At 40.8% G+C, this 72,089-nt stretch overlaps 4 protein-coding genes and 2 pseudogenes across 6 annotated transcripts; 3 read left to right on the top strand and 3 right to left on the bottom strand.

Annotated features, from left to right (window-relative positions):
* Positions 1–19,768: 19,768 nt before the first annotated feature.
* LOC126633954 (uncharacterized) lies at positions 19,769–20,407 on the top strand. Its single transcript, XM_050304467.1, has 2 exons — positions 19,769–19,784; positions 19,929–20,407. The coding sequence occupies exons 1-2, from the start codon at positions 19,769–19,771 to the stop codon at positions 20,405–20,407; spliced, it is 495 nt and encodes a 164-aa protein (XP_050160424.1).
* A 4,469-nt stretch (positions 20,408–24,876) lies between these two features.
* LOC126582212 (clathrin light chain 1) lies at positions 24,877–28,146 on the top strand. The gene is given in 3 exon segments (XM_050246264.1): positions 24,877–26,170; positions 27,098–27,251; positions 27,399–28,146. Coding segments are annotated over 3 exon segments (1,095 nt in total). The 5' UTR covers positions 24,877–25,787; the 3' UTR covers positions 27,957–28,146.
* LOC126582211 (UPF0481 protein At3g47200-like) lies at positions 28,116–31,671 on the bottom strand (annotated as a pseudogene).
* Positions 31,672–38,588: 6,917 nt separating this feature from the next.
* Positions 38,589–40,376, top strand: LOC126633953 (uncharacterized; annotated as a pseudogene).
* Positions 40,377–41,577: 1,201 nt separating this feature from the next.
* On the bottom strand, positions 41,578–43,279 carry LOC126633952 (uncharacterized). The gene is made up of 2 exons (XM_050304466.1): positions 43,047–43,279; positions 41,578–42,253 (listed from the first exon to the last, which is right to left on the bottom strand). The coding sequence occupies exons 1-2, from the start codon at positions 43,277–43,279 to the stop codon at positions 41,578–41,580; spliced, it is 909 nt and encodes a 302-aa protein (XP_050160423.1).
* Positions 43,280–53,987: 10,708 nt separating this feature from the next.
* Positions 53,988–69,600, bottom strand: LOC126582534 (fanconi-associated nuclease 1 homolog). 3 transcript variants are annotated; one of them, XM_050246675.1, is made up of 15 exons: positions 69,405–69,598; positions 69,165–69,318; positions 68,047–68,525; positions 67,816–67,920; positions 67,191–67,455; positions 67,038–67,100; positions 65,762–65,836; positions 65,552–65,670; positions 57,610–57,680; positions 57,430–57,517; positions 57,240–57,302; positions 56,873–57,090; positions 55,844–56,117; positions 55,499–55,726; positions 53,988–55,011 (listed from the first exon to the last, which is right to left on the bottom strand). In XM_050246675.1, exons 1-15 carry the CDS (start codon positions 69,495–69,497, stop codon positions 54,574–54,576), a joined length of 2,733 nt encoding a protein of 910 aa, XP_050102632.1. In that variant the 5' UTR covers positions 69,498–69,598; the 3' UTR covers positions 53,988–54,573. The 3 variants fall into 3 exon arrangements, with proteins under 3 accessions (XP_050102632.1, XP_050102631.1, XP_050102633.1); XM_050246674.1 differs by having other exon boundaries at positions 57,162–57,302; positions 69,405–69,597; XM_050246676.1 differs by having other exon boundaries at positions 54,864–55,011; positions 55,499–55,730; positions 57,162–57,302; positions 69,405–69,600.
* Positions 69,601–72,089: the final 2,489 nt, after the last annotated feature.

Here is a 72,089-nt window from a genome sequence, read left to right as displayed (position 1 = left end):
TTTGCTAGTTGGGTTGCTACTCTTAGTATACGGTCATCTTTAACAACATCTCCTGCTACCTTCCCACACAAACTCCACGATTCTTCTTCGCAAAGTTAAGCTGAAAAAATTTTTGTGTATGCATCTCATAGTGTAAAACTTTTCAGTCTCTAGATGTCGAAAGTTAAGCTCTTTGTTACCCGATATTGTGTTTATTGATGCTCAATATCCATCTTATTTCTGGACCCCGAGTCTAATGCAAGATAACTTGTGTTGAGGCCCAAAAATGTCACAAGCAAGTCCAATCAAGTCTCGAAGCCCAATTGTCATACAAGCCTCAAGTCAAGCCTAAATACATGCAAAAGGTGTGGAATCAAGGAGTTACGTTCGTAATCATGCATGCTACGTTAATCAAGCCACACATTTATGTAAATCACGCCACGCTCATGCAAACTCATCCATATTCATCAAGCCAAGCTTTATCAAGCAAATCACTATTTATGCTAAGATAAACCCAAGTTGTAGCCAGGGCTTGTCAAGTGAATTGTGGTGTGGATGGTCACGAAAGTTCATTGGGCCTACGTGGAGTCAAGATTGTGGAAGACTTTGGGTTGCTTGGGAGCCCAAAAGTCCAAGCCCATAACCTTTGCACTTCTCGTGGGTTAGTTTGAGAGAAAACCAGCATAGTTTCCTCATTTCCCTAGCTAGCTAACAACTTAGTTAAAGAGGAACCATGATGCCCTGACCCTTAGAGCCACGTGAAAGCTAGCCAGACATGTAGTTAATGAAGAGAGAAGCAGACTTTCCTTTCCTACCTTACGCAGAAAACCAATGCGTAAAAGCCATGAGGCGCCTACCAAAACTAGGGTCTACAAAAAGCTGACCCGGGAACTTGGGAGGAAGGTGCAGCGCATTCTTCAGCGAAGTTGTCACGCCCTGGACCCGGAGTCAGTAATAAAAACTCGAACCTGAATCCGAAACGCGAGTTAAAAGTAAAAATAAATAAAAGAAAATTGACACGAGTTGGAAAAATAAACTCCTCTTATTAAAATAACTCCATCTGCCCTAATGTCCCCGTGTGCAGTTTACATTTATTCCTTGGATTAATGCAACACTAAAGTTCTCATGCTCCATGAACATCTCAAGTAATTTCATATACAATATATATCCCATCATAAAACTTTTACACAAAATCCAACATGCTTGACTTAAAATAAATAGAGATTTGAAATATAGAAAACCCACAATAGCTCGTGGTTTTCATTTATCAGAAAATAAGAATATTTTAAAACACATTACATAAACCACTCACCTCGATAATCCAAGCTTTGGCAAGACAACCCAACTAACATCTCCGCACAACTCAACTAGCTTTCCCTTTTTCTTTTCTTTCTAAGCTCTCACTCTAAAGTATATATATAAATATATACGTACAAAACACACACATATATATATGTATATATATACAAGTATGTATGTATGTATGCTCCAAAAACAATGGAGCCAAAGCTCCAAGAGTTGAGGTCCAAGGAAAATATACAATAAAATATATGAAGTCCTATCCGTAAACTCCAACGTGTGTATGAAGGTAATGCTTTTCTTGCGACACCTATTGTCGTATCAATATCTTAGTCACTAGTTATGCAAGGTGTCAATTGCATGTGTGCAAAAGATGACATGTCCAGGTAAATAGCCTTGTAAAATCAGCACACTAGAGTGCTTACTAATCATCCATTTATCTCTCCCAAGATAATTAAGACTAGTACTGATAGGAGCTAGGCACGTGGTATATAATAATAATAACAAATATTTACTTTTAAAATACGGGGTCTTACAGTAGTTTTCACATGAATGGTTGCGTTTAGTTGTCTTACACCGAAAATGAGTGTTGTAGTTAGGTCAGGAGAAAGGGGAGGGAGAACCAAGACAAAATTAGAGATTCCCTAAGAACCCTATAAATGAGTCATTCACCCACAAAAAGGGGACTTAGAAGCCATTAAAGGGGATCCAAGAACTCAGCCCAGATCATCAAAACACAAAGAGGTTCAAACGTTAGGGAGAGAAACATAAAACCATCTTTCTACAACCTTAGAGTTTTCCCCCATACTTCCTTCAACCATTTCAGTCAGGGAAAGCCTATTTAAAACCCAAAAAGCTCAGATTATCCAACCTAGAACACCATACAACCATGCCAACTCTCTCTCTCAACATGCTAAATTGATGAACTTCTAGGTTCCACACCATGCCTCACTTGACAAAGCCATTATTTGCTTAATCATGATATCTTCAAGTAATTGATCTAACCAGGATATTTCCTAAGACAAGGCAACCTTTTCGAGATATTCCGGAACTTGGTACGAAACTGAATCAAGGGAGATAAGAGGACATTCTCAAAGCAAGTCCATCTTGACCTAAAAGTCCCCCAACATAAATTGGCAACTTCATTGGGACCAGGCCACATCTGGATTCCATGGCTCCAAGATCCAGAAGAAAGACTACAAAGAGTGGCAACGCCTGAGAGGAAGGCGTGATCTCAGGTAATTACTCTTTTGTATGTATTGAGTTGCTGGGTTATCGGTAAAATCAGAAATGACTTGCAGGTTTGATTTGGATTTTGCGTGTTTGTGGTTTTGAAATTATAGTTTGTTTTTGGGACTAGAATTTGGGAGTTTAGAGATTTTATGTGAAGTTAGTCATGAAATCCCTAGATTACCAAAACTGAAAAACCTTGAGATCGTTCAAGTTCTGTTGCATAAAGCTTCAATTTCCATTTAAATTTTTCTCTGTTGAGGTAAGCTCTCTACTAAAAGCTTCTAATTCATCCTTTATTCCTTTTTACATCTGGGCAAATTTTTTTATGGATTTATGTTTTTTTTTCCTTCTAATTCGAACTCGAATCAGAATTACTGATTCAAAAGAAACAAATTGATGAATTTTTTATTTGTGAGGTAACGTTAAGGAAACCAAAATTTTAATTAAGTTTTTAAAACCAAATGATGTGGATATTGATAATTGAATTATTGTTTAATTGATAATTAACTGCTTATTTCTTATTGGTGACACATAATTGAATTTGTAAATTTGATTTAAAAATTTGGTTACTTTAACATTAGCGTATGTTGTCCTATCACCGCACCATTTGATAATCTGACCGCGAAACTAATCGTTTATGCATGCTTTTGGGGTTGTAAACCTGGACCATCGAAATGAGAGGATAAAAAGCAACCGCAGGACAGCAATGGAGAGCCGGCAGAAGCATATTCAAGTCGATCTGGGTAATCTCAAGGCCTTCGACCCTCATCACAACTTCCTCTCCCTTCCCTTCTCCTAGTGATTTTTCTTTACGTATTCAATATATCTCTATTGTTTGGTAATATTTTTTTGTACTTCTGGGTTTTTTTATATTATTTCTTTTGAGAAATTAATTGAAAATTTAATTTTGGAAATTGGGATTTTATTTTGATTAATCCCAGCAGTAAAGTTGCAGTCTTTAAGTGAAATAGTGAATTTTTCATACTATGCTGATAGGTTTTTGTTCAGTGGGCGAAATTCTGATTTGATTTTTCATGGTATTTAGGGAGGAATTTGTTGATGCACAAAATCAATGAGGACTTTGGTACAACAGAAAGTGTTAAGTTTGTGACCTTCGCTAGATTGCTCCGGTCACTAGGGTGGATAAGTATGTAAATGGATAGGGACATGGAAGCAAACACAAGATGTACGTGATTCACCCAGATTGGCTACATTTACGAAGTAGAGGAGTTCTCATTAATTGTGAAGGGTTTACACAAGTACATAGGTTCAAGCACTCCTTTAGTGAGTACTAGTGAATGATTTAGTACAAATGACATTAGGAAATATTGTGAGAGAATGATCTCTATTTATAGAAGAAAGTTTCTAGTTTCATTCTGACATTGACACGTGTCGTGTTGTGATTGGCTTCTGATGTTGACACGTGTCGTGCTATGATTGGCTTCTGATGTCGACACGTGTCGCGCTGTGATTGGCCTCTTAGTTTTAGGGAAACTCTTCTAGGTCCTTGACGGTATAACGTTGACTGGTGCTTAGTAGTTTCAGGAATGGTCAAGTATGGTACAAACAGTGCTCCCCTAAGTTTCCGAGTAAGGGAAGCTCCTCGGTTGGGGACTTGCAAGATCCAAGCCATTGAGTAATCACGAAACTTCTAAGTACCGAAGTGTGATATCATTTTCACTTGTCTTATCTGTCTCATATGTAGATGTGGCATCTTCTCTGGAAGTGTTTTTCCTCCATCCAGGGGTGGTATCTTTAACCGATGAAGATGCATAAGGTAATGTATCAATTTCACTTAAAGCTTACTTGTAGTTTCGGGCTTGGTCAAGTGCGATACAAACCCTATAGTAGGAGTCCCCTAAGTCACCGAGTAGGAGATTTGCCGAAGAAGGCAACAGACAAGGTAAGCAATCAGACTTCCAAGCAAGCAACCTGGATCGAAGGTTCGACTTTGGCTTTCGGTTGATTGTTCTCCTTCTCTTTGTGTCGTAAACAGCAACAAGGATAAGGAGAAGCAAATGGAGAATAGATGATATGAGATACTTTTTCTTTTGAAGAAGTAACTTTCCATAGGCTTATTCTTGAACTGGGCTGGAGGGTTTTCTGGTTTCCTCCAAAGTATAAGGCCGACTCAAGAATTTGAGGGTCAAAACAAGTCCATCAAATCTAGAGTACGTTCGCCCTAATGATATGGGATACTTTTGCTATCGACAAAGTAGTGGGTGTGGTATGGCGAAGTTTTGCTCTTTGGGGATAGTGTCAGCGAAAGGTTGTTGAAGCTTCTTAAGTTCTTCGGATAGGGCAGCGATGCTGGGTTTGGATTTGATTTAGACTCCTTTGTCTGGGTTGTGTAGTTCTGCGGAAGGGCATCATGCTGTAGTGATATGTTCGAGCTCATCATTGATCATTCTGCTTTGATCTCTTACAACATTTGTCCCCAATGCAGGAGTGGAATGCTACATTTGCATTTAAATGGTCCTTCAAAACACTACTTCTCAGCGACTCATCCATGCATGGCCGCTTCAGTGTAAAGCGTTAATATCGTATCAACTGTTTTGAGGTATTTGCCGAAAGACTTCGTGACTTTGACAACAGTTGAGGATAAATACTCAAGAGCAATGTTAGGCAAACAACCATGCAAAGATTCCGGGCAATCAGTTCCAGATCAGAAGTTTGATTTCAGGTTCTGACTGATTGCGTTTTTTCTCTTTGTCCTGCAGGTAGGAGCAAGGGCAAAGGAAAAGAAAGGGAGAAAGCATGATATGGGATACTCTTGCTTTTAACCCTGATGATATGAGATACTCTTGCTCTGGTGTGGCTTGTTTGCATAAGTATTATCGGGGGGCAAAGAAGCTGAGTATTTCGAGAGACTCTGTTGGGAGTGCCCTCTCAGATGTGAATAAAAGTTAAGCATTTTTTTTTTATTTGTAGGCATGCCTAGCTGTGGAGGATAGAGGTTGACATATATAAGAATTGTCTCAACAACGAGTAGTAACGCTGTTCCTTTACCCTTCTCGATCATAGTAATGTAGTAGGAGCTGCAAGATTCACGTGTTTTAACTTTGTCAGAGCACTTTGAAAAAGTGGTCAGTAGTATCTGGAAAGCTGATGTTAGGTGTGAAGATTGCAGACAAGCTTTATCCAAGGAAGTCTGGCTCTCGAAGTTCGGAGAGCGATGCCTCTTCGATTTTCGAACAAGCAATCCTATCGGGGATCTGGCCCTCGAGATTCAGAGAGCGATGCCTCTTCAATTTTTGAGAAAGCAATCCTGTTGGGAGTCTAGCTCTTGAGATTCGGAGAGCAGTGCCTCTTCGATTTTTGAGAAATTAATCCTGTTGGAAGTGTGGCTCTTGAGATTCGGAGAGCGGTGCCTCTTCAATTTTTGAGAAAGTAATCTTGTTGGGAGTTTGACTCTTGACATTCGGAGAGTAGTGTCTCTTCGATTTTTAAGAAAGTATTCATGTTGGGAGTCTGGCTCTCGAGATTCAGAGGGCGGTGCCTCTTCTATTTTTGAGCACGGAATCCTGTTGGGAGTCTGGCTCTCGAGATTCGGAGAGTGGTGCCTCTTTGATTTTTAAGCAAGCAATCTTGTTAAGAGTGTTTTCTCGAATATGAGTAAAGGTTGGGCATTTTTGCCAGTCTGCCTTGGCACGGAGCACGAAGGTTGACACACATTAGGACTTTCTAGTTATCAAGCAGTGGTGTTGTTCCTTTACCCTTGTGGGTAATAGTAGGGTAGCTGGACCTTCAAAATTTATGTGTAAACTTTGTCAGAGATCTTTGGCAAAGTTATCTGTGGTACCCGATGAGCTGATGTTACGTGTGGAAAGTGGTGCCTCTTCGAAATCCGGAGAGTGGTGCTTCTTCGATTTTTGAACCAACGGTCATGTTGCCCTTTCTTTTATAAGGGCGCCAATTGTGTGCAAGAAGTACATTTAGAGTTATTGCTTGTAGGAATTTTCCCCTTACTTCAGAGATTTATTGCACCTCATTTCTCCTTCATCATTTCTGAGAATGTCTGACCCATCCGACAGTCGTTTTGACTTGAACTTTGGTGAAGAGGCAGCCATGCCTTCTTAAGACAACATATGGCACCCATCCTTCTTATCTTCTATTGGTCCTCTTACCATTGGGGACTTTGTGATGAAGAATGATATGACCGGTGTAGTGGTGGCCAGGAACCTTCTCACTCCCAAAGATAACATACTACTTTCCAAATGGTCTGATGAGTTGGTTGTTAAGGATTCTCTGGCTCTCAGTGTTCAGTGTGCAGGTTCTGTGTCTAATATGGCCCAACGCCTATTTGCTCAAACCCGCCAAGTTGAATCATTGGTGGCTAAAGTGATAAGTCTCAAACAGGAGATCAGAGGGCTCAAGCATGAGAATAAACAATTGCACAAGCTCACACATGACTATGCTACAAACATGAAGAGGAAGCTCGACTAGCTGTAAGAATCTGATGGTCAGATTTTACTTGATCATCAGAGGTTTATGGGTTTGTTCCAAAGGCATTTATTGCCTTCGTCTTTTGGGGCTGTACCGCGTAATGAAGCTCCAAATGATTAACCTTATGTGCCTCCTCCTTCTAGGGTTCTGCCTAGTACTGAGGCTCCGAATAATCACCCTATGGTGCCTCCTCTTTCAGGGGCTCTGCCGACTACTGAGACTTCTCCTGAGCAACCTTTGTGAAGGCTCCATCTTGTTTGTTTATTTTGATTCATGTATATATACATATTTGTAACTAATCAGAGATATCAATAAACAAGCTTTGCTTCATTTCAACGTATTGTGTTAAATACACCAAGGTCTTCTTCACTAAGTTCTTTGAATTTTTCCTTTTGTTGAAGATTGTATGTTGAAGCTTTATGAGTGAAGCATGTAGGTTGAAGTAGTGCTCCCTTAATTTCCCGAGTGAGGAAAACTTCTCGGTTGGAGACTTGAAAAAATCCAAGTCACTAAGTGGTTGTGAGACTTCCGAGTATCAAGATACAGTAGCATATGGTAGGAGTCCCCCAAGTCTCCGGTCGAGGGAGTTGACGAAGGAGGTGTCTTGTTAGTAGCCAAGTTTCCAAAGTAACAAAACTTCACCATTTTCCTTTCTAAGTGGTAGCCCAAAACTCCTCCTTCATATATATTTGTTATGAAAGTTGTTATGCCCAAAGAAGAGGAGGCCTAGGCAATTTTTTTTTTTTTTAATTTTCGAATTTCTGAATTTTTGAATTTCCAAATATATATATATATATATATATATATATATATTAAGCTTTATAGGTGAAGCTTTGAGGTTGAAGCTTTGTTGGGTACCATGAATTGATTTTGCTTCACACTATCTTGATCAAGATAGTGTGAAGCTTTTGTATGTGAAGCTTTTGTGTTAAAGCTTTGTAATTGAAGCTTTTGTAGGTGAAGCTTTTGTGGGTGAAGCTTTTATGGTGGGTGAAGCTTTTGTTGGTGAAGCTTTTATGGGGGAAGCTTTTGTGGGTGAAGCTTTTGTAGGTGAAGCTTTTGTGGTGGGTGAAGCTTTTGTAGGTGAAGCTTTTGTGGTGGGTGAAGCTTTTATGGGTGAAGCTTTTATTGGTGAAGCTTTTATGGGTGAAGCTTTTGTAGGTGAAGCTATTGTGGGTGAAGCTTTTGTAGGTGAAGCTTTTGTGGTAGGTGAAGCTTTTGTGGGTGAAGCTTTTGTGGTGGGTGAAGCTTTTGTGGGTGAAGCTTTTATAAGTGAAGCTTTTGTAGGTGAAGCTATTGTCGATGAAGCTTTTGTAGGTGAAGCTTTGGAGTTAAAGCTTTGTAGGTGAAGCTTTGGAGTTGAAGCTTTTGTTGGGTACCATGAATTGATTTTGCTTCACACTATCTTGATCAAGATAGTGTGAATTTTTTGAGAATTTGTAGTTGTCCTCCATTGATGAAGCTTTTGTGGTGAAGCTTTGTTGTGTACCACAAATTGATTTTGCTTCACACTATCTTGATCAAGATAGCGTGAAGCTTTTGAGAATTTGTAGTTGTCCTCCATTGATGAAGCTTTGTTGAATTTCCCTTTTTTTTTTTTTGGGAAACTAGAAATTTGAAAATGTGGGAGAGACAACATATACAAATTTTGCTTCCACACTTTTGAGCAAGAGATTGTGATACAAGCCACACCTTGTAGTAGTCGAAGGTTTGGATGAACCATATAAATTGAATTTGCTTCGAACAGTCTTGAATTTGCTTTGAAGGTTTGAGAATTGTAGTTGCCCTCCATTGATGAAGCTTTTGTTGGCACCATAAATTGGTTTTGCTTCACACTGTCTTGATCAAGAGTGTGTGAAGCTTTTGAGGATTGTGGATGAACTCCTTTGATGAAGCTTTTGTTGGCACCATAAATTGGTTTTGCTTCACACTATCTTGATCAAGAGTGTGTGAAACTTTTAAGAATTGTGGTTTCCCTCTATTGATAAAGCTCTTGTTGGCACCATAAATTGGTTTTGCTTCACACTGTCTTGATCAAGAATGTGTGAAGCTTTTGAGAATTGTGTTTGAACTCCTTTGATGAAGCTCTTGTTGGCACCATAAATTGGTTTTGCTTCACACTGTCTTGATCAAGAGTGTGTGAAGCTTTTGAGAATTATGGTTGAACTCCTTTAATGAAGCTCGTGTTGGCACCATAAATTGGTTTTGCTTCACACTGTTTTGATCAAGAGTGTGTGAAGCTTTCTACGAGTTGTAGTGTTTGCATTGTTACAGAGGAGAAATGTCTAAAGCAGATGTAAGAAGGCTGAAAAGCTTGATCTTCGTATACCATGCACTGAAGTTGTTGTTGGCTTGCAATAAGACTTTGTTAATGACTATAACTCTTGTTGGGCATAAGTGCTCCCCTAGTTGAGTTGTCAAGCTTGAGGGTTTTTTATTATTTGTGAATGCTAGGAGTTCACATGTACAAGTTGTACCACTCGTCTTCTGGTAGGTGAAATGAATGGTAAGTTGCTTTCATCACTTGGTTGGTGGTACGAATATGAGTTCCTTCATCACATTTCATCACCTAGTTGGTGGCACGAAGATGAGTTCCTTCTTCACATGGTTGGTGGCATGAATGGTAAGTTGCCAAATGATATTAGAGTACGGGTTGTACCTTTCATCACCTGGTTGGTGGCATGAAGATGAGTTTTTTCTTCACCTGGTTGATGGCATGAGTGGCAAGTTGCCAAATGGTATTAGAGTATGGGTTGTACATTTTATCACCTGGTTGGTGGCATGAAGGAGAGTACGGGTTGTACATTTCATCACCTGGTTGGTGGCATGAAGACGAGTTCCTTTTTCACCTGGTTGGTGGCATGAGTGGCAAGTTACCAAATAGTATTAGAGTATGGGTTGTACATTTCATCACCTGGTTGGTGGCATGAAGGAAAGTACAGGTTGTACATTTCATCACTTGGTTGGTGGCATGAAGATAAGTTCCTTCTTCACCTAGTTGGTGGCATGAGTGGCAAGTTGCCAAATGATATTAGAGTACGGGTTGTACATTTTATCACCTGGTTGGTGGCATGAAGGAGAGTACGGGTTGTACATTTCATCACTTGGTTAGTAGCATGAAGGAGAATACGGGTTGTATTTCATCACCTGGTTGGTGGCATGAAGATGAGTTCTTTCTTCACATTTCATCACCTGGTTGGTGAGAATAAGGGCAAGGTGTCGAGGCACATTGTAGCAAGTGTCGAATGACAAAAAGTATGTTTAACCCTTTCGAAGCACAGTTGGCTTATGTATGAATGTGTTGGAATGTATGATTGAACGAATATACTGTGAAGCTATTCGTTTATTTGTATAGTTTTGTTGACATATACTTAGACTTTGTTTCATGTTGGAAACATTCATGTTGAAGCTTTGAACCCGAGTGTTTCATTGCTAGGAATGTAAGAGGATTAGGACCGAGTTGTTTAAATCACCTCTTTATTGAATTCATGCCAAATAGTCTTCGTTACATAGGATGCCGAACAGCTGAAGCTTAACACTTGTACAATGTGAGTTTACTTGTAATAGTACTTCAAGTGATCAGCGTTCCATAGATGGCCAAGGGTCTTGCCATCGGAGCTTCTAAGCTTGTAGGAGTCAGGGCGACTGATGCCAACAACTTCAAACGGTCCATCCCAATTTAGACTAAGTGTTCCTTCACTCAAGATTCTGTCACAGAGTAATCTTTTCTTCAATACCCAGTCCCTCACTTTGAAAGAACGAGGTTCAACCCTTGAGTCATAGTAGTTGGAGATGCGCTGCTTGTATGCGACATTCCTCAAGTGAGCCTGGTTTCTATGTTCCTCGACTAGATCTAAGTTGAGGGTAAGTTGTTTGTCATTTTCACTTTGCACGTAGTTCTGGACTCGGAACGTTGCTTGTTCAAGCTCAACTGAGACAACTGCCTCTGTACTAAAGACAAGTGAGAATGAGGTTTCTCCTGTTGACGTCCGATACGAAGTACGGTATAACCAAAGAACTTGGGGTACAAATTCTAGCCAACAACCTTTAGCCTTGTCCAAGCTGGTTTTCAAAGTTCGCTTAATTATTTTGTTGATGGCTTCAACTTGTCCATTAGATTGGGGATAAGCTGGGGAGGCAAAATATAAGTTGATGTTGAACTTAGAGCAGAACATCCTGAACTTATTGTTATTGAACTGTCGCCCGTTGTCAGTGACTATAGCATTGGGAATGCCGAATCTGCAAAGGATGTTCTTCCATACGAAGTCTTCTATTTTTGCCTCAGTAATGGTTGCCAAGGGTTCTACTTCGTCCACTTTGTGAAGTAGTCAACTCCAACGATTGCATAGCGGACCTTGCCCTTCCCTGCAGGCATTGGGCTGATCAAATCAAGTCCCCATTGGGCGAAGGGCCAAAGGCTAATCATAGGAGTAAGCGGCTCGGTAGGGGAGTAGGGAATAGTTGCGTAGCGTTGACACTTATCACATGAACGGGATATTCTGATGGCATCTTGGTGGAGTGTTGGCCAGTAATATCCTTGGTGAAAAGCCTTGTGTGCTAAGGATCGAGATCCAGCATGATCTCCATAAACTTCTTTATGTATTTCCCGAAGGACAGTTTCCGCCTCCGCGGGCATAAGGCATCTTAGGTATGGTAGGTTAAAACCCCGCTTGTAGAGTTGGTCATTGATGATCAAGTAACAGGTAACCTTGTATCGAATCTGCTTAGCTTGGACTTTATCATTTGGAAGGGTGCCATGAGCAAGGAATCTATAAATCGGGGTAATCCAACTATCCCTCTGTTGTAAGTTACACACTTCTGTAGCCATGGTGCTTGGTGCTGCCAACAATTCGACCTAAATTTTTCTCCTAATCTTGTCTTCCACCGCTGAGGCGAGGCGAGCCAAAGCATCTGCATGACTGTTTGCCGCTCGAGGAATTTGAGTGATCTGGTAGTGGAAGTGCTTGAGCAACAATTATGTTTGTGCCAGATATACTGCCATGGAGCTATCTTTAGCGTCAAAGTTGTTGGTGACCTGGTTAACCACCAATTGGGAGTCACTTAATATATCAATTCGTTTAACCCCAAGGTGTTTGGCCAAACGTAAGCCTGCCATGAGGGCTTCATATTCGGCCTCATTGTTCGACGCCTTGAATTTGAAACGAAAAGCATACTCCATTGCCACTTTGTCAGGGGTCGTAAGGACTAGTCTTGCTCCATAACCCTGTTGGTTGGACGAGCCATCAACATATAAACTCCATGTTGGGGCTGTTGGTTCTATTTTCCGAGCTTCCGAGGGTAATGAAACCACTTCTTTAGGCGTAAAAACAATGTCAACATGATATGTGAAGTCGGCGATGAAGTCTGTCACTGCTTGGCCCTTCTCAGCTGGCTTTGGTTGGTAGGAGATGTCAAACTCACCTAATGCTATCGCCCATTTGATCATTCACCCCGAAGTGTCAGGACTTTGGAGTATCTGTCGAAGATGGTGATTGGTAAGAACAATGATGGAGTGTGCTTGGAAGTAAGGGCGAAGTTTTCAAGCAGACATGACCAATGCTAGAGCCAATTTCTCAATGTTGGAGTATCGTGTCACCAACCTCAGGTTTGGAGAGCAAATGGGCTTTACTCATGTAGTCTTTGAGGTTATTGAATGCCTCGGTACATTCATTAGTCCATGTAATGTACTTCTTACTTCCCTTAAGTGCTTTAAAGAAATGAGCACATCTGTCTGTGGCCTTAGAGATGAACCTATTTAAGGCTGCCACATTGCCGGTAAGGCTCTGGATGTCTTTTGAAATTACCGGTTCTTTCATGTCGAGGATTGTTTTGATCTTCTTGAGATTAGCCTCAATGCCTCATTGGCTTATCATGAAGCCTAAGAATTTGCCAGAGCCTACGCCAAAGGCACATTTGTTGGGGTTCAACTTCATTTGATACCTCTTTAGAATGGTGAAAGTTTCAAATAGGTTGCTGATGTGTTGGTCAGAATGTTTGCTCTTGACTAGCATATCATCAACGTAAACTTCCATGCTCTTCCCAATATGTTCGGCGAACATCGAATTGACTATTCTCTGATAAGTCACCCCTGCATTCTTTAGGCTGAAGGGCATGACTTTATAGCAATATAGTCCCCTGTCAGTAGTGAAAGTTGTATGTTCTTAGTCCGGAGGGTTCATGAGGATTTGGTTGTATCTTGAGTAAGCATCCATGAAGCTCAGGAGTTCATACCCTGTCATAGATTCTATAAGTCTGTCTATGAGAGGAAGAGGAAAGCTATCCTTCGGGCATCCTTTGTTTAGGTCGGTGTAATCGACGCACATTCTCCACAAGACCTTTTGGAGTAGGAGACTTTCTTTAGTCGGATTTTTCTTAACAAGGACCATATTTGCTACCCATGTTGGGTAATTGACTTCGCGGACGAAGCCTATGCCTTTGAGTTTTTCAACTTCTGCCTTCATTGCTTCATTTCGTTCAGCGTCATAAGATCTTCACTTCTATCTCACTGGCTTGGTCTTGGGGTCAATACTCAAACGATGACATATGATATCAGGAGATATGTCTGGCATCTCCTCGTATGACCAGGCGAAGACCTCAGTGTTCTCTTGCAAAAAAGAGATGAATGCCAACCGAATGGTTGGTGAGAAGGTGGTGCCAATCTTCACCATGCGATCTGGATAATCTTTTGAGATAGAAACCTTCTCCAACTCTTCAGCGGGTTGTGCTTGCTGGGTGAAAAAGTCATCTCGAGAATCGTCGGGTTGACGGTTGCCACCGTGAAGATCCAAGTTGGCTTCGTTCGGGCTAGTCTTTATGAATTGGTCATGTATAGAAAGGGTTCTCTTGGGCACAGGCAGGTGCTGTTGCTTGACCTAAGTGTTATAACATGACCGTGCACTAAGTTGATCTCCTCTGAAGTAACCATTGCCATAGGGGGTTGGAAATTTCATCAACAACATATGTGTGGATACCATGGCCTAGAGATCATTGATGCATATGCGTCCAAAAATGACATTATATGCAGTTAGGCAATCAACCATCAAGAAGTTAGTGGTAATGGTAGCTGTGTAAGGTCATGTGCCAATGGTGAAAGGTAGGTGTATGCTCTCTAAAGGTTGCACGATATCACCGGAGAAGCTTATCAAAGGAGAAATCGAGCGATCGAGCAAGTGTTCAGCTACATTAAGTGCCCTAAAAGCTTCAGCAAGCATGATATTGACCGAAGCCCCCGTGTTTACCAGGATTCGTCGTACTTCAAAGTTGGCTATGTGAGCTTCCACGATCAGTAGGTCATTATGAGGATAGATGATACCTTTTTCTTCCTCAGGGTAGAAACATATTGGATCCTAGTTAGGCTTTTGATACTTGCCTCCCTTGATGTCTTCCACGTGAAACACTTGGTGACCAGGCCTTAAAGCTTGTTCGCTGTTTTTCATGGCTCTGTAGGAAGATTCAAATATGGGTGTGCCGCTGCTTATGGAATAAATCACATTCACTTGGCGTTGGTTACGGTTATCCCTTGAAGGATGAATGAGGAATTGACCAATTTTTCCTTCACGCGCCAAAGCTTCAATATGATCACAAAGGGTGATATACTTCTCGCCATCATGGCCGTTATGCTCGTGGTAGCAGCAAAACGTGCCTATGTTCTTCGTGGGCTTGTAACCCGACTGCCTCGGCATTGGCTTCGGTATCAGGTGTGCTATGCTAGGGTAAATGGCCACGCATGTGGCGTTTAAAGGTATGTATGTCTCATACCTTGGGGTAAGGCCTGTCCTGACACGTGCTTGGCCCACTGTGTTGACTGCTTGGGGGCGGGCATTATCATGGCGATACCCTTGGTTATCACGATAGTGTCCCTTACTCCTTTTACTAAAATGAAACTGGTGAGGATGGAAATTTTTCCTTTTACCTTGAGGTTGATATGTCTGTTGACTTAGCGAAGTATTAAGTAAGGCAGTGGAAGGCACCGTTGCCGTTTGGAAGGTCGAGGCCTTCCCATTTGGTTGGATATGGCTTCCACTCCCTACTCGCTGATAAAGGGTGGCTGTGGGGGGTTTCCCTTGATATGTCATTGCCTCGGCAGAGGCATGGTTGTAAGCATGTGCCATCACCTCAGAGTAAGTCTTCCAAATGTTGGCATTGATCATGTACTTAAAGAAATAGTCACATAGTCCTGCTGTGAAGGCTTTGAAGGCAGTTTTATCGTCTACCTCGGCACAACAGGAATACTTATGGTTTAAGCGGCCAGCATACATACGTAATGACTCATCTGGCTTCTGGCGAATAGTGTACAAGCCATCCTCAGAGTGCAAGCGATCGGTCTGGAAAATGTGTTGAGAAACAAACAGTTTCCTCAATTCCTCAAATGAGTCTACCATCTCAGGTGGAAGATGATAATACCAGTTTAGAGCTCCGCCAGAGAAGGTGGAGGGGAAAAAAAGACATTGCTCTTCGTCGGTGTGCATCCGGTATGCCATGGTGGACTCAAAGAGGTTAAGGTGTTCAATCGGGTCTTCATTTCCAGTATAGAGTTGCAAGCCAAGCTTCCGCTTTGTCTTTACTTGGAGGAGGTGTCGAGGATCCTCCTTGTAAGAGGGCCAGGCCTAGGTTGGTTTCAATCAGGTATCTCAACTTGTCGTTCGGCCTTCAACTTGTTTACTTCCTTAAGGAGTTGTAGGACAAGAGAGTCCTGAATGGAGTCATGTACCACTAGAGCTTTCTTTCATAAGTCTCCATCTCCTCTTATAAGTAGGAAGATTTGATCAAGAGCATATGATTTTTTCCTGGACTCGCCGTACTGACTTCCAAGGTATGTCTGTTGGAACATCTCTGAGTCCCCTATACCTTCGTGTTTCTCTAGGACTTGTTGCCCCTTCCCCAAATTGGTAGTCGGCCTGGGACATAGGAGGGGACCGATTCTTTCAGAGACCATTGGGTCATTGATCTTCGAGCTTATATGGATGAGATTGTCTCAACGTTGCTTTAAGAAGTCTCGACAGTCGCGAAAGACGGCTTTTGATCCTTCCACTCCTTCTGTAAGGAGGTGTCTTCCCCCACTTCTCCTACTTCGGGTTGAAGCAGCTGGGTTGAGAGAAGTCTCATGTTGATCAATGTTTTGATGATTAGCTCGCTCCTCATCAGGGATACCCATGTCAAAAGAAGGTGATCCTCCGTGTTGGAGGGCACCCAGATGATGGTTAATGTCTACAGGGGTAACGAGCTCGCGTGTTTGAGTACGCCTAGTTACGTGAAGCGTCTCAAAGAGCTTCTCATACTGCTCCTAGAAGACCTCATTCCTCATTGCTATCTTGTTATTCTGAGCTTCTAGCACATCGACTTTAGCTTGAAAAGCAACCCTCTTTTCTTCCTTCTTTCGTTACCTCGCACCAAGTGCAAGAGGGGTGTCATTCTGCATGTTGTGGCTTCCTTCGTTCCCCATGTTGGAGAGGGATGCCTGGTCAAAAGAAAGTGTACGAATGGTGGAAACCACCTTGACAAAGCTAAAGAGAGTGGGAATAAGTGTCGTTCCCACAGACGGCACCAAATGTTGATGCACAAAATTAGTGAGGACTTTGGTACAACATAAAGTGTTAAGTTTGTGACATTTGCTAGATTGCTCCGGTCACTAGGGTGGATAAGTATGTAAATGGATAGGGACAGGGAAGCAAACACAAGATGTACATGGTTCACCCAGATTGGCTACGTCCACGGAGTAGAGGAGTTCTCATTAATTGTGAAGGGTTTACACAAGTACATACGTTCAAGCTCTCCTTTAGTGAGTACTAGTGAATGATTTAGTACAAATGACATTAGGAAATATTGTGAGAGAATTATCTCTATTTATAGAAGAGAGTTTCTAGTTTCATTCTGACATTGACACGTGTCGTGTTGTGATTGGCTTCTGATGTTGACACGTGTCGTGTTGTGATTGGCTTCTGATGTCGACACGTGTCGCGCTGTGATTGGCTCCTGGTTGGAGGGAAACTCTTCTGGGTCCTTAAAGGTATAACGTTGACCGGTGCTCAGTAGTTTTGGGATTGGTCAAGTATGGTACAAACAAAATTAATGAAGGAATGTATAACGAAAGGGACAGAGTTGGTTCAAGCTATTGCGAATAGTCTTTTCAACATACCTTAAATTGAAGGCATAGACAGTGCCATTGTGCAGCTATTGCTTCCCAAAACTAAACTGCCAAGATAGAAGCATGTAAGTCATTCATCTTAGTTTACGATTCTCCAACGATGTTTTTGATAGGTTTGATCATGTATATGAGCATTTGATACTGAATACATGTACAGAGCTTCACAGTTGAAAGAAGTGAAATGGTAGTTTTAGGTAATTGTCGAGATTTTTGTTAATCTCCTTTTGTTGTGCTGCCAATTTATGGTTCCTATCATGGAAATTGGTTAACTAAAATGTTAGTGTATGCAAAAACGATGTTAATCACTACTAAATAAAACAGTTTGCGCGACAAGGGAGATTTTGTCACGCAAATCATTATAGGGTCGCATAAAAACTATGATGACCAGAAAATCGTCGCATGTATTTTGTCGCGCAAAGGTCGTGAAAAAAGACATTGCGCGATGAAAATTTTAAAACTCGTTGCGTAATTTTGTTTTGCGCGACGCTTTACTACTCGTTGAGCTAAAGTTATACGGACGAAGGTTTTCGTCGTACTATATAAAAGGGTACAAGTACGATTTGTGACTACTTCATCTCGAAAAGTTTGCGCGATGAAAAATGTAAGAGGCGCATGGTAATGCACAACGAAGTTATAAGATGCGCTTAATTTTGCACGACGATTGTTCGTCGTCGCGCAAGTGTAGTTTTTATTAAAAAAAATATAGAATAAAAGGAAAAAATTTTAAAAACAAATTTCATACTAATGACAAAAAAAAAAGCAAATTAATGAATAAAAATGTACGTACAAATATAAAGTTTTAAAAGAAAGCAGGAAAAATCTATAGGAATGTCGTTCGAAGGATCTTGCTGCTAGTTAGGGACGGGGTCGGAGGTTGACAGGCCTGATTGCTATGCTTGCTTGGTGTGGAAGGGCTGTGAGGGCGATGGTGCAAAAAAACCTGGGAGATGTATTCCGGAGGAATTGAGGGCTTGTACAAGCATCCACATTTGAGACTTGTACGATGCCAGCTCACTCGTTAGGCCAACAACTTCTAGCATCAAATCCGTAACCTGGCCCTTTGACTGCAATGATGACGAGGCTCTACTCTCCCACCGCCTAGCATTTCCCATCCCCCGACAATAAGTCCCTGGCCTCCGACTGAAATTCTGGTCCAATGTCTCTGTGACGATGTGAAACCCTGCATCCTCAAGGGGATCCAGAGACTCAATCGGTGTGTCCGAAGGAAGCTGGGAGGCGAACTCTTAAAGCACCGACTAACTTTTCTCCACCATAGTCGCCTGTGAAAAAAAAACATGGATTATTAATAGAAAACAATTTGAAATAATTAGTATAAATGTTGAATGCATAAGAAATTACTTACATGAAAGGACTCGGTCAACTCATTCCCAGGCCGAACATAAACGTCAGCAAAGACGTCGAAAAAGATAAGGAAAATGTTAGTAAGAAAAAAAATTATTAGTGAAATTTTAAAATTGGAAGTGAAAGATGTAATATATACCTTCCATCGTGCCTTCATCCTATAGGAGAAAGGCCTCGAACTCGAATGGTGGAGAAGAGTCTTCTTCTCCCGATTAATCTTGTTCGCCTTCGCCTTCTTCTGTTATACAAAAAATAAACGTATTAGTTGTAATACTTAAAGAAAATTTAAAAAATAATAATAAACATTAGTAAAAATTAAAAAAAGTAAAATGAAAGAAATCATAATTAAAAACGCACCACATAGCCCAGCTCCTGAAAATGACCGCAAAGCCAAACCCAACTATCTTGTCGGTTCTCCAACTCCTTCAGACAACCCTCCTCGAAAGCGACCAACTGATCATCATATTGCTGGAAATATTGGTGCAGGTCACTCTTCCACTGCTTGTAGTGTAACATCCTACATCGCCCAGGGAAGTGGATCATGTAAGCCTTATATGTATATTCCTATATCTACCTAGCATGAGGCCTTTTGGAAGCTCACTGGCTTCGAGTTCCATCGAAACTCCGAAGTTAAGCGAGTTCGCGCGAGAGCATTCCCAGGATGGGTGACCCACCAGGAAGTTCTAGTGAGAGTTCCCAGAAACAAAATCTTGATGGCGTGGTCGGGGCCCAAAGCAGATAATATCGTGCTACGGCGGAGTCGAGCCCGGGATGTGGTCAGGGCTCGGGCCAGGATGTGACAATTTGGTATCAAAGCCAATCCTTTGGGGGAAGTATGCCGATGAGGATGTCGAGCCCCTAAAGGGGATGGATTGTAACATCCCACATCGCCCAAGGAAATAGATCTTGTAAGCCTTATTTGTATATTCCCATCTCTACCTAGCACGAGGCTTTTTAGGAGCTCACTGGCTTCGGGTTCCATTGGAACTCCGAAGTTAAGCGAGTTCGCGCGAGAGCATTCCCAAGATGAGTGACCCACTAGGAAGTTCTCATGAGAGTTCCCAGAAACAAAACCGTGAAGGCGTGGTCGGGGTCCAAAGCGGACAATATTGTGCTACGGCGGATTCTAGCACTGTAAGAGTTCAGTTTCCAGTATGTGCCCCAAAGGGCAATAAAAAGGCAGGCAATTGCAGACTTTTTATCCGAGCACCAAGAATCCCAATAAGAACTTGTCAACATCCCAGGAACTCTGGAAGTGGCCAGCCTTTGGATTCCACCAAGTAAAGATCACTTGGGCAAGGAATAATGGATTCAGCAAGAAGTAAGGAGAATAACCAGTCTATGGATGACTCCTTGGAGGTTCTATTTTGATGGGTCATGCACTAACATGCTGCCAGAGCTAGAATAGTCATCATTGATCCAAAGGAAATTCAACATTGTTATTCATTCCTTTTGGATTATCAAGATACTACCAACAATAGGGCAGAGTACGAGGCATTGATAATCGAGTTGGAAATCCTGATGGAGTTGGGGGCAACTGAAGTTGAAGTGTTTGATGATTCAGAGTTGGTGATTAATCAGTTGAATGGAGACAACAAGTGCAGACATATCATAATGGCAGGTTATTATTTGGTAGCCACTCTATTGTTGAGTTATTGGGGTATTGAAGTATCAATTAATCATGTTCCCAGAGAAGCAAATTTAATTGCCAATGAGATGGCACAGTTGGCCTCTAGAGCACAGATTCAGGAAAGAAAGTTCGAAGTGAATGTGGAGATACAAAGAAGAAATCTACTTTCTATCTTTGAGAGAGGGTTCAGCCTAGATAGAATGACCAAGGCTGAGATAGAAAACTGGAGATCACTCATCACTCAGTACTTGAAAGACCCTTCTTCTCCTACAAATAAAAAGATCAGGCATCAAGCAACTAAGTTTGTGATGTAGGACAAAACCTTGCTAAGAAAGACTCCAGATGAGCTTGTGTTGAAATACTTAGGCTTGGAAGAGTCAATTAAGGTAATGGCTGAAGTGCATGAAGGCATCGGTGGAGCACATCAAGCTGGAACCAAAATGAGGTGGTTGTTGTGAAGGTATGGTTACTTTTGGCCCGACATGGAAAAAGATTATAAAGCTTATGCCAAAGGTTGTGAAGAATGTCAAAAACATGGACCTCTCCAACACATACCCTCAGTACCCTTGAATCTAGTAATGAAGCCTTGGCCTTTCAAAGGATAGGCAATGGACTTCATCAGGCAAATTTACCCAGCTTCCAGCAAGGGACACACCTTCATAATTGTGGCAACTAAGTACTTTACCAAGTGGGTATAAGCTTCAGCTGTGAAGACTATCACTTCAGTTGCTATGAAGAAATTCATTGAAACGAAGATCTTACACAGATATGACGTGATCGAGATAATTATAATAGATTGAGGGCCATCTTTTACCTCGAAAAAAGTGGAGGAATTTGCAAACAAGTTCAAGATAAAGATGATCGAGTCTAGTCCTTATTATCCTCGATCAAATGGTCAAGTAGAAGCTAGCAATAAGATCTTGGTGAATATTATTAAGAGAATTGTGGCAGATAGTCCAGAGAGATGGCATGAGAAGTTAGGAGATACTCTTTGGGCTTATAGAACCTTAAAGAGAGTAGGAACTAGGACCACCCCTTATGCCTTGCCTTCGGGCAAAATGATGTGCTCCCTATGGAAATCAGTGTAAGTTTTATAAGACTTCAAAACCAGTTTAGTCTGCATAGTGAGGAATATATCCATTCCATGTGTCAAGGGATTAAAGATTTGGATATGGCCCGAATTAAAGCTCTAAACAAGATCCAAGAGGGGAAGTGAGTTGTTGCTCGAGCTTATAACAAGAAAGTGAAATTGAAAACTTTCAAGGAATGAGAGTTCGTCTGGAAGGCAGTTCTACCCTTGAGAGCTCAAGTTAGAGGTTTTGGGAAGTGGAGTCCCACTTGGGAAGACCCTTTTATCATCAATAAAGTGTTAGATAAATGAGGCTACTACTTGGCGGATTTAGAGGGAAGCTTGCAAAGACATCCAGTTAGTGCTAAGTTTTTAAAAAGATATCACCCAACTTTGTGGGATGTTAGAGACTGTTACATTAGTAAAGTATTAACATTGGAAGAGGTGTTGGACCTTTTTGAGACAATTAGATATAAATAAACAAGTCAAAGTAAAACAAAGAGGATCTTTCATTCATAATGGAAAAGGTTACAAAAGTTCCTAGTTTAACAAAGTTACATCCCTAGCTAATGCAGTTATCCAAGAGTGATAAGTATGCATGATGGCGAAAATTCAGCATGGCTCCTCTAGGGCAATGTTGTTGTTGGCTAGTTGGGCCTCAGAGTTCTCCACCTCTTGGTTAACCCTCTTTACCTCTTTGATTTTCTAGTAAAGCTTGCTCGAAAGGGTCATTTGCTCGGCCTTCAAAGCAAAGAGCTGCTCCTCCAACTTCTGGATCTCGGTAGCAACCACCATAATGCGATCCTCCATGGCCGAGCCCTCATTCACAAGTTGCTGCAGAGAAGTTGAAGTCCTGAGGTGCTTCTCCTTATAGCACTTCACTCAATTTGCTTGCCTCTCTGCCCGAAAGTATTGATCCTTCAGAGCCCTCAAGTTCTCGAAGAATGAGAGAAATAACTCATATTGAACCTTCGACATCTGTTGAGCCTTATACAACTCAATCAGAGCCTTCTCAGCTTTTTGAAGTGCCTTAAGGCTGAAGGAAGTCATGAAGTCCATTTGCATCCACTCCTTGAAGACTCGGCGCAGATTCTGGAGATGTTGAGGCTCAAAAAGGCACCTTGAAGACCTCAGCTTGGTCTTTATTTGACCGAACTCTCTGACTAGTTCAGGCAATGAGGCCGTGGTGGGAATGGAGGCAAAAAGAGGGGGCACTACCCCAACACCCCCGAAGGCAGCAGCGACGGAATCAGCTTCAGTTGAAATGGAAGGAAGAGACCCAAAAGAGGATACGGCAGTGGCATCAGTCTTCTTAGGCCGATGGATGTAGATCCCTGTGACCTAGAGGCTTTGGGAGGTCGAGGGAGGACCACCTTGCGCGCTACAGGCCGAGGAGACTTGCATGAGCCCTCGCCAGAAGCCTATTGTAAACAGAGAAAAGAATGAGTAGTTTATACTTAAACCAAAGAAAGCGCAGAAGTGTAAAGACTTGTATACCTGAGCTGACCTTTGAGCTTTAGGTTGAAAGGCCTCTGTGGTTGTAGCTGCCTTGGGAGAAGCAGGCGGGCTGGCCTGAAAATGAGCTTGAGGAGCCCTCGAGCTAGTCACCTTTGAGACCATAGGTATCTTAGGGACTATTGGCTCCCTAAAAGCTAGCAGTAGTTGGTTGGTGTCCTTATGCACTGGAGAAGACTAGAAAAGGGCAGAACAAATTATAAGTCAAGGAAAGACTTAGAAGAAAATTCAGAAGGTTTCATGGAAAAAAGAAACAAATTTACTGAGGTACTATCATCCTCCACGCAATGCAACAACTCCCTAGTTGTTGGATTAAACTGGGAAGTGAGAGTCAACACCATGGCGAGAAAAGGAATGGAAAAGGTAGAGGGTGAGGTTTGCCCGACTTGAGGCGTAGAAGCACCACCTTTTGCCTAAAAAAGAACAGAAATGAACATTAACTTTTGAAACTTACAAAATCACAAAATTAACCAGGAATGAGAAAAAAGTATACCTCTGAGGGCTTGGCCCGAGAAGGAGGAAAGCACACTGATCGAGCAAGAGGAGAATAAGGCTCGAGCTGAAAGGTCCCCTCTGCTCTGGTGTTCTATTTCAAGAAAGCAATAGAGAATCAGCTAAAGTGTTAAGGGAAGAAAATTTCAAAATTAACCTAGTACTCTAAGATTGAAAGTTATACCTTCAATTCCTCGATGATCTTGGCAAGGACTTCCTTATCCTCTTACTAGACTTCTCTGCCTGATTGCCCATCTTTGGAGATGGGGGCATGCTTCTTAGCAGTTAGAGGCCCTGATTACCAATAAAAGGGGAAAATTAGCTTGGAAATCAGAAAAATCAAAGAAAGGCAAACTAAGAATAAGTTACTTACTAGAGGACTTCTGTTTCTTTCTGCCCATTTACTGGATGGGCAGAGGAAGTTTTGAGGCCTGAGAAGTTTGAGCTCTGGTCCTCTTCTTAGTAGGAATACCTATCGGGCCAGGCAAAGCTAGTTGAGCTTAAGGCCCCTCCTCGGGCTCAGATTCCGAATATTCTACAACAGTCGCCCCTGCTTGCCGAGAAGCCCTTGTCTCCATTTCAGGTCCAGCTTCAACCTTTGAATCGCTGAAGAGCTCGGAAATGTCTCCAGCGTCCCCAACAACTCGACTAGACCCTACTTCCTGCCTTGCTACCTCAGCAGCAACCTCTTGAAGAACCAAAGCATCTGTACCTTCTTCTTCTAGCCTAACATCCACTCCTTCAGTGTTGTCTTGGGCTGCAAGACCAAAATAGGAGTTAGCAAACAATAGCGTGCAAATGACTAGTGATACGTGGTGTACCACTCCATGTTCCGATCACAATGTAAGTAAGATATATGATTTATGTGTTTATTGGATAACCATCTAAACTAAACGATTTCAGATTAGATAATACTTGCATTCCTATGTTTGGGGATGAGCTCATTCTCCTTTGTGAATAACGTATCTTGATCGTATAAATTTCATAATTTGAAGTGTTCAATTTCTTAATCTTCATTTAAAGATCATCCATACAAAAAATCATTTTAATCGGAATCATTTAGTCATTAAAATGTATAGAACAAATCGACAATATAGATACTAAGCAACATGTTCATGATGAACTGTCCATTTATTTGATACATTTAGATGACCAAACGATCTCCAATTTGAATATTTAAACCAAATTTGCAAGCCAAATGATGTGTCACCAACAGAAAATTTGCACGTTCATCAGCATTTAAGTAATAATCCAATCATTAACAACCACATGATTTAGTTCATAAAATTTGCTTTAAAGTTTTAGTCTACCTAGCATTACCCTCTATTTTTTCAGAGTGATCTTCAACTAATGATTATTAAATAAAACGATTTCGATAATTGATTTTATTCGATAAAAATACATTATCACAAATGGTGATATGTGCATACATTGGAGACCTTTCAGGTTTAATTATCTTTTTACAAAAATAATCTTTTATAGACTCACTTTAAAACAGACGATTTAAATTGTTTTTTTCTTTTTTTGGTAAACTGGAAATAGTATTTCAAGGCAAAAGTCAACAAAGTACCCACAAGAGGCCCAATTACAAGATTAACACAAAGCAAAAATGGACCCAAACCAAAGCCCAAAGATAACTAAATACAAGCGCAAACGGACCAACAAAGTGAAAGAAAAAAGAGCCCAAAAGATCAAAAGAAACCCTAGCCTTTTGCTTGCACCGCCTCTGCTACAGTGAACCAACACTAGAAGCCAGCCTGCATGCCTCCAACTGACAAACGCCTATCCAACCGCATCATTCTCACGCAAGCACCTGTTCGAGCTCAGCCACAAAGGAAGAAACAAGCCCCAAAGGGGAAGAAGCCCGTGGCAAGACCTGAGCAACGCTGCCAACAATGGCAGCAAACAGTGGGAAAGTGGTGGTGTGGTGAACACCCGATCTAGTGAGAACACCAGAACACTACACACTCTCCCGGGTAGCCGCAACACATCGCGGTAAACCGTGACTGCCGATCGAAGCGGAGATGGTCAAAGAAGACGAACGTCGTGGGGGTGTGAGGGACAATCCAAATCGGGGTGAGGAGCAGAGGGAGAAAGCAAAATCAGGGAAGAAAAGAGGAGACAAAGGGGAGGAGGAAGGGACTTCCACGCCCCCAGCAATAGCTAGGGACTGCGGCTCTGGATTTTGGCAAGATTAGAGACACACACAGCAGTAAGAATGGACTCTCAGAGAGAGAGAGAGAGAGAGAGAGAGAGAGAAAATTAGCCTTATGTCTGATTTCTCACCTCACCAATATTAGAACACAGACGATTTAAATTATCATGCAATATAAATACAGACCAGTATTGCACCAACAATTATGGTTACTTCCCTCGCACGTAGCAGTCATTCAGAGAGAGATGGTCATCCACGGCCACGCACTGTCTCTCGATCCGAACACGCCGATCTCACTTAATCAAAACAAGATTAAGGCCATAACTCCAATTAATTAACTCTCTTTAATCCTCATTTTAATCTAACTAGTTTCCCCTACCAACCATGTCGTCCCTCGACTCCTTTCCCAACGCCGACGAATCCCACGACCCCCACCGCCCAGCCCTTCGACGACGATGCCTACATGGGCTACGACCCCGGCCTCCCTTCCCAAAATTACGACTCCTCCTTCAACACCGCTACCCACGACGACGACGACTTCTCCTCCTCCGCCGTCGACCCTCCCCCTCCTCTCCACTCTGGTTTCCAGGACGACGTCGTTCTCCCCGGTGGTGACAACAGCGCCAACGTTAATCAGCAGCAGCAGTCCCCCGAGGTATACGGCTTCGGCGTTTCCACTCCTAACCCGGAATTCGTGTCACCTTTTGATTCGGCGGTGCCCGAGGACAATGGCGTAGGCAGTGGCGGCGATGGTGATGACGGGGACATTTTCGCCTCTAGTGAGCCGGTGCTGCCTCCGCCGGAGGAGATGCGAGAGGAAGGCTTTGCTCGCCGTGAGTGGCGTCGGTGAGCTCAGATCCTAATTTGTTGGCTTGAATTCATAAGCAAAACTTCTGCTAATTATGACACGATGAAATTAACTATTTGATTAGGTTGTATTTAAAATGTGTTTAAAGATTAATAATGTTGTGCAATGTGCATGCATGGGATTCAGGGGCTTAATAACATCTAGTTTAATTTGATTTCTGTATCTGTGATTCTGTGCTCATTACCTTTTGTTCTTAGTTTGGGGTCTGAATTAATGACGTTGGGATTTGTCCTTGTGTTTGATAATTGGGTTATGCCTGTAAACCGCATTTACTCTGTCTGAGTATTGTGTGGGTGTAAATTTGAAATGGGGAGAGAGGACGTGCTCGTACGGTTCAAAGAAGGGTATGATCAACTCGTTGATTGTTGGGAACTTTAAACTGAGCTTTGATCTTGACTGAATCCTTGCATAAGTTGTTGAATTTTTTCGTTAAGCTGATTCCGATCGTTGCTATGGGAATGAATGGCAAGTCACAGACCGCCATATAAGATGGATTGCAATGACTCCTCTAGTCTTTAAAAGGAACCTAGGATTCACTTCTGGTTCACTGGATAGAAACTAGATGTGTTGAATTGCCAATGGATTCCGTGTTAACTACTTATATTGTTTCCCTTGGGAATATGGGGTTCGAAGCACTAGCTTTTCCCAGATTCCATTCCATTGTAGTACGGTAAGCAACGTACCTTTTTAGTTAACAGACATTGGAGTTCCTTGTATGGTTGGCCGAGAGCCTGAAACATGGTGAAATCCTAGGTCCCTGCATTATTGGTTTTAGTTGTTAGCAGGTTAACTAAAAGAAATGAGTCTACTAAAATTATGCCTTGCTTTCTTTTCAATTGTTTTCATCTGCACTGATTAACGCATTGAAATATTTTGATTTGACCTTTTTGCGTCAACGCATGCAGTCTAAATGTCATCCATCTAGAGGAAAAGGAAAACAGAGAGAGGAAGATGTGGAACCAGATTATTTAGGAAGCTGACGAATTTAAGCCGGCCTTCTATGAGAAGCGGAAGCTCAATTGTGAAACTAACAAAGCTCACAACAGAGAAAGGGAGAAGGTAGTAATTCTAAAACCCATCATCTTCGACCTCCTCCGTAATCCTAATTCTCTCACCCTCCCTCCCTCTCCCTTGCTCGCTTGTACATGCATCTACGACCACCATCAGTGCTTCATAACTAAGATGTGAATTTGAATTTCTGTGCAGCTGTACCTGGCCAACCAAGAGAAGTTCCACAAAGAAGCTGACAAACATTACTGGAAAGCAATAGCAGAGCTGATTCCTCGCGAGGTTCCTAATATTGAGAAGAAGAGAGGGAAGAAAGATCCTGACAAGAAGCCCTCAATCGTTGTCATCCAGGGCCCAAAACCTGGTAAACCGACTGATCTTTCAAGGATGCGGCAGATTTTCCTGAAGCTGAAACAGAACCCTCCACCATACATGATGCCGTCCCCACCTGCCAAAGATGTCAAGGATGCAAAGGGAGGAAATGATGCAAAGGATGTAAAAGATGCAAAGGGAGGAAATGATGCAAAGGATGCCAAGGAAGGAGGAAAAGACGCAAAGGAAGCAAAGGAAGGAAAGGATGCGAAGAATGGAAAAACTAATTCACCAACCGCAGCTGGAGCTGCAGGTGCAAGCGCACCTGTTTCACCTGCCAAAGACGTTGCTGCGAATGGTACTCCCGACTTATCAAAACCAGAGGCTCCTGCTCAACCAGAGGGTGAGCAACATTCGGAAACAACACCAGATCCTACCGAGTAATGACCCTTCATGTTTTTTTATTCTTTACATTATATTTGAGTCTGCTGCTTAGAAGCTGCCTACGAAGAATAAACACAATCATTTGTCGATGATCCAGAGTCTGCAGCCTAACTTGCTCGAGGGTTTCGTAGTCTTAGTTTGTGAGCAAAACCACCTCTATTGAATTCAATGTTTTCACATTTATACTTTAGCCTTTTGAAATTACACATGCTCTTTCGTTTACACACAATTCATGGAGTAAGAACCAATTTTGTCCTTACAATAATTATCAAACTATCAATTACATCACTGCTTTATTTTACAAGAAAAATAAGCAAATAAATACAAACTCAAAGAGTTTCATTATTTCGTAACTTTGCCTGCAGTCACAGAAGCCTTTGTTTGTTTTTAGGTGCTTGGGTGAACATTGACCAATCGGAAGGTTACTAATTCGGTTTGTAGTAGGCGAGAATACCATATACAGTCTGCAGGACGGTAAGAATGAGAGCAAGGATGACCGCATTTGAGAAAAGTGACAAGATTGACTTCGGATTGTATAGATAATCCCTTTTGATCCTTGCAAGCCAACGCCTTAGCCAGCGACGATGGTAACATTCATTCACTTGCCGGGCGAGGGAAGAGTAAAAGAAATTTATGCGTTCAGTGCTATAGCGAAGCCTATTGAAGAAACAAACAGTGTCCTCCTCGCTCAACTCGGTGTCTATAATTCCTTTCTGAATGAGAGAGTCTAAATCTTTGGCAGACTTGATAAGCTGATTCAATAGCATGGCGTAAGACAAAATGGGACATTTGTCAAAGTTGTCCAGACACTGTTCGTAGGCTATGAGGTTTCTGAACAGGGATTCTGTGTTGGATCGAATCATCACATATGGAATTTCCATCACTCCATTTTCCAAGTTGAAGGTTATGTCCGACAGATCTCTCTCATTGGATGCACTTTGAAATTTGACTCCAATTTCCTCGAGAAGTGTCACTGAGGGAATAGGAGTCCAATCTACATCATAAGACCTTGTGTTCAGCAATGATCCAACAAGCGAATTTCTTACTGCGTCAAGTAAATTTTTCATGACACATTTCTCCAAGGGATTATGCTTCATTCCGGAAAGGCCCTTAGTAAGTTGATATAGAGAAACCTCTTGTGATGTTTTTGTGAGGTTGAATAAACAGTCGAGAACTTGCCACGGAAGCTGGTTTTCAAGCAGCAACAAGTCGTTTTTAAATGTGGAGAACCACCCTGGCACACGGAAACTTGGCCTGCGGAGAAGTTCTAAAATATAGCAACCATCGACCACCATCATTTCTACAAAATTATCGCTGCTCAGATCAAACTTTTCGTCATAGCAGTTGCGAAGAAACTCTTCTCTGCTTCTAATTTCTTTGACAAACTTCCCCAGACTGGTATCTGGAGTTGGTTTGCGGTCGAGGAGGGAACGCAAATACCGTAGCTTAGTTTGTTCCATGCCTTGAAACTTTATTCTTTGGTGGTGATACGGCCGATTGAAACCACTTGTGGGGAAAAAGCATTTTCATTCTCCCTGAAATGTTTAGTAGGGACTCTAAATACGCAAGTATGAACTGGCTCTGTTGATTTCTTGGGAAGCTTTTTTTCAATCGAGGACGCTAATTCGTCTTCAATTTCTTCGTTTCCGCTCCAACTTTGGTTACCCACATGACTTATTTCTCTCTCACTTCTCTGAATTACGGAGTCATCAGCTTTTGTGTTGCTCTCACCGGCTGAGTCTGTCATCGTCAACTCTTTTCAACTTCAAATGCGACTCGCTTACTCTAGTTTGTATTATATATTAACAAGAACAAAAATTACAAATGATGTCAATCCATTAATTGAATTACCAAATTTATTAGTGGAACCTTACAAAAAATTTATTACCATAATAAAAATTGAAAATATGACTTTACTCCTTGAAATTTAATTTTTTTTTTATATAAAGCACACCTCACAATTACATCTTTCCCTTCTCTCCCTCTGTGCCGCCTGCCACCTGCCACCTGCCACCTGCCGCTTGTTCTCTGTGTCCCTTATAATTGTTCAGTAAAATAGGCCTACAACAAGAACATTAATTTGTTAAATTTTACGTATAATTATACAAAAAAATGTATTTAAAACTTATCGTACATTTGAAAATAAAAGTATCGACTTTTGATACGTTTAGATTCTAAATATAACAAGAAACAAAATGTACCAAAAAACCAAATGTAACCATAGTATAAGTAATCAAACCTACCAATATAATCAAATGATCATACAACCAAACGTACATTTACTATGTTTATGTATGTGACAATGAGTTTTGAACATTCTATTTAATTCAATAAAATAAATATTATAATAAATAATAAAAAAAAATCTAAAATTGCCACAATGAGAGATGCATATAACTAAAAAAATGCATAGGTAAACGAATAATAGGACAAGAAAAAGGAAAATGAAAGTATAACAAGAATTTTTTTTAACGTGGTAGCATACAATTTCATGAAAAATTGTATATAAAAATAAAGTGTAAAACTGAACCTCTAATAAAATGAAATTAGTCACTAAATTTGTAAGAAAAATGTTTAATCAAACTCTTAAAAGAAACATATGTTTAATCAACGAAATTGAAAAACGAGGCGTCTATATCAAATCACTCATATTTGTTCTAACAAAAACACAATGACTAGGCTCAAACTAAGCAAATTCATTAATTAAGTTTGACTTCATCCAATATGTATTTTCGGATGCTGGCTAAAATGCCCCTAATGACATTTTGACCTTCAGTTTATAACTTAGAATCTACATTTGTTATACAACTTATTCAGAAAATATATGATTTTTAGACAAGTATAAAACTAAACAGTGAGGCCATTTAGTACACTACGGTATAGTGGTATTCATCTTTACTTGTAAGTAAGAGATTTTAGGTTTAATTCTCGTAAAGGTGAATTTGAACCACATTATTGTTAGCTTATTGTGAGGTTAAGCTCACCTCCTCCCTTAGTATATATAATATGTTCAAAAAAAAAAAGAAAAAAAAACTAAACGGTGACGAAAACCATGGGTCAATAATTTTGTAATAATGAGCCATTTATTTTCATAATTAGGGTGAGTAATTAGATTTGTTTGACATAATTAGGGTTATGTTACGTAAGCTGTAAAAAAATTTGTAATAATAGGTCACTTATTTGTCTACATGGCATCTTAATGATTTGGGTTTTATTTGAATGATTTAATAAGAGTGGGCTTATGCTAAAGAAAAAAGAGTGGTAAGAGCCTATCTCTAAGTAACTTAAATAAAAAATAGAAACAGCAGAAATTTCAATCTAAAATTTGTATGCAGTTGGTAGGAGAAATTCCCGTGCAGGATGATCCAGCTTTGATGCAGCATCCAGAGATTGGCTAAAGAAATAAGAGTGGTAAGAGCCTATCTCTAAATAACTTAAATAAAAAAATAAAAACAGCAGAAATTTCAATCTAAAATTTGTACGCAGTTGGTAGGAGAAACTCACCTGCAGAATGATCCAGCTTTGATGCAGCATCCAAAGATTGTGTTATATGTTGTTGGAACCTTACATACACACGCACAAAATACAGCATCCAGAGATTGTGTTATATGTTATTGGAACCTTACACACACACACACACACACACACACAAAGCAGCATCCAGAGATTGTGTTATATGTTATTGAAACCTTACACACACACACACACACACACACACACAGATATATTCCGAATGGAATTAATTAAGCAACTTTAGGAATTAGACATTTATACTTACCTTGCTCAAGTCTATTTCCTTTGCTTTATTCAATTGCTAATTTGTCCGACTATATGTGTTGAGAATAAATTCTATATGGGAGACTTTGGATGCAGTCCCTAGTTATGAACAGTCTTTGACTGAAACCTTGTTGGTTTTCAATTTTTGATCCAAGTCCCTGAAATTAATTGATAATTTATTTCTATGTACGTTACTATATTTTTTAAATTAAAAATTAAAATTTATGGTTGTTTATAGTAATGAGATTTTAAATAAAAAACCATAATTTGTGGGATTAAAAATATTAAAATATAAATATACTATTGTGTGTGTGTGTGTGTGTGTGTGTAAACATGGGTACATTCATAAAAAATAACCAAAAAATTATTGTATCAAAACATGGGTACATTCTTCAAAATGGGTACATTTAGCAAAAATAAAAATGGGTACAAATAAATAAAAAAATATGGGTACAATACAAATAAAACTTTAAAAAATATGGGCACAAAAAGAAATTAATATATGGGTACAAATTAAAACTGAAAGGAAAATTGGTACAAATTAAAAAAGGGTTGCAAATTAAAAATGGGTACAAACTAAAAATAAAAATATATGATAAAAAATTTAGCCATAAATATAAATATACTAATTGTAACATTTTTAATATTAAATGAATATGTTTAGAAATAAAAAATATTTTATTATTGAAATAATTAATGATATTATTAATACAAAGGACCTTGATCCAAAATTGAAAAGTAATAAGGTTTTAATCAATAGTAGTAAAAATAAGGATGAAAACCTAATTACTCCATTCTATATTGATGGATAGAGAGATCTTGCATGTGCTTATAAGTAATTAATCTACTCTTCATATTGTCGGTTTTATGGTAGAACCTTAATTTTCTTCAATACCTGTTACCAAAGTTTTAAATGGTTCTTTTGATTGCTTGCAAATTAACCATAGAATATATTAGAGTTTTCTTTAATTTTCTTTGTTAAGATGAACTGCGATGACTTTTAAAGCTGGGAGCTTCTAGTCACTCCCAGTACTGCTCAACTCACCCTTAAAACAACACTTGAAAATATTGGTTTTACTCCTTTAAACTATTTAGAGAAATTAGAAAACCAGAAAATAAATTCAAAGTGCCATGGACGAGATAGTCTATCTGGCGTAAAGGTATATAAACCTTGCCATTTTGTGAGTGCTTTTTACACAACGAATATATAGTAAATGAAACGTTCTGTGGAGCATTTTCGATTCAGTTAGTAGGTCGAGATTGAACTTTAATCTTATGCATATATATACCCTTTTTTGAGAGCAATGGAGGATATATATTTCATTCAACAGTCAACACCAATACAGCACAAAAAGAGAGTCTGGGCAGGGCATATGACTAAAATTTGCTTATGCATGCTTTAATACATGAAAATTGACTCAAGGAGAGAATATTGTGAATAAATATCTTAAATTTTTGTGTATACCATAACATGTTGAATTTTCTATCTTATCAATTGTTAAAAAGTTGATCTCGCTTAAAATGTTTTTGTCTCCATCCCTGCTCTTAGCTAAAGCATTTTTGTTTCTTACAAATATGTTCTCGACTTGGCAACGTTCTATAAAAAGTACATATTTAAAACATAGAGAGGAGTCACATTCTTCTAGACTCATAGTCACATTCTTCTAGACTCATAGTCCAAGAAAATTGTGACCACTAGCCGTTTGATGTTAATTCATCGGTAGGATATTGTGGAGACATAATTTAACCACATCCAATAGAAGAATGACATATGAACTATATACTCGCTATGACAGTTTTACATTTGCTGTCGTGAGCAAACCACAAATCACTCCAAAGAACGTGGCACCTGTTTGCCCTCCATGAGGGACTGTGGCACCTGTCTGCCAAGTGAGTATTAGGCCCTTGGCCATCAACGTATCAAAGGTGCTTAGGGCTCATGATATTCCTACCACCGATCCAAACTTGACCCAATGGTGATAGAAAGTGGGCTTTTCAGAGTCTCCCCTTGGGTGTCCATCGCGCATGCATTCTTACTAACAGGAACCTTCAAAACTACTAGCTGGCAAGACTGCATAGACTAGTTTGCTCCATCACGAGCAAAAAGTTAAGGTCTACCTAGTATGGCTTGCAACCTCCCTGCCCGGCTACCTACCATGGTTAGGTCTATAAGTAGCCAAGTCAAACAAGAAAACGATCATTGCCACTTAATACCAAAATTCTCTCTAGTTTATAGTTTCTCTCAATCTATCTTTCTGACTTAAGCATCAAAGGTCCCTTGGCGAACACCCTCCCATTTTTCTTGGTGTTCATCCATCAGGCTAACGGTGTTTGTTATTTTGCAGGTTTGATTTCATCAGTTTTGTCTTGTACAAAATTTGCATCCATAGTGGTTACTTAACTTTTGTTCTTATACATTTTTCTTCATGGCTGAACTAAGATCGAATTATGAGTGACCATCACTGTTCTAAAATCACCGCCTAGTGCCGCTTGGACTGCGTCGATTAATCTCCAGGCGTTTGAAAATTAAGAAAGGTGCTGAGACTTGCCAAGGCGGGTTGTCACGCCCCGGACCTGAGGTTGATGGAAAAACTAGAATCCGGTGCGCAAGCTAAAAAATAAAAATAAAATAAAGAGAAACTATAGAAATTGAAACGAGGTGAGAAATAAAATTACTCTTATAAAAGAATCAAGAATTATTTACAAAGCTAAAAATAAATAAATACAAATTCTAACCTTACATCTAATTCGATCTCATTTCGTCTATCCTTTTGATCACTTAGTTTGTACACCTACATAACAATAGAGAGACGAGCTTCAAAATGTCAGTAGGGACATAACTTTACCATAGTAAATTGACAAATCTTAAATTAAGTGTCATGGCATCGTATAGTTAGGTATCAATTCATCATTACTTACAATGCAGAATCTTCGTCTATACCCGTTAATTTGTATAACTAAACACCTAGACCTTGTACGTCCATTCTATACTTATACCACTTGGTCCCGAGCGACTAATTATACGAACTAACCCCGTAATTCAATCATCCCAATTTCACCTTTTGGTAGCCGTCTTGTCAAAATCCTTCATCGCCAAACCCAAATTAAGAGTAAATGTGCACTGTGGACTTGCCTGAGACTTGGTACGTACTAAGAGTTTGGCTCAATTACACAAAAGATGCTTTCCAACTATCCTTATTTTCAAATTTCTAATCTCAACACTCAAGTTCCAACCAGATCTCACAACATGACTGATGCACAAATAATGTCATTTCATCTTTCACATGTGTCACAGTATATTCTCAACGAATAGCACTTCATCAATAATTCCATAACTAATAACAAGTAAACACTCAAGAGAAGCATTTATCCAAGTAGCACCACATCACATTAATCAACCAGTAAGATCAACAAAATTAATATAAGACTTCACTAAATTTAATAGGGAACTTTAGCGAAAAGCTCCTGGTATTGTTCACTTTAACGAAAAACCATATTTTTACACTAAAAAGTCAATCCTTGTACTATTCACTTTACCCTTTATTTTGTCGTTATTGTTAAAACTCAAAGTTTTCAAACCCTTTTCGTTAGTTTTCCTAATTTAATAAAGCCAATCTTCGTAAAGGTCTGTCGTATTTCCCCTACCTAAATTCCAAAGCTAAAGCAAAGCTCCAAGCTATTATCACAAGAGTCCAACACCTTAATAAAATCCTATTCACAAGTATAAGCAAGTCACTAAATGCACAACTGATGTGAAAATTAACTTGACACACAAATTAAATCCTATTGTTGACAATTGTGGTAAAGATGTAAGTAGGGATCGTTGTAAACCGGGGATTAACTAGGGATGCTAATCAACACAAATAAGACTTAAAAACACTAAATTAGACTCTATAGACTCAAAACTGACTCAAAACACTCAAAACAACAACAAACAATAAAAAAGACTCAATTCTAAACCTAACAAGTGATTTTGACAAAAATAAACTTAACTTGACTCAAAAGATTAAAAAAAAAACAGATTATGACTCAACTAACAAGACTTAATGAAAGGAGGATTGTTTTTTATGAATTTAAAACTTAAAACAGAAACTTTGCATAAAACACTTTATAAAAACGAATTTGGTGAATTGAAAAGGGTGAAAGGCTAGTTAGAGGGTCCTTCTCCACACATGACATATGCATACAAACCAATTTTCAGTTATTATTCCTTTAGACTATGAATGACAACACCCCAAGTTAACCGTGATAGCACAAATTAACCATTAGATTTTCCTTAACTTATTGAATTGGATGGAATACGCATCGCAACCAAATTATCCTTCTCAAGTTCCCTAACTATGAAAAGCATGATAGAAATACATATCAAAGGTCATTAAGTTCTTTGAAAACCATAAGCATTGACGAGGCATTCGTAACTATGAAAAGCATGATACTCCTACCTAGAATTTACTTAACACAATCATGACTAATGACTTCCACTACTTGTGAAACTCCCTTATACTCTAGCATCAAATTCATGCATGCAAATTAAGTATGCATACTCAATCAACATACATAATAACTCAGATAAGCAAATCACATTCAAGACTCAAGAAACAATAACTGGATGTAATCAATTCATATAAAACATATAATCATAGCTTCGAATTCAACTCTAACTAAAAAGGAATTAGTTCCACATGTTTGCAAAAATTGACAACGAAAATCAATATAATTGTAAAACTAAAACAAGGATAGAAGACACCCCAGAGACGCTCCAGCACTCCCAAAAGCTTAGGCACAGGCACGGCACAAAGGTTTCTCCCTCCTTCCCTTCCTTGTTGGAGCACACCTTTGGAACTCTCTGAAAATCGCTCAATTGCTCTCTTCTATGTGGTGTATGGTGGTGTAGAAATATATGGGGGGTGGTGGTTTAATTGTGCAGCAGAAAATATGTATATATAGACCTAGGGAACTCGGCACAAATCCTGAGATAGGAAGGATAAATTTTGACACAATTCTTGAAGGAAAAGGACTAGGGTTTGGCAGAAACCAAGGAGGAAAGGGACTAAGAACCTGCGACAGATTCTAGACATTCTAGAAAGGGTCCAGGCGCTAAATTTTTAAGAAAGGAGATAAGGCTTCTAGAATCATATTTTTATGTGTCCAAGTCTGAAAATAATCCCCCTTTACAGCTGGAATTAAGGTATGATAAGATTAGGATAGGATAAGAAAAGATAAGGCTGGATAAGGTTTTGGACAAGATAAGGCAGTTTGGATAATGTCTCATTCTTTTGAGTTGATTCCTTATCTTCAATGTCTTAAATTAATTTCTTCAACTCTTTAGCACATTCCTAGCCTCTCTTGAACTTGAAATTCGTCCATTTCTTGTGCTCCATATGTAAGTTATCTATTCCAGCCCAAAATTGATCTAAAATGCTCCAAAATGCACTTTCTTGCCAACTTTGTCATTTGGACCTACAAACACATGAAAATAGCTTAAATCACTATAATAAACAGAAACTAACTATGAAAATGCAAGAAAACAAGCTAACCAAGTCGCATAAATATGCTCCTATCAACAACCACAACTTTATATCACAATTACATGAATTATTTGATTAAGTTGGATTTTAAACGTGTTTTAATAATGTTGTGCAATGTGCATGCATGGGATTCAGGGGATTAATAACATCTAGTTTAATTTGATTTCTGTATTTGTGAATCTGTGTTCAGTACCTTTTCTTCTTAGTTTGGGGTCTGAATTAATGATGTTTAGCTTTGCCCCTATATTTGGTACTGGGTTATGCCGGTAAATAGCATTAACTGTGTGAGTTTTTTATGTGTGTGAACTTGGAATGGGGAAAATTAACTTAGATCTTTGACTGAATCATTGCATAAGTTGTTTCATCTTTCCCATTTGAATTTTTTCGTTAGCTGATTCCAATCATTGCTATGGGAATTAATGGCAAGTCATAGACCACCATATAAAATAGATTGCAACCACTCCTCTAGTCTTTAAAAGGAACCTAAGATTCAATTCTGCTTCATTGGATAGAAACTAGATGTCGTTGAATTGCCAATGGATTCCGTGTTAGCTAGTTTTATTGTTTCTCTCGGGAATATAGGGTTCGAAACTCCTTCTCGTAATAGGACTCACCCATATCCCACAAGTTCCTGATGGGATATGGCCAACTTCGACTGCGTGGCCCATGAGCTAGATAACCCCCAACGACACCTAAACATGGCCTCTGGGCCGAGAACAATTTTAAACTCAACCCAACCAACAATTCTAAACTCGGCCCACTCTTCAAATACACAGTGTCGTCGTCCATCACCAACTTGTTCAAAAAACACTGCTTGGCAGGTTTGCTGCAGGGATTCGATTGGTCAAAGTGGTGCCAGACAAAACCTCAAGGATCTTGGCCTTCGACCAATACGAACTGGGTGGCCTGGGTCGTACGAATGGAAAAATTCTTCGGTAAAAAGTGGAAAGCTCTTGGTATCCACGACGCTATCAAGCTCTCGACCATGGAGATTACAATGGATAAAGAACTCTTCATGACAGCTCTAAGCCTCTGGTGTTCGACCACCAACACCATGGTCCTTCCATTCGGCCCTATAACTCCCACCATCCTTGACATCTCGGCTATCATCGGGACTCCTCCTTTTGGCATTCCAGTCGACACCACCTTATTGGATGCCCATCCAATCTTGACCTCAATACGCTATTTGACCATCAAGTTATCAAGACGTTGAGCCTAGAAGGTCAAGAGCCTTCAAAAGAAGACGTTCAGAAATTACACAAGAATTTTCTGAACTATAACACCCTTATCCTCCATTTTGCTGGTCGGAGGGAGGCGAGTCTACGGAATGGGGAACACGAGGCCTTCCTATTTTACTGGTACAACAAGTTCATCTATTGTACCAAGTCAAATAAATGCTTAGTCGAGAATATGCCGGTGGCGGAAGCCCTGGCTAGTGGTTACTCTCTAGCGCTCAGTCCCACCATCCTCGCCAACCTTCTACGTTGCCTGGCATAAACAACCATCAACAAGATCAACCCGTACCATAATGGACCTCTTTGGGTGTTCCAACTCTGGCTGCAGGTTTATTTCTCCACATTTCGGCCAAAAATCTCCGGCCTCCAGTCTACTGTAGCTTTCAGCCTTCAGTTGGCCTCTCGACCAATGCCCCCTCACCGAGCTGAAGAAGTCTTTAAACATCTCTTTAGCCTGGACGTCCTTTCTAATTACGAATTTTTGATATGTCGTTGTCAAGAATACCCCCACTCCATCAGACTTCCCACATCGACTTGGAATGAAAGCGAAGATGCTAATTTTCATCAAAACTAGGGGTCATTCATGTTAACTAGCGACCTTCCCCTCGGTTGCAATGCTCACTGAGCAAGTTGGGAAGTCTACCACCCCCACTTTACTGCCTGACAGCTTGGCTATCTCCAAGGTTGCCCAGTGCCTCTACTTTCTTCCCGCTCCCTTCTAAACCGAGGGCACTTCTTTGTCTCCTCAGAAAGGGAGTCTAGAGACATCGAGAAAGAATTTCAGGAACGATGTAAAAAATTCCGCCTTCGACCAACTGTTCCTGAATCTCTCGGCATCAACACCTTCGGCGACTGGTGGGACGAATATAATTGCAACTTTTTTGGCACTTCGGTCGAGGATGTAGTCATCAAAAATTTTAGTGACCGACTCAAGAAAACCTCAGCCCTTCAATCTAAAGAGGCGCCCAAGGTATACCCTTGTTTCTACCTTTATTTTTCAAACACTTGAACGGTTTTACTAATGAGATTTCACTTTCTTAGGCGATCGGGTACTGAAACAAGCAGATGTGGTCGCTCCGGCAGTGGTCAAGAAAAAGTTGGCCCCTTCATCCAAGAAATCCAAAACTGCCGCACAAAACACACCAAGCAAATGACCTCACTCGGAAGCCGAGACGGCTGATAAAGCTCCCCGTCTACCAAAACGCATTAAGAAATTGGCGAAGAAGGAAGCACGAAAGATTCATGTTATTTCTAACCACACCACCAGGACAATTGCTCTGAGCGCCTCTCCTCCTGCTCCTATTGTTCGGGCCTCAGCGGAGAATCGGCCATCTTCAACCAGCCCGGCGGCCCAAACTCAACCAGCACTTGAAGTCCCCGAGGTTGTGGTTGAACCAATTGTCGTACCACTGGTCGACACGCCTGCAGCTCCAGGGCTGACAGGAGTACCTGTACTGGGGGAGGTAACCCCTTCGATTGGGAAGAATCTGCCCAAGAATCCAAAACATTCGGTGGTCATCTTAGAATAGGTATGATTATGCTGTGAAATCCCTTTACTTATTAAGTCACAAAAGTATTAACACTTTTTGTTTTAGGATGATGAGAGTAACGAGATTCCGCTGACAAGTCGCTCTCGACCAAACCAAGCTCCTTCCGTTGATCCTCCCTATGTGGTTGAGGCGGCCGATCAGGTTGATCCTCCTGCAGCCAATCATGGAAAGAGGCCTATCATCGAACCTGAAGTGACGTCAGAAACTCCAATTCATCTGCAGAACCAAGACCTTAGCATCCCCTCTCAAGAAGTGACCTTGACTTTTGTAAGGCTCGATTACTTTCTCTTGTCAATTTGTTATAACAAGTCTGAATCGAGAAAATATTAAATTTTAGGTGCCCAGTTATTCATTTCATCGAAAATTTTATATGCCGAAAGGTGTTATCTATATTTCCTGGCCATCTTAGTGGCCATTGAACGTAGATAACCTTCATCGGCCACGTATATTAAGAAGCAGTCTAAAACATTAGGCTCGGCCATTAAGTTTTTTAGGTTCGAGCAATGAACCTGGAGACATGGCCGAAGTCTCCTCTCGGCAGGTTTAAAACAAATCCTCCTTACTACATTCTTTTATGATTTTCCTTATGCCTAAAATGTTTTCGTGTGCAACCTTCATGGGAAGTCGAGTTTGATACTCTTCTATCAAGCACTTCGGGAGCGGCTGGTCCTTCGGTAACTACAACTGAACCCGCCGAATCAACCGTTCTTGTTCGGTTGCAGGAGTTTTTGTCTCTCTCAGCTTCGCAAGTCCTTGAGCGCAAAGGTCTTGATTCGGTGGGTACAGGTTTGAATGATCTCGGAGCTGATGGTCAATTGAGTGCCAAAGCCATTATTCAAGTGTCGTCTTCCTCAGAACGGACCCGATAATATTTCAGTATTTTCGAGAAAGCTCTTCGAGCTGATGATGACTTGAAAGCTGCAACAGCTGTTCGAGACGCTCTTCGTCCGAAGGTCAAAGTTTTAAAAGCGAAAAAAAGACCCTGGCTAACCTTAACTGTCAAATTACCGAACTTCAAAATCAAAGGTCGGCAATTGCTTTTGAGCTTGCGAAGGATTTTAAGTCGAGCGGTAAATCTTGCCTGACCGAATATTCGGCGATCGTGAAGCGAGTCAAGCCGGCTGAGGTCACGATGGGCGAGGTGAGGTGGTTGGAGCTGAAGGTTGTTCTTGAATCTCTTCTTCCTTCGTCACCTTAGAATTATTTGATGGTAAACTGATCGACCAATGTAATGAACTTAATGAAATGAAATGAATTTTTATTCTCGCATATCCCATGTGACTGGATAGTATTTCTTTAAAAACCTTCCATTGATTGGCAACTTGTGAATAATACCGGTTCGATCTCTAAGATGGTATACGCTCTTACTGAGGACTTTATGAATAATGAATGGCCCTTCCCAATTTGGCAACCACTTGCCGAACCTAGGGTCTTTAATTCTTACGGGTAGTATGATTTGCCGAACCAATTATCCTTCGTCGAATGTTTTTTATCTAACTCGTTGATTATATGCACGCTCGGCGATCTTCTTTTAAGCCATTAATAAGTTATAAGCATCAAGCCGAGCTTCTTCTAAATCTTCTAGCTCTTGTCTCATGGCTTGACTGTACTCGGCGCTAAACAAACTACTTTGTTCAATTGTTCGCAACGAGTTTATACTTAGTTCGACAAGTAACATTGCGTCGTGTCTATAAGTTAACGCGTACAGAGTCGTTTCGGTGGCTGTTCGTAGGGAGGTTCGATAAGCCCATAACGCTTCATTTATCCTTAAATGCCATATGCCTGGCCTTTCTTTTATCATCTTTTCAAGAATACCAATAAAAACCTTATTACTTGTTTCGACCTGTCCATTCACTTGCGGGTAGTATGGTGTAGATTGCTTGAGTCGAATCTTTAGATTTGTCGTATAGTCCTTAAATATGTCGAATGTAAAAATTGTACCGTTATCTGTGATGATTGTTTCTGGTACGCCGAATCTAGTAACAATGTTTTCTTCAACGAAATTACAAATTTCCTTAGACGTTAGCTCGGCATATGACTTGGCTTCGACCCATTTGGTGAAGTAGTTCGTTGCAACAAGTATCCACGCATGTTTGGCTGCACCAGAAGATGGTGTGATTTTACCGATAACATCCATGGCCCATCCTCGGAACGGCCATGGTTTGGTGACCGAATGTAATGATTCAGCCTGTACTCTCTGTATAAGCCTATGGATTCAACATTGTACACAGCATTTTACGTACTCAATACAATCCTTCAGAATACTCGGCCAAAAATAGTTATGCCATCGAAGTAGCCAATACATTTTTCATCCAGATTGGTGGGCTCCGTAAATTCCTTCGTGTACCTCTGTCATTGCTTGAGTAGCTTCTTGCGAGCCGAATTACAGCAATAGCAACCCATCTTTACCTTTTTGATATAGCTTATTCTGGTATAATACATAGTTTGTGGCATGAACCCTTATCCGTCAGTCATGTTTTTCGTTGGGGTTATCAATATATCGCATGATCGTCCTTTTCCAATCGTCTGGAAGTGCCTCGATGGCACAAACCTCAATAGTTCCTTTCGTTCTAACAACGAAGGCAAAGACATGACTCGTGTACGAATCACGCAATCACGTTGGAAAACTTGCTGATTAATTAGGGTCGAATGTGCTTGTCGTGACACAAGTATTTCTCGGCCTAATTTGCCCCTCATGAGTTGGGCTCCGGAGGCTATTTGAGCCAGTTTGTCAGTGTCAGTGTTATGAACTCGTGAAATGTGTTGAAAGTTACGCCATTGAAGGATTCGACCAAATAGCTGGCAACCATGTGATAAGGCGCTAGAGTACAACTCATTCAACGAAAAGTCCCGTTGAGTTGATTAATGACAAGTTCGGAGTCACCAAGAATAAGGACACGAGTTTCCTACAAATCATGCAGCACGCCGGGGCCGATAACAAGGGCTTCATATTTGGCCTGATTATTTGTACAATCAAAATTGAGCTTAAGAGAGAAATACCAACGATTATGAGTAAGGGATTGAATAACGATCCCAACGCCAACTGAGACGGAAGTGCTGGAATCATCAAAGTACATCGTCCAGTAATTATCACTTGTTTGTATCAGGCCAATGTCAACGTCAGTGCCCCCGAACTCATATGGGGAAGGGTGTTGGGCTAAAAAATCGACTGTAGCTTGACATTTGACAGCTTCCTTGGGTACATATTGCAAGCTAAATTCAGAAAGGGCCATCGTCCATTTACCGATTCGACCCTTTACGAACGACTGAGTGAGCATGTAATGAATGACATCAGTCTGGGCAATTACCTGAGTGATTTACGGGAACATGTAATGTCTAAGTTTTGACATGGTGAAAAATAGGGCAAGACAGAGCTTCTCGACAGTGGAGTAATTAATCTCTGGTGGGTTGAGGTTTCAGCTTAGGTAAAAAATGGCATGTTCTCGCCCGGCGTCATTGTCTTGTGCCAGAAGGCATCTGATGGATTCTTCGGCCATTAAGATATATAGCTTAAGAGGTCAACCCGTCGTGGTGGAACGAGGATGGGTTGAGTCGTTAGAGAAACTTTGATCTACGTGAATGCCTCTTAGTGCTCGGCACGCCATTGGAAAGTGTCGGAGTCCTTAAGTTTCAAAAGCGTGGAAAGGGCTTTCATTTTCCCGACCGAGTTAGCAATAAATCGTCTGAGAAAGTTGATCTTGCTGAGCAACGACTGTAATTGTTTCTTAGTCGTTGGTAGTGAAACATTAATGATTGCGCGAGCCTTGTTGTCATCTACCTCAATACCACGGTGATGTACGAGGAAGCCTAAAAATATTCCAGCTGATACGCCGAAAACATATTTGGCGAGATTCATCTTCAGATTGTGTCGGCGTATGCGCAGGAATGCCTGATGTAGGTCATCCAAATACGTCTGTTGTCGTGCTGATTTGATGACCACATCGTCGATGTAGACTTCGACGATGGTACCAATTAAATCATGAAAAATAGTGTTCATAGCTCGTTGGTATGTAGCACCGGCGTTCTTGAGGCCGAAGGGCATAATGACCCATTCGTATGTGCCGAGTACCCTGGGACATCAAAACGCAGTCTTATGGACATCCGCTACGGCGATGAAACTATGGTTATAACCGGCATGCCCATCAATGAAGGATAGGATCTCGTGATGTGCTGCAGCGTCAATTAACAAGTCGGAGATCAACATCGGGTACTCGTCTTTGAGCGTTACCAGGTTTAGATTACGAAAATCAATACAGATGCGTAAGGCGCCATTTTTCTTTAGACGGGATGATATTGGCTAGCCACGCAACATATCAAACGGTCTGAATAAACCCAGCTTTTAAAAGTCGAACTAGTTCATCTTTTATACCAAGCTGTACTTCAGTCGAGAACCGGTGAGGGGGTTGGCGGAAAAGCTTACAACTAGCTTTGATGCGTAATTCATGTTCAATAAGAGTTCGATCAAGGCCTGGCATCTCATGATAACTCCAAGCAAAACAATTCTTAAACTCGTTGAGTAATTTGCAGAGTTCGACTTCCATGGGTTGGGGTAACAATGCACTAATAAATAACGGTTGAGGGTCATCGACCGTTCCGACATTTATTTCCTCAAATGGGTCCTTAACTTGGGGTCGACTGTCTTCGAGGAAGTACTGGGCCGTTATCTTCCTCGGCCAAAAATTTAATTAAGTTGATGCCCGAATGTGGGTGCTTGGAAATAGCATACCAATAGGCCAGCAGACGTTCCATCGTGGATGAAACCACGGCCCAACGCCTCTCACTTTTGACGTCAATCATCAGTGGTAAGGATCAAGTTGGCCAAACCGAGTCTTGCTGAATCCTGGTGGACAGTCTCGGCACCTACCTCGATGGCTTTCTGGACTGAGATCCTAGTCGGTCGTCCATCTTCATTAAAACCCTGTAGGGTAATGTAGCCGACGTGATCATCATAATAGCAGGCCTAAATCATGTTTGTTTCAAATGGCTATTTATCGGCTGGGTGGACTACGATCGATTTGCCATCCCAAAAATGAAAACTTGGTATAAAGAAGAAGGGATGCAATTCGTTTGATGAATCCAATCCCTACCGAGCAAAGCATTATATTTGGCCTTGGAGTCGACGATAAAAAATGCAGTCATGTGATTGCGACCTGCATGTTCACCTCTAGAGGGAGTACTCATTTGGTTTGAGACTTGTCACCGACAAAGCTGCTCATGGTTATTCCTAAAGGAATGAGTTCGTTATTGGATCCTCGTAATGCTTTCATGACGGATATAAGCATGATATTGACCGTTGCCTCGCAATCGATGAAAATTTTAAAGATTGGATAACCTTCAATATGAGCCGTAACATACAACGATTTTAGATGCTGAAAATTAGCCGAGGAAGAGCGGGGAAACATGATGGCCAGAGCTGTTTTAAGTTTATCGTTGTTGTTTGCTAGCTCATCTTCAGTGGTGTTGACGAAATCAACTTGTGTTGCTTCCTCGACGACCACATCACCATCCAAGGAATTTGGTTGATGTGTAGTTAGCTGGAATTCAGCAGGTAGAACATGGACCATGCTGATTTCCATATTCACAATGACTAATGGGCCCATTGAATCCTGGTCGTCGTCTTCCGGGTTATTGAGGACTATAACATCGTGCGTTAGAGTATCCTTGGCCTGATGATCATGTGTCTCAACATGCTCCTGCTCTTATGCCATGTAATCCGACCTTGTTTCCTTTTTACTGTTTTCGTCGGGCCTACTTGAGTCTAGTGTCTGATTTTATCCCTGTAATGTCTTACGAACACATTCCTCATAGGTGATCCGGGCGTCTCTTGTATCTAAGTAGGCGTCCAAACGTGCCACCCGATCTTTCTCATTGGTTGTTAAACCGAATAAGGATACGACCGAGAAGACTTCGAAGTGATATCGAATGTGTTGAAGGTCTTCGAGAGAAAAGGGAGTTCGGCTATATCAATGTCCATGTATGGGTCGCCCTCGAAGCCAAGAACCTTAGCCTCTCGTATGTGCTAGAATCTAGCTTTCATCGCTGGATCGGTGGTTTTTTAGATGATTTGTTCAGAATCGGGGCAAGTTAATGCTAGGTCAAGAGCTTCTTGGCACACCTTGGGTAAACCGTACAAATCGTTAGCAGAGTATTTCTTTTGAAACTCTTTCATGTATTTTAAAGATTCGCCAAGGAATTGAGGGTATAGATTTCGCCGAACTCTTATTAGAGGCTCTTTCGGAGGTAACAGGGAAAGTTGGCTTTCGACCTCTTTCCTAAACTGCTCGAAGCGAGCTTTCATCTCCTCGGGCCGAAGGATGAGTTTAATGCGCTTCTCGGACTCTTAGATGGTAGTTTCAAAATCGTGATTGGTTTCCTTCTGGCTCTATAATTCAGCCATGATTGTTGGGGTTGGCCGGTTGTCTTCGCTCTCTACCGCCTCTTTCGGCTACCATTTAGTGGCTGAAACCGTTTCGACCACCTACCTTCGAGCCATGCAATCGATATGTTGATGTCGACGTTTCTGAGATTTGGAAAGTGCAGTATACATGCCGGTGGGAGAATTGTAACTGTACCAACGTTGGTCACGTGGTTCAAGCGGCCTGAAGGTTTTTGGATTCGCTGATGAGCTTGAGCTACTGGAATTACGCGAATAATAATCCTCGTTATAAAAAAATGCATCGAAATCAAGGCGTCGTCTAACTGAGATAGGGTCGTCCGTCTGTTTCTGGGGGCCGAGCCTATCAAACACTTTCTGGCGCTGGCTTCCACTAGGTTCCTCTGGAAGTGTCGTCGCGGCCGTAAATTGTTACAGTGATGTTGGAGTCTGAATCTAAGGCGATTTTTCCTTAGGTTCGGTTAATACAACGCACGTCCTACAATTGCTGCACAAAACTATCGGCCAGTCACTTTCTTCTTTACTGGAATCTGACATGGATTCAACTACGGCCGCTCCCGATAGGTGGTTCATTAGAAAATAGGTTGATCTTGAGTCGTGGCTGGGAATGTTTCTTTAGGACGTGTTGTACTGGGATAAACTTGGCCTTCCCTTTCCCTTTGCTCTTGGGTAAACGGGCGTCTACCAAGCCAACTATTGCCGAAGGGAATGGATCAGCGTCAAACATCATTCGTTTTTCAGGAAACTTTAGCTTGCCTTTGTCAATCCAGCTCTGGATATCATCACGAAATATGACACAATTATTTGTAGCATGCTTGGTCGAGTTATGATACTTGCAATACGTCTTTCCTTTAAGCTCTTTGGCCTTGGGGATGTTATGTCTTGGCCAAAGTTTGATGATCTTTGCTAATAACAATTGTTCAAAAATTACCTCGGCCTTTGTGATATCAAAAGTGTAGCCTTTTGATGTTTTCGTCGTCTCTTCAGTGGACGAGCGGGCTTTGACATCCTTAGAATTAATTTGAGTCAATGCCTTGCAAACGTATGGTTTATCTATTACTATCTCGACCGCATCCACACTGACGTATTGGGAATCTCCGCCTTCGGTCGATGCGTAGCTGACCGTGAGATTTTTGTAAATCGTTCCCCGATATGGGGATTTTGAGACCTTTTCTTCTCGAAGCAAATAATCATATTGCTCGACATGCTGGGCTAATTCCTATATATCCTAAAAGTTTTCCGCCAAGAATTTCTTTTTGTACTCCACGTCAAGCCCATTCGAAGCCAGCCTAACAAATTCAACTTCGAGAAGAGGTACTCGGCACCAATTCCTGGCCGATTTAAATCTTGTAAGATAATCCATTGGTGACTCATCAGATGCTTGAGCCATTCTAGCCAATGAAGAAACTGACATTTCCATCCTCGACCGATAAAACTGTTCGTGAAATTTCTCGACCAACTCCTTCCAGCTTTGGATAGAATTAGGTGGGAGGTTAATATACCATGCAAATGCTAAGCCTGTCAACGAAAAGTTGAACAATCGTAGTTTATGAAAATCACTATTGACATCTCCGCATTGCGCAGTGAAACGAGCCATATGTTCTAACAAGGATAAGGACAATTCTCCAGCAAAAAGGCTGAAATTTGGAATCTTGAAACCTTTAGGATATTCGAACTTTTCCACATAAGCTGGATATGGGTGGATGAATTTCAGGAACTTCGGCCCCTTTTTCATGGCCGAATCGCTCATCCGTTGGACCTCGATCATATCGACGGGTGTTGCTTCCACTCTATGGTCGGATCTATCTGACCTACTACTTGATCCTCCCTTATTTTCTACGTTAATCATTTTGGGCTGAGTAGATACTATTTCTGCCTGTAAGGGATTGCCTTTAAGTGGAAGTTGCCGAGCCTGATCCACAGGTCATCCTTCGAAGATTTTGCTAACTAATAGTTCGAGCAATCTGGTTTGGGTCTCACCGTTGCTTCATATCACTTCGAGCAAACTGTTCATTTTTTTACCAATTGTCTGTTCAACTTGTCGAGATTGCTCATCAAGTCATCTTCGAAGAAACGACCTAGTTTGAGGGTCAAAGCCTTCACCACCGTCTTCGTTGCAGTCTTCCACTACCCTTTTAATGAAAACACCTGCGGTTCGGTTGGGCGCTTATATGTTCGCAGCTGGGTACCAAAGGCACACTTCCTTTTCTCGGTATGTCACACTTGCAGCCTCAGGGGTCACAGCGATGATAGGATTTCGCGCATGTGACACTTCTTGTCCAGGACTCTGAATCGGCAGATCGGTCAATGATTTTCCCATGGTTGTTTTCTTTTTAACTGATCGTGTCTCAATGGTCATGAACTTCGTAGTTTTAGCACTAGGTCCCACCAGGCATGCCAAAATGTTGACCCTAAAAACTACTAAACCTACGTGACGCGCATGCCAAGTAGTTAATAAGCTAACTACGTTCTTCGGTTATTTGCGGGGTGTGCCAACTCGTCGGTCGAGCTCGACCAAGGAGTAAAATGTGTTGATGTTGCGTTGAGCGCGCAGCTGACTTCTCGATCTTGCGACTATGGCCGATGAAGGAACACTTTCGACCTTCAGGTTCTAGAGCCTGAAGACAAGGCTGCTAGTTTTGCGAAGTTCACAAATCGTCAGCTTTGGATTCGGTTACAGTGATTATATTCGTAAGAGTATAAGCACACCGAATCGACACAAGAGTATAAGGACACAAGTACTCAAAACAAATATACGTCTTGATTGTGAAAGTAGTTCAGCCGTCAGAATGCCGAACTCTAAAGCCTACTTGCGAATAACCAATCATCAAATGTGCCGAGTATAGTAACTTGTAACACCCTGCTTTGTCGAGAAGGCTAACGAGATGACCTCTGCCAATAAGGATTCGAAAACCCTTCTCGACCAAGACTTGGATAGATAACCAGTCGGCCCTGTCGCAGTGCTGTTTATCCAAACTGAAGGTGCTTCACAGTCGGCTGATTCTACGGCAACAGTGTTATTTATCCAAACTGAAGTTGTTCATCGATTACCTTCACAGTGTTGTTTATCCAAACTGAAGATGTGTTGGCGAAAAAAGAAAACAAAAATCTCAAGGTTGTTAAGAGGTTTCGTGTAGAGCGAGAGTTTGCACAGGGCAGGTTTGTGTGTTGAATTGGATGGGCTTTTCTCGATGTCTTCCCTCCCTATTTATAGCAGCCAACTTGTATTAAATCCCAATCCTTCTCGGCTTAGAACTCATTTCCCCGATCCAACTTTATCTCGGCCAATCATACTCCTACTAAGACTTTGAACTTAACTTGCTATTAGGCTGCATTTAATCTCAAATTCTAGCATCCCGATCCTGTCGAAACTCCTTCTCGTAATAAGACTCACCCACATCCCACAGGTTCATGATAGGATATGGCCAGCTTCGACTGCGCAGCCCATAAGCTAGATAACCCCCAACAGTACCTAAACACGGCCTCTGAGCCGAGAACAATTCTAAACTCAGCCCAACCAACACTGGGCAGAGAACAATTCTAAACTCGGACCAAACCAATACTTTTTGGGCCCAAACAACAACCCATGGGCCCACTCCAACAACACCGATATTGTCCCCACTTGGTCATCTGCTCAATCCGTCAGGTGTGGGGTGTTAATCTGAAAGGTCTCGGTGTTAGTTAGAGTGGGCTAATTCTATTTAAACTTATTTTCTTCTCTCCCTCTGTCTGATGTGGGACAATTGGGATTTCAATACTCATCTGCACGTGAGGCCCTATTTTATGGGTCACACGTAGAGTTCCACACATCGGAGCCACGTGGAGCCAAATTAGGGCTCACCCGTTCACACGGGGCCAATGGGGACCCACCCATTCACGTGGCATCTCTTAGCCTATGTGGAGCCATGTCGAGGCTCACCCATTCGCGTAAGGCCAAAGAGGACCCACCCGTTCACGTGGCAGTACAGGCCAGTCACGTAGCCCTGATACCATCTTAAATTTCAGGTAGATGGGCCGAGGGCCCACTCCAACAACACCAATACTGTCCCCACTTGGCCACCTACTCAATCCGTCAGGTGTGGGGTTTTATTGCAAAATGCCTCAGTGTTAGTTAGAGTAGGGCAATTCTATTTAAAAGGCTTGTTCTCAAGCCTTCTGGCCGATGTGGGATAGAGGAATTCTAACATTCCCTCACATGTGAGACCTCATTTTATGGGTCACATGTGAAGTTCCACACATAGGCAACCACGTGGAGCCAAGACGAGGCTCACCCGTTCACGTGGGGCCAATGGGGACCCACCCATTCATGTGGCATCTCTTGGCCTACGTGGAGCCAACCCATTCGCGAGGGGTCAAAGGGGACCCACCCATTCACGTGGATGTACGAGCATGTCCCCTGGCTTTGATACCATGTTAAATTTCAAGTAGACAGGCTAAGGGCCCACTCCAACAACACCGATATTGTTTCCACTTGGCCACCTGCTCAATCCGTCAGGTGTGGGGTTTTAATACAAAAGGCCTGGGTGTTAGTTAGAGTGGGGTAATTTTATTTAAAGGGCTTGTTCTCAAACCTTCTGGCCAATGTGTGACAGAGGAATTTTAACAGATTGGGCAGCTAATATTAACCTAAGGCGTTCAATTACTGATATGTAGTTTTCATTGGTGATAATCCCATATCGTGGCAATCAAAAAAACAGCCCTCAGTATCAAGAAGCTCAACTGAGGCTAAGTATAAGGTATTAGCTAATTGCACTGCTAATATATGTTGGATTCACAATATTCTCATAGATTTACATGAATTTTTAGACTGTCCACCTTCACTACATCGTGACAATATCTCTTCATTAGCATTGAGTACAAATCTTGTCTTCCATTCCAGAATTAAACATGTGGACACATATTATGATTTAGTCCGAGAAAGAGTGCAGAACAAGGATGTTACAGTTCATTAAATTCCTACAGAAAACTAGATAGCTGATGTGCTCACAAAAGGTTTACATAGTCCAGTCTTCATTAAACACTGATGCAATCTCAGACTTGGACATCCTCGCTAAGATTGAGGGGGAGTAACTTTGATGCAGCAGCTAGAGATTGTGTTATATGTTATATGTTATTGGAACCTTACAAACATACATACATATATATATATATATATATATATATTCTGAATGGAATTAAGAAACTTAAGAGGTCGAACAAGGAACTATACGTATAATACGGATAATACATATGCATACATACGTACATATATATATATATATATATATATATATGTATGTATATATATATATTCTAAATGGAATTAAGAAACTTAAGAGGTCGAACAAGGAATTATACGTTTATACTTACCTTTCTCAAGTCTCTTTCCTTTGTTTTTATTCTATTGCTAATTTGTCCGAGTATACATTACGTGCTGTCAAAGTTTGAAATGCTTCTTTTAATTGCTTGCGAAGTAACCTTGGAATATGTTGGTCTTCTTTTTCTTTGTTAAGATGAATTGAAAGACTTCTAAAGCTGGGAGCTTCTAGTCACGCCCAGTGCTGCTCAACTCACCTAACAACACTTGAAAATATTCGTTTTCACCCTTAAAACTATTTCGAAAAATTAGAGAACCAAAAATTAAATTCAAGGTACCATTGAAGAGATAGTCTATCTGGAAAGATATGTAAAATTTCGTTCAGTTATTAAGTCGAGGCTGAACTTTAATCTTATGCATATATAACCCCCTTTTTGAGAGCAATGGAGGATTCATATTTCTACACCAATTATGGTAGGGCTTATGAACTAAAGTTCGCTTATGCATGGTTTAATGCATGAAAAATGACCCAAGGAGAAAATATTGTGAAAGAATATCTTAAATTTGGGTGTATACTATAATATTTTGTTGTATTTTCTTTTTGTTTTTTCTCTTCCAAATGGAGAAAGATTAGGAGAGAGTAGTTATTTGGCAATGGTGCATGCGAAGCACCTACCCTCCTCCAAAGGGTTGAGGACCATTACACCCAAAAACCCCCCACATGTCCCTTCTCCATCAATTTTATTAATAATAAATGAAAGTAAACGAAAATGATACATGCAAGGAGACCGTGCCAAGACCCGCAAAGACAAAAAGATCAACGAAAATTGTAATTAGGACACAACAAAAGGTCATGACTCACGAGTACGAGCAAAGGCTACAAAATCTGGAATCATAGACCAATAGTAATAAGCATAACTATCTGCCCCAAAAAAAGCTAATACATTTGCAACATGATTTTCTTATCTGTAAATATGTGTATACTTAAATTGCATTTGACAAAATCATCAGAGACAATTCTTCCAATCCACCATAAAAATCACATGACCGCATTAAAAGCCTTAAGATGATAGTGAATAACCAACATGGAGTCTGTTTCAATCCACAAGCTATACGTACGGCCTCATTGAAAGCAAGAATTTCTGCAACAACTAAATTTAAAATTTTTGTGTTTGATGCAAAAGCTCCAAGTCCCCCCCCACCCCACCACCCCCCCAACCCCCCTCTTCCGAGGAGCGAAAAATCCCTGCAAACCCAACATATTCCTTGGCACAAGACTTATCAATTTAACCTTGAGCCACCCGACTATTGGCAACCTCCTGATGACCGGAACAAAGGATGGAGCCATGGTAGAAAGCAGCGAGATACCCAATATTGAAGAAATAGGTACCAAAGAGGAGGAGCTATCACTCGAAAAACACACTAGAGCTGAGTCACGAAACTAGGCGGCTAACCACACTTAGATAAGCCAGGGAAGTAGACTTGCCCTTAAACCAAATTTGATTGCGAGGACAGCAAATGCCCCATATAAAACTACAAGCCACTATAATCCGCAGTTTTCAAGTAGAACCATAAAAAGTTGTAAGAAAAGTTTCAAAACAAACCTGTAACACTGATTGAACCACTAAAGAGTGACGTCGAAAAAGCTCCAACAACCAAGACCAAAGACCCACACTCAGTCCAAAAAAAATCCAATAAAAAAAAATTCAAATGTTAAAAAGTTGCCCGCACTTAATAATATATTTGGCTTCGTCCCTGCTCTTAACTAAAGCTTTTTTGCTTCTTGCAAATATCTTTCTGGAGTTGGCAACGTTCTATTGCCGAGGAGTAACAAAGTATATATTTAAAAGATAAAGATAGGATTCTCGTTCTCCTAGGTACCGTATGGTACGTTGATTTTACATACTGTGAAACCAAAAATTGAGAGAAGGGAATTAGGATTTTCGATTTAGAGAAATTGAAATGCTAAACCCCTTGCCGCACCTACCTGGAGAGGGACCAAGCAATTCATCATCTTCCTACTTCACCAACTTAAGAGTTCATTCGTGTGGATACTAGTAGAGGGCTAACACTCAGGAGCTTCAACAACGAATTGATCCCCATTTGAAATCCAAGGGTTGGAAATCTTAACATAATTTAAGTTTGTGCATGTGTTCTTAAAATTGTTTTGTACGAAAGTAACACCGTTGACGTGTGATAATATGTTAGCAATTGCAATGACAAAGAATCCATTCTTTCATCACAAGATATCTAGAGGAAAAACCACTTTATTAGAGATGCATTGTACAAAGATGTGGTTCAACTCCTCTACTGCCAAAGGAGAGCCACATACAAGTATTTCACCTGCTGCCTGCTTCTCAATAATGAATGCAACAACATTGTGAACCATTCCTCCACTTTCCGGGAAAATTATCCCCAGAAACGTCTCATAAAAATTGATAAATGGCCGTTTTCTAAAAATAAGTCCAAGTAAATGGAGTAGCATACGTGCCTGGGGACATGACTTCTAATGTCATCCAACAACTCGCACAATGCTCATCATTTCCATATCTGCAGGAAAAAGCGTCTATCCCACCTGAGAAAGATCAACTGGGACCTACGTAACAATCATAATCAACTTCTTTCCATGCTGCATTGGGCTCTTCTACTCCTAACATTGTCCCATAATTACTCTGGTGATTGACCGATAAACTCCTGCGTTCCAAATCCTTGAAAATTATTTCCAGTTGGTCTTTCATGCATCTTCAAAGTCCATGTTACATGCTTCCAATTGAACACCAAATCTTCAACATCATGATTACATGCTTCCAATTAAAGATCAAAGCAGCATATTAGCTTCACAAGACAGGGATCACTTTACAGACCTCAGCGTTGAACCCACAGTCCATGAAAAGCAGCAGCCATGCTCGCTGCTGTTCAGAGAGTCTATCCCTGGGGCCTTTAACTTCGACAAGCTTGGCTTCACCTTTGTATTTCCCATGGAAGCGCCACAGCAGTAAATCTGGCATTCCGCTTGACCAGCTGCGATAATCTTGTGCTAGATGTCGACAGAATGAGGCCAAACAAGGGCCACCAATGCACGTAACAGCTGCTCGAAGCTCGGACAGGGAATGACGGTCCCAATTAACTCCTCTGCATGATGTTCCTTCGTGTAACTCCCATGAAGTGATGAGGATCTCCTCAGCCATGCCATCATGAATTTTCTGTAAGTGAGATTCCATATGGCTCTTTCTCACCAGATAAAAGCTATCAGTTTGCAAATCCAAGGGAGCAATCTGCAAAATAGAATTTTCAATTTTTTACTAAAGGTCATGTATTAACAAAAAGACCCGCGCAGGTTAAACTTTGGACACGAAAAGCATGGGTAAGCAATCTTTGTACGTAATTTATTACTTTGAATTGCTTGTATAATGAGGGTAAAACTGTAAAAGGAACTATATACATGTGTTGTATTGATTAAGAACTAAGGCACTAAATTTTATCATACTTTGCCTCTTTTGTTCACCTATACTCTTTATTTTTGTCAGATCTACCCCTCTTCTGACCTTTCTCAATTTTCTTTTAACTTCGTTCTGTTCACTCACATAAACTTTGTGATAACCTTATAACTGCATAAGGGCAATACATATATGCATGAAGGCACATTGTGTAAATCAAGTGTTCAAATACATATACATGCATACATATATGCATGAAGGCACATTGAGTAGAAAACTTCAAAAATCCAGGAGCTTGGTAGCACACTTATACTGTCAAACATACCTGAAATCTGGTGCGGAAAACATTTGGTATATCAGAAAATATAATATCCCACATAAGAAGCCCAAAAATAGTCAACCAAATGCCACTTTCTGAATGAACACCCTGCCACCCTTCCCCAGCATAATGCTGCAATGCTAGCTGCTCTACCCCACATTGCTCTCCATCTTCTCCATAAAACCTGCTCTTCATACCAATCACCGAATTTAGAGGTCTCCCTTGTACATGAACCTAACTTGTTGGTAAGAAAAACCGAGTCAGAAGAAAAAGTGATACTCTAAAATGTAAATATAATAACTTTTTTGATTTTAGAGTTTTTACAAGCATATAACACAATTAAGCGATTACCTCGACAATCTTCCTCTTGACAGACTCTGCAAAACTAGGTGTTTTCCATCGCCTTGGTGGTTTTCCTAAGCGAAGGACTCTCCTTTGAAGTGCCACTCTTGAACCAGCACGTACCCATTGATCTAGTAACCCATTTTCGGCAACTGAAAGGCTCTCATTCAGATAGCCCATTTGCTCTAAGTCAATTGATAACCTTAGTGTCCAGTATCCTCTTCTACCATCACAAGTGAAGCACTTTAGCAGCCGCTTCAGTAAATATATTGCATCACTATACCTGAGTGGAATAAATACATTCTCTCAGCATGCAAAACATCAGACTTTTCGTTTCCCATGAGTTCTCCATGCATATTCATGGAGCTAGTGATGCAAAAAACGTAGCAGTTACAAGTATAGATACTAAAACTCAGATAACTTACAAAGATAATTAACACAACTTAGGGTTTAGGCTCATCGGTTTCTCTTTTATAGCAATTCATGAAGAACTGGGATATGATATTTGGATTGTATGCCAGTTACATAATAGAAAAATGGACCCAGCTGTCATTTGCACTCCACAATCAATATTTCATTATTTTTAACGCAACGACAGGAGTGCAGAATGACAAATTTGGAGTAAAATATAATTTCCATAGAAATATATTCTATCATATAAATATTGTTAAAAAACAAAAGCAGCACAAGTGTTTTAGAAACAATAGTGATAAAAATAGAGTTAGTTTCCAAGAATCTGCAAAAGAAAAGGATTATAATGAAGAGGTCCAGTTTTGTCCATCAACAGTTTGCAGTGTTTCATAACAATTAAAAATTTATGTACTAGTCCATATAATACATACACAGTTGTTAACCAAATATAAAAACATTCTTTAAACATGTCAAAGTAAGCTATGGTATTGAAATAGTTTATGAGGTCAATGAACGATGCTAACTTTAAACAAAAAGTAAAATAAAAAATAAAAGTTAGACACAGAAGTGGATATGTGTTCTAAACAATGGCCGTAAAAAAATGTAAAGTAATTCCAAGATCCATACCTATGCTCACGCTCTAGAAAGGAGATTCCTAGTAAAACCACTTTTGAGTAGACATGCGGAGCAGAGAAACAGGACAGAAATGGAGCCATTGATTCAGAAGTTAAGAATTGAGTTACTTCACTAGACATACGAGCATCAGCTATATTAATGCATTTCAACACAATTCCATTGTTGCTTCCATCAAGAGCTTGATCAATTATCTGTGCCACTTCAATGGCCTGCAAGACAAGGTCATTAGATATGGTAAAGGAAACAAAGGTAATTATTTTCGCATAGAACAAAGCAACACCTCTTCATAAGCAAGCAAGCCATCTCGACCTGAGAAAATTTGTTGTGATACTGTGCATTTGTAAGTTGGATACTTAACTATTCCCAAATCCACTAGTAGAAATGCTGACAAATCCTGTTCTCCATTCAGGAAGAAAAGTCTCTGCATAGAACAAAAAATAATCACAATTTTCCAGTGTAACCAGTACTTTCCTCATTACTGTGGAATTAAGGTTATAAGACATTAAAGCATCTGTACTAAGAAAAAAAATATAAAGACATTAAAGCACCTCAGCACGCCAGATGAGGGCCTCCGCTTTTGAGGATATCCTAACACAAACACCTGTTCGATCCAACACCATATTAGGCAGTAAAGTGCTGCAACCAACAGGAAGAGAAAACTTAGGATGTGCTCATGAAGTCACATCGTTTACATATTAATAGATGTGTAACAGAAAAATATTTAATACCATGACTCATCTATGTACAAAGAAAGAAGAGATGCAATAAGATCCTGCTTTCTCATGCCACGGTTGCCATTCTGTAGCCTCAGTAGAAGTACCAAAACCCATCAGATAACAAAGTGAAAATACATAAACGTATTTCAAAAATAAGAGAATAGAATGTGTCTATAATAAAAAGTGAAGACACTGCCTACCTCAACAACATGGATTCCTCAGCAAAAAAGGGTGAAAAAGAAAAGAAGTGCTCAAGATGCATATTAAGAATCACAGTCCTATACCAACACGAGTGAACGAACGCTCACATACGCTTATGTAATTTTAATCCGCCACAATGATAAAAATGTTTGACCCGTATCTGTCCACACAGTAGGTCTCGTACTGTGTAGTCATCGAAAGCCAATTCATCACTTTAGGAGCATAAAATAGGGATACAACCAAATCTAGAATGAACAACCAGCAATGCTCCATATATCATCAACAATGAACATTAAATGCATAGAAAATATTGGGTTACACACTACTAGGAAGATAAGGTAAAATTATTACTCAACAAGAACTGAGCCTTCAATTTCAGTGACATTATTATCCAATCTCTTGTCTGAAGTAAAATAAGAAAAGATGATATTAAGGCACACACTTCGTTCTCTTTAATTTACCATCAACTGTCTGATTTAACCTTTGATACGAGAATTTTATTCACAGAAAGAAAAAGGACAAGAAAGAAAAAAAAACTACCCGTGCCACTGAAGCTCAAGGGAAAATTTTATAGGACGGCAATAAGGCCGGCGATGCTGTATGGCACAGAATGTTGGGCGGTGAAACATCAACACGTACACAAAATGGGTGTAGCGGAGATGAGGATGCTTCGTTGGATGTGTGGGCACACGAGAAAGGATAAGATTAGGAATGAGGATATCCGGGGTAAAGTAGGAGTAACCGAAATTGAAGGAAAGATGAGAGAAAATCGGTTACGGTGGTTTGGACATGTGCAAAGAAGGCCTACTGACGCTCCGATTAGAAGATGCGACTATGGGACAGAGGTTCAGGGCCGAAGGGGTAGAGGAAGACCTAGGAAAACTTTGGAAGAGACTCTAAGAAAAGACTTAGAGTACTTGGATCTAACGAAGGACATGACACAGGATCGAGCACAATGGCGTTCTAAGATTCATATAGCCGATCCCACTCAGTGACTTGGATTTTCCAAGTCTCCAACCAAGAAGTTTTCCTCACTCGGGAAATTAAGGGAACACTACCCCAACCTACATGCTCCACTCAGAAAGCTTCAACATACAAGCTTCAACAAAAGCAAATTCAAAGAACTTAGCGAAGAAGGCTTTGGTGTATTTAACACAATACGTTGAAATGAAGGAAAGCTTATTTATTGATATCCCCGATAAGCTACAAATATGTACATATACATGAGTCAAAATAAACACACAAGAGGGAGCCTTCACAAAGGTTGCTTAGGAGAAGTCTCAGCAGTCGGTAGAGCCCCAGAAAGAGAAGGCACCGGAGGGGGATCATTTGGAGCCTCAGTACTGGACAAAACCCTAGAAGGAGGAGGCATCAGAGGTTGATCATTTGGAGCTTCATTACGCGGTACAGCCCCAGAAGACGAAGGCAATAAATGCCTTTGGAACAAACCCACAAATCTCTGATGATCAAGTAAAACCTGACCATCAGTTTCCTTCATCTGGTCAAGCTTCCTCTTCATGTTTGTAGCATAGTCATGTGCGAGCCGGTGCAACTGTTTATTCTCATGCTTGAGCCCTCTAATCTCCTGTTTGAGACTCATTACTTCAGCCGCCAATGATTCAACTTGGCGGGTTCGAGCAAATAGGCGTTGGGCCATATTAGACACAGAACCTGCACACTGAACACTGAGAGCCAGCGAATCCTTAACAGCTAACTCATCAGACCGTTTGGAAAGTAGTCTGTTATCTTTGGGAGTGAGAAGGTTCCTGGCCACCACCGCAGCGGTCATATCATTCTTCATCACGGAATCCCCAACGGTAAGAGGACCAGTTGGGGAGACAAAGGATGGGCGCCATATGTTGTCTGGAGAAGGCGGGGCTGCCTCTTCAACAAGGTTCAAGTCAAAACGACGGTCGGAGGGGCCAGACATTTTCAAAGGTGTTGAAGAGAGAAGAGGTCGGACAAATCAAGATCTTAGAAGTGCAAGAATGAAGCTTCTACTGGTGGAGATTCAAGTGTGCTTTGGAACTTAATGCCAGCCTCTATAAAAATCTGCACTCGACGGAGCTTCAGAAATCAAAGAGGCGCCTGCTCAGAAATCGAAGAGGCGTTTGCTTTCTCAAAAGTTGGGCTGCTTAGAGATCACGAGGGTTGATCTCAGAAATCGAAGAGCCGTTTGCTTTCTCAAAAGTTGGGCTGCTCAAAGACCACGAAGGCCGATCTCAGAAATCGAAAAGGCGCTCGCTTTCTCAAAAGCTGGGCTCCCTAGAGACCACGAGGGCCGATCTCAGAAATCGAAGAGGCACCTACTTTTCCAGCCTTGTCAGCACCTGTCACACGCACACTCAGTTTTGCGGAAATTATGGGCATTCTGTCAAAGACTTCTGGGGAAGTAGAAAACACATGAATCTTACTGTTCAATCACCCACTTCCCACACGCAACAATAAGCTCATGGGTACCACAGATAACTTTGCCAAAGTTGAGCACGTGAAGCTTGCAGCTCCCACTACATCGCTCTGACCAAGAAGGGTAAAAGAATAGCAAAGAAACAGCACTAACAAAGTTTAGACCCATAAATTTTGAAGGTCTAGCTACCATATTATTACCCACAAGGGTAAAGGAACAGTACCACTGCTGGATAATTGGAAAGTCCATGTATGTCAACCTCTGTGCTTCGTGGCAAGGTAGACTAGCAAACATGCCCAACCTTTACTCACATTCGAGAAAACACTCCCAATAAGATTGCTTGCTCCAAAATCGAAGAGGCACCGTCCTCCGAATCTAAAGAGCCAGACTCCCAACATGACTACTTTCTTAAAAATCGAAGAGAGGGTAAAGGAACAGTACCATTGCTGGATAATTGGAAAGTCCCTGTGTGTCAACCTCTGTGCTTCGTGGCAAGGTAGACTAGCAAACATGCCCAACCTTTACTCACATTCGAGAAAACACTCCCAACAAGATTGCTTGCTCCAAAATCGAAGAGGCACCGCCCTCCGAATCTCGAGAGCCACTCTCCCAACATGATTACTTTCTCAAAAATCGAAGAGACTGCTCCCCGAATCTCGAGAGCCAGACCCCCAGCATGATTGCTTTCTCAAAAATCGGTGAGGCACCATTCTCCGAATCAATCGAAGAGGCGCTCGCTTTCTCAAAAGCTGGGCTGCTCAGAGACCACGAGGGCCGATCTCAGAAATCGAAGAGGCACCTACTTTTCTAGCCTTGTCAGCACCTGTCACACGCACACTCAGCTTTGCAGAAATTATGGGCATTCTGTCGAAGACTTCTGGTGAAGTAGAAAGCACATGAATCTTACTGTTCAATCACCCACTTCCCACACGCAACAATAACTCATGGGTACCACAGATCACTTTGCCAAAGTTCTCTGCCAAAGTTGAGCACGTGAAGCTTGCAGCTCCCACTACATCGCTCTGACCAAGAAAGGTAAAAGAATAGCAAAGAAACGGCACTAACAAAGTTTAGACACATAAATTTTGAAGGTCTAGCTACCATATTATTACCCACAAGGGTAAAGGAACAGTACCACTGCTGGATAATTGGAAAGTCCCTGTGTGTCAACCTCTGTGCTTCGTGGCAAGGTAGACTAGCAAACATGCCCAACCTTTACTCACATTCGAGAAAACAGTCCCAACAAGATTGCTTGCTCCAAAATCGAAGAGGCACCGTCCTCCGAATCTCGAGAGCCAGACTCCCAACATGACTACTTTCTCAAAATCGAAGAGAGGGTAAAGGAACAGTACCATTGCTGGATAATTGGAAAGTCCCTGTGTGTCAACCTTTGTGCTTCGTGGCAAGGTAGACTAGCAAACATGTCCAACCTTTACTCACATTCGAGACAACACTCCCAACAAGATTGCTTGCTCCAAAATCGAAGAGGCACCGTCTTCCGAATCTCGAGAGCCAGACTCCCAACATGATTACTTCCTCAAAAATCGAAGAGACACTGCTCTCCGAATCTCGAGAGTCAGACCCCCAGCATAATTGCTTTCTCAAAAATCGAAGAGGCATCGTTCTCCGAATCTCGAGAGCCAGATACCACAGACCACTTTTTCAAAGTGCTCTGACAGAGTTAAAACATGTGAAACTGGCAGCTCCCACTACCGTGCTATGACCAAGCAGGGTAAAGGAATAGCATTACTACTTGTTGTTAGGGAGACGCCTATATATGTCGACCTCCATCCCCAACGGACAGGCAGACCTGCAAAAATGCTCAACCCTTCATCATATCTGAGAGGGCACTCCCAACAAAGCCTTTCGAAATATTCAGCTTTCTTTCCCCCCGATAATACCTCTGCAAACAAGCTATACTAGAGCAAGAATATCTCATATCATCAGGGTTAAAAGCAAGAGTATCCCATATCATGCTTTTTCCCTGTTTTTTCTTTTGGCCTTGTTTTTACCTGCAAGACAAGGAGAAAGAGAGCAATCAGTCAGCACTTGGAATCAAGCTTCCAGCCAGGAACTGACTGCCTGGAACCCCTTACCTGATTACTTACCTGGCATTGCTCTCGAGTACTCATCTTCATCATCTTATGTTTCCAGGGAAGATTCCGCATCTGCTTGAGGAACAGATAGGGCAAGTGCGAAGGATACAAGGAAGCATGTGGAGACAAGCATAACAGCACACGTGCCGATACATCCATTACTCTGTCAAAAGCAAAAGTATCCCATATCAGCAGGGTGGAACGTACTCTAGATTTGATGGACTTGTTTTGACCCTCAAATTCTTCAGTCGGCCTTATACTCTGGAGGAAACCAGAAAACCCTCCAGCTCAGTTCAAGAATAAGCCTGTGGAAAGTTACTTCTTCAAAAGCAAAAGTATCTCATATCATCTCTTCTCATTTTTCTTCTCTTTATCCTTCATGCTGCTGCAAGATGGGGAGAAGGTGAACAATCAGTCGGAGCTCTGATTGCTTACCTTGTCTGTCAACGCTTTCAGCAGACCCCCTAGCTCGGCGACTTGGGGGACTCCTACTACATGGTTTGTATCGCGCTTGACCAAGCCTGAAACTACAAGTAAGCTTCAAATGAAATTGATACATTACCTTGTGCATCTCCACCAGTTAAAGATACCACCCCTGGATGGAGGAAGAGTACTTCCAGAGAAGATGCCACATCTACCTATGAGACAGATAAGGCAAGTCAAGACGACACCACACTCCGATACTTAGAAGTTTCGTGATTACGAGATCATTCTCCCACAATATTTCCTAATGTCATTTGTACTAAATCATTCACTCGTACTCACTAAAGGAGAGCTTGAACCTATGTACTTGTGTAAACCCTTCCCAATTAATGAGAACTCTTCTATTCCGTGGACGCAGCCAATCTGGGTGAACCACGTACATCTTGTGTTTGCTTTCCTATCTCTATCCATTTATATACTTATCCACACTAATGACCGGAGCAATCTAGCGAAGATCACAAAAAGCGACCGTTTTCGTTACCTAGGATCTATCTTGCAAGAGAACGGAGAATTAGATGGAGATCTCAACCATAGAATACGAGCTGGATGGAAAGAGTGCATCCGGCGTGTTGTGTGACCGTCGTAGGCCACTGAAGCTCAAGGGAAAATTTTATAGGACGGCAATAAGGCCAGCGATGTTGTATGGCAGAGAATGTTGGGTGGTGAAGCATCAACACGTACACAAAATGGGTGTAGCGGAGATGAGGATGCTTCGTGGGATGTGTGGGCACACGAGAAAGGATAAGATTGGGAATGAGGATATCCGAGGTAAAGTAGGAGTAGCCGAAATTGTAGGAAAGATGAGAGAAAATCGGCTCTGGTGATTTGGACATGTGCAAAGAAGGCCGACTGACGCTCCGGTTCGAAGATGTGACTACGGGACAGAGGTTCAGGGCCGAAGGGGTAGAGGAAGACCTAGGAAAACTTTGGAAGAGACTCTAAGAAAAGACTTAGAGTACTTGGATCTAACGGAGGGCATGACACAAAACCGAGCGCAATGGCGTTCTAGGATTCATATAGCCGACCCCACTTAGTGGGAAAAGGCTTTGTTGTTGTTGTTGTTGTTGTAAGTTCAAAAGAAGATGTGACAATATCTACTTCTGAACAATTGTAGTCCAAAGCCTGTTCCAAAACTTCACAAAAGAATCAGAAGGGAGATATCTATCATTCCTTTCCCTCCATATACACCCCAAGAAAAAGAAACTGTAATGTTTTGGTAGACACTAGGAACTTCAAACAATTATTTTGGATTGGAACTTGTAAATCCTCCTCTTTTTGGGTATGAAACACAATGATTAAAATTGGAGGAAAAAAGTTGAAAGGTCTATAAACTGAAGAAACTACCGCAATTGACTAAAATAAAAAGAAGACCTTTTACTCATACTCAAATTGTTTCGTTTTGACAGGAATGAAAAAATAAATATATAAAAAGTCCAGGGGACGGTTCATGAATTTGAAATCAATCTATGGGTTAAGAAGTTGGAGTAAGGAGTTGTTGAAAAATCTAAAACTGGAAAGGCATTTTAGAATTTTTATGAAAATTGAATAAAGGATCAAAACCTGTTGAATTACCCAGTCATGCTACAGGTTTCCAGAAAAGAGTAGTGTAAACAACATTCTTGTCAAATGTATGAAAAAATTCAATGACATGGCCTGTTTTTTTTTTTTTTTCCTTATAAAAAACATACATTTTATTCATATGCAACATTAAAAAATACAGACATGGAGGAGAAGCTCTCCACTGGAGCACATATGGACTCCTAAACCAATTGTGTTCAAAAAACAGCAAATACACCCACTTCACAAAACTTTTGGCTTTTTTCCTCAAACAATTGTCTTTTACAGTTAGTGATCTTTTCCGGCAAAAATACAAACTAATTTTCTTACTGCAACTGACTTACTTCCTGGCAAGGTTGCCACATCAGTTATACACATGCTCATCTAACTTTCTGGAGCATCACGGCTTTCTGCACAATCTTTACCCCTAAATAATCCTACAAAGCAACTTTAAAACTATCCAGCTTTGCCCAGAACAATTGTGCAACCTGTTTTCTTCATAACCCTATTTTCTTCATACCAAGCCCTTATTTATCCTTGAAACTATGGAAAATGTAAGCTCCATTTGAATAAACCCCATAATCTCCTCCTCACCCTACCCTAAATTTTCAAACCCTAAAACACATCACAATTCATGAGCCTATAAAGGCCAGTTTTCTTTCATCTTGCATAGGGCAGCAATTACAATGATAAACATAATTGATCCTTAAAAATAAATAAATAAATAAATAACCCATCATACAATAATCATCGTTCAGTACCTTCTTAGTCCTTGCATCCAACTTGATCCATGCTCGGTAAGTTTTATGGACACGAAATAATTACAGGCTACATTTATTTTGCTAGGCAACTAGTGGACACCTCTCCAGCTTGAACCCACATTTGGTTCATAAAGTATGTGGTTTTACCACCAAGGAGTACATATATAGGGATGTCGACCTTTAATCATATTACAAGTAGCTTAGTCATGAGCCAAGGACCTTTAATCATATTACAATTGTGATGAATGAAATATTTTAATGTTGTGGTGAACATTTTAACAAGGTATTCATACTTTCTTTAAGATCAAAAGGATCAACTATAATTACCACCACACATGTTTCATTCTCTTTGATCTAATCTTTGATTTCTTTCCATGAAATGGCATCTATAAGAAATTTATGCAAACAATTCACAACAAATCTCTATAGGAATAATCTTAGATGCCAACCTGCTTAAGCATGCATAACATTTCCCGGAGTTCAGATACGGTGAGCAAATGCAGAATCTCCTTTATTTCATCATCACAAAGTTCATTTGTAATGCCAAAGCAAGATGTATAGCCTGTAGCTGCAAGATGACAAATAAATTTTCCATCAACCTTAATCTGGTATCTTGAAAAGAAAACATACAGCATATCCAACTAATACAACTACATTACCAGATAGCTCTTTAACTGCTTGTTCAGGTTCCGTTACTTCTGGGTATGAAATAGAAGATAGCCGAAACCATGGCCCTGAGCAGGAAGACCAACATAAAAATCACTTTTCAGTTTTCAAACAAGGAAAAGGGCAGAAAATGTTCTAGTTTCACTTGGATTATGTACGTGTGTGATATCTTTAAGTCTTCAACATGGTTCTAGCAAAATATTTTGGGTAATCTACAGGTTATACTAGTTATAGCCGTTTTAGTGCTAGCTCAAAGAAATGGAATGGCTTGTGTCCAAGGTTGAAAGGGTCTTGATGGGTCTTGATGTGGTGGCATCATTGGGAAGCATGATGAAGTAAAACTAAAGAAGTACATATAATAACATTTCCTGGTCAGCTGCTTCATATAGAATAAGTTATCCATTGCAATGTTAAAATTACTACGAAAATAATCATCCCTTAAATAATTACACATTCCTTCACATGTATCAGCTCAAAACTATGACCTGAAATATAGTTCCACAAGTATGTACTTTGTAAGTGATATCCCAGAAAGAAACGCAATCTAGAAATGAAAGATGGGCAGAGAAGGAAAATATGAAGTTTTTTCCTTTACACAGACTAATCTTAGAAAGAAATATTTGGTGACCATTATAGAAATCATGACCCATAGCAAGTTAGTTCAAAGAGTAGAGAAAAAAACAACCATTTAGAAATCAGGAGAGAAGCTTATTATAAAACCCTAAGCACCATAGTACAGACCACTCAACCGTCGCCGGGAGCAGTGCATGGAAAAAATGAGAGATGTAGACAACATAAAGTCCAACACCCATTGCCAGAAATGTTAGGTTATATAGAGTATTATTAAGTTACATCTATGTAGGAAGCAAGGGAGTAGGTAATGACTAGATGTTACAGGCAATCAAATTCTTGTTATGCATTAGTTGTGACACTGGTCTTGTCTTGCCTTGGGAACTTGGAAGGAAGGACAAAAGGATTAGAGGAGCCTTAGTCTGGTGGCACGATTTTTAGAATCATAGTTTATTCCCATGAGAGAAGTTTGAGCAGCATTTGCTACGTTGTGTAGCATATTGATGCACATTTCGTGTTTATGACCAGCAAAACAAAGAGATATCACCCAAAACCAAATTGTGGATAACGAGGCTAGCTTATGTTCAACCACAATCACAAGATCTCTTACGGCAAATAGATGAAAAGACACAAATATACAACAGTAGCAGCAAAGCTAAAACAATGACCCGAATAAAACTAATCTAAAAAATAAGAAACCTTTCCGCATATAGAGCCGTACAAATAGCCTCTGACTATCATCCGCCAATGAAGTAAACAACTCTGCCAGCATACATATAACAGTTGTCAGTAGTGAGAAAAACTTTCAAGAAAACAATAATACAATAAAAAACACAAGCAATTGATTGATACCCATGAAATTCTTTTCATCATCTATCAAGAGGTGAGAATTGTTTCTCAAAACCTCATGTATGAAAACACAAAAGTTTTCCTGATACTTTATGGCACTAGGTGGACAGGACTTTGTAGATTCAATTACTTGCTGGGCATTTTTCCACAAAAATACGAAAGCCTCATCATTATAATATTCCTTGGCACTACATGGTTCAATCTTCTGGGACATGATCTCTATAGGAACAACATCAATAGCGTGCTTTGGAACAGAGATCACGCGTCCCTGAAAGTAATCACACAGGAAAAAGGATCAGAGCTTTATCCACTGGGTCACAACTCACAATTTTTTAGGCTCATTCTTTTATTTTTGGTTCTTTGGAGGAACATTTATTGAAAACATAATGTTATAGTATAATTAGATGAAATTTGAAGATGTACAAAAATATGATGCACTTAGTGTCGGGGAATTTGTTCCCAATTCCAAAAGAAACGAATGAGATGGTCATCAACCTTTTGTTATTCTCTACCACTGCAATTTCACCTTATTCATGCAATACCAAAAAGTAAATGTGGAAAATAAGAAAGTAGATGGTCGGTCAGATGTTTAGGAACTATGTTTTGTCTTGCTAAAGATATGAATTACCTCAAACTGTAGGCAGTACTTCTCCATCAGAGGAGACAAATACTGAGCCAGCTTGCGAGGGAGAAAACCAAGCACTTTAGGGCATCCTGAATCAGAAGAGATAACCTAACCCAAAAAGACCATCTAGTGCTTCGTTAGAACTTAATAAATTGAAATTAAAGACTAGCTAAAACAATAAAAAAATGTAAAATTTCAATTCCTGAACAAAAAGCCCAGGAAAAGGGAACAGACCTTAATGGCATTGCGATCTTTAATATTGTCAGGGTCTCTTAAAAGAGAAATGCTTGCACCAAGATATAATTCATTTTCATCACTAAATCTACGGCCAACAATAAAAGTCTCAAGAATGACCCTACATATGTCATCCTCTGTGATTGTCATGTCACAATCCATCACCTCATTCTTCGGGGCCAGTGAGTGAGCATCAAAAGCGGCACTTACCCTATCCTTACTGATTGGTTTTCTAGATGGACTATTAACCTGATTTTGCATATCAGACATTGAATTCAATAATGAACCACAGAGGGTGTCATCAGAAAAACCATGAACACTCTGTACACTACCGTCGTCATGGACTGTATGAAATAACTCATTTCCTAACCCTTCCAAGTCACGGGAACGAGCTTGAACTTTTGAATCTGGGCAAAAGTTCAACTCTAAAAGTGTGCGCTGGGTCAGCTTCCGCTTGGTTCCCCTTGATAGACACACATCTACAAGAAAATAAAATAAGTAATAAGTACCCAGTTCAGATTATGGAAAACACGACATTACATTAAAATAAAGGATATTAGATAACAAAATCATACAATTCCTGAAATCCCATTACAGAAAACTGGGCTGTATTAATCTAACACACCTTACATACTGCAGGAATCAACAACTCAAAATTTTAAATTATCTTAAGGGAATGGGAATATAGATAACAATGCAGTATACAATTTCCTGAAATATTAAAAGGCTGAGCAGTTATTATCACATTCAGGGGTTTATCTTCTTCAGGTATTTGGTTAGACCGGAATGCTGGTATTCATTAAGGTTTGATGCTGTTTTAGTTTGTTTTTAATCTACGAGAACAAGTACAGTCCTCCCACACAGTCCAACTCCAAACACCATATATCCTAGAGGATCCTGTACAAACTGATAATATATATCCCATTTAAATTCAGAAGCATTGAATACTTCCACATCCTTGGGGCTCCATTAAAATGGGGAAACCAAAAAAGCATAACGGTGATGATGTTACGAAAACAACATAGGAAGCATCCTTTAGTCTTAACAAACTAATTAAGTCACCACACCAGCTAAGTGTCTCCCTATTTAAGGGGGAAATGGTAGGATTAAGAAGATACCCAGATGAGAATTGATGATGTTGTTTTGGCCACTGACTTGTTGGCCGCAAACAGGGCAAGTAACTCTCTCATCATCTGCAACCCCTCCACACACAACACTCTCAATGTTTCCAGTGATTTTACCATTTTCATCAGTGCACAGATTCACAGAGTTCTGGAAACAAAGTAACAAATGTTTTTTTGTTGAGAAAATGATAATATATATTTATTATATATATAATTTGGGAGAGTAATGGGTACCTGGGTAGGGGAGGAGAGGAGTGATTGACGGTGGGGAAGGAAGCGCCGGCGTTTGCCCACCAATCGTATCAAGCTTTCTCTTCCCCTCAACATGTTCACAGAGATGACTTTTTGAAACTTCAATTTTTCAATCTTTTGGTGCCCTAACCTAATTTATAGCCTCTCTCTCTCTCTCTCTGTGCTTGAAATAAAAGTCCCGCCAAAGCCAGTAATTATTTGTACACCCACGGATTTCAGCTTCTTCTAGACCGTTTGATCATATACTGCAGTCAGATCACCATAAAACTAAAAGCTTTTTTTTTTTTCTTTTCTTTTTGTTGTTTCCATTTTACAAATTAGAGATGGCAACGAGGGAAAGTGATTTCCACGTGCCATTTTTCACAATTACATATGTGGATGCAAATTTTTTCATTCTTCTTCTTGGTCGAAGAACATCTGATACTAAAGTTAGAATTTGAGGGAAAAGTGTTTAGAAAATTTTGGAAAATTTTGCAAAAGAGTTGGAATTAGGTTTTTGGGAGAAATTGGGGTTATTTATAGGGTTGTGGTTGGCCCCTATTTGGAGAAAATGAGTCCTGCCACTTATGATAGTTGTTTGGACCATACTTGACCAATCCCGAAACTACTGAGCACCAGTCAACGTTATCCCGTCAATCATAGCGTGACACGTGTCAACACCAAGAGGCCAATCACAAGGCGACACATGTCAATATCAGAGGTCAATCACAGCATAACACGTGTCAAGGCCAGAACAAAGCTAGAAACTCTCTTCTATAAAAGGAGATCATTCTCCCACAATAATCCCTAATGCCATTTGTACTAAATCATTCACTAGTACTCACTAAAGGAGAGTTTGAACCTATGTACTTGTGTAAACCCTTCACAATTAATGAGAACTCATTTACTCCGTGGACGTAGCCAATTTGGGTTAACCACGTACATCTTGTGTTTGCTTCCCTATCTCTATCCATTTACATACTTATCCACACTAGTGACCGAAGCAATCTAGCAAATGTCACAAACTTAACATTTTCTGTTGTACCAAAGTCCTCATTGATTTTGTGCATCAACATTTGGCGCTGTTTGTGGGAACGATACTTATTCCCACTCTCTTTAGCTTTGTCAAGCTAGTTCCCACCATTCGTACACTCTCTTTTGACCAGGCATCCCTCTCCAACATGGGGAGCGAAGGAAGCCACAGCACGCAGAATGACCCCCATCTTGCACCTGGTGCGAAGCAACGAAAGAAGGAATAAAATAAGTTGGCTCTTCAGGCTAAAGTCGATGAGCTGGAGGCTCAGAACAACAAGATAGCGATGAAGAATGAGATCATCCAAGAGCAGTATGAGAAGGTCTTTGAGATGATCCACGAGGCTAGATATACTAAAACATGCGAGCTCATCACCCTTGTGGAAGTCAACCATCAACTAGGTGCCCCCCAACACGGAGGGTCATTTGCCCTCGACATGGGTATTCATGTTGAGGAGCAAGCTACTAATTGAAATGGCAACCAACATGAGACTTCTCTCAACCCAGCTGCTTCGACCCGAAGCAGGAGGAGTGGAGGAAGGCACTTCCTTACAGAAGGAGTGGAAGGATCGAAAGTCGTCTTTCGCGACTGTCGAGACTTCCTAAAGCAACGTCGAGACAATCTCATCCATGTAAGCTCGAAGATCAATGACCTAAGGGTCTCTAAAAGACTCGGTCCCCTCCCATGTCCCAGGCCGACTACCAATTTAGGGAAGGGGCAACAAGTCCTAGAGAAACACGAATGTATAGGGGACTCAGAGATGTTCTGACAGACATACCCTTGGAAGTCAGTATGGTGAGTCAAGGGAAAAATCACATGCTCTTGATCAAACCTACCTACTTCCAAAAGGAGATGGAGATTTACGAAAGAAATTTCCAGTGGTACACGACTCCACTTAGGACCCTCTTGTCCTACAGCTCCTTAAGGAAGTAAACAAGTTGAAGGCAGAACGACAAGCTGAGATACCTGATTGGAACCAACCTAAGCATGGCCCTCTTACAAGGAGGATCCTCGATATCCCCTCCAAGCAAAAACAAAGCAGAAGCTTGGCTTGCAACTCTATACTAGAAATGAGGACCCGATTGAACACCTTAACCTTTTTTAGTCCACCATGGCATACTGGATGCATACCGACGAAGAGCGATGTATTCTCTTCTCCTCCACCCTCTCTGGCGGAGCTCTAAACTGGTATTGTCGTCTTCCACCTGAGACGGTAGACTCATTTGAGGAATTGAGGAAACTATTTGTTTCTCAACACATTTTCCAGACCGATCACTTGCACTCTGCGGATGACTTGTACACTATTCGCCAGAAGCCAGACAAGTCATTACGTATGTATGATGGCCGTTTCAGCCATGAGTATTCCCATTGTGCTGAGGCAGACAATAAGATTGCCCTCAAAGCCTTCACGGCAGGCCTACGTGACTGTTTCTTCAAGTACATGATCAATGCCAACACTTGAAAGACTTACTCTGAGGTGATGGCGCAGGCTTATAATCATGCCTCCGCCGAGGCAAGGACATACCATGAGAAACCCCCAACAACCATCCCCTATCAGCAAGTGGGGAGTGGAAGCCAGACCCACCAAAATGAGAAGACCTCAACCTTCCAAACGGCAGTGGTGTCTCCCCCTGCCTTACTTAATACTTTGCCAA

Source organism: Malus sylvestris, chromosome 9 (assembly GCF_916048215.2).
Source record: "Malus sylvestris chromosome 9, drMalSylv7.2, whole genome shotgun sequence".
Classification (NCBI taxonomy): domain Eukaryota; kingdom Viridiplantae; phylum Streptophyta; class Magnoliopsida; order Rosales; family Rosaceae; genus Malus; species Malus sylvestris.
Note: the sequence above shows the minus strand (reverse complement) of the source record. Positions and strands in the feature narration are given on the sequence as shown.

Excerpts from the sequence above, each read along its gene's own strand:
- LOC126582534 (XM_050246674.1), bottom strand. The coding sequence starts at position 69,497 with ATGTTGAGGGGAAGAGAAAGCTTGATACGATTGGTGGGCAAACGCCGG. Across the intron at positions 57,303-57,429 it reads CCCTCATCTGGCGTGCTGAG|AGACTTTTCTTCCTGAATGG; the intron begins GTGCTTTAATGT and ends TGTTCTATGCAG. Across the intron at positions 56,118-56,872 it reads TTTCTAGAGCGTGAGCATAG|GTATAGTGATGCAATATATT; the intron begins GTATGGATCTTG and ends TATTCCACTCAG.
- LOC126633952 (XM_050304466.1), bottom strand. The coding sequence starts at position 43,279 with ATGGCCCTTTCTGAATTTAGCTTGCAATATGTACCCAAGGAAGCTGTC. Across the intron at positions 42,254-43,046 it reads TCCCTTACTCATAATCGTTG|GCTTATACAGAGAGTACAGG; the intron begins GTATTTCTCTCT and ends TTGAATCCATAG.